The sequence below is a fragment of the Arachis hypogaea genome, chromosome 11 (assembly GCF_003086295.3).
Source record: "Arachis hypogaea cultivar Tifrunner chromosome 11, arahy.Tifrunner.gnm2.J5K5, whole genome shotgun sequence".
Classification (NCBI taxonomy): domain Eukaryota; kingdom Viridiplantae; phylum Streptophyta; class Magnoliopsida; order Fabales; family Fabaceae; genus Arachis; species Arachis hypogaea.
In genome coordinates this window covers 11,533,051-11,605,139 of record NC_092046.1, presented here as the reverse complement: position 1 = coordinate 11,605,139, position 72,089 = coordinate 11,533,051, and the positions used below count along the sequence as shown (strand labels likewise).

Sequence of the window (72,089 nt, the reverse complement as noted above, 5' to 3'; positions counted from 1 at the left end):
AACAAAATAATTAGTTAATTTCTGATAATTTTAGATTTTTGATAACAATTTCGTTAACAAGACTTTTAATTTTATTTGACTGTTAATTGTGGCTAAATAGTGGCAAAAAAAATAAAAAATAAAAATCCTACTGGCAATCCGACGGTAAGTATTGGTGCATTTCTAGAAGAACTAACCAGAAACTTTTAGTAATAACAATGATCAGGAAATAGGAAACACATTCAATAATCAATCAAACCTAAATTCACTAAACAAGAATCAATAACTAAACGCTTTCGTCAATAACAATGATCAGGAAACAGGAAAACACTTTTAGGCAATCAAACATAAATCCACTAAATTAGAATTAATTTTCAGGCACTTTCAGCAAAACAATAATTAGAAAATATATAAGACTCAAAGTGATTCTTACTCCGTACCGCCATTAGGCCAAATGGTCAACCGTACGATGGGAGGAGATAGAGGGAATCAGCTGCCTCACTTCTGTGAGAGGACTCCGGGGTTGCGGCTTCCGTCGCTGGAGGCGGGGTCGTCGTGGCAGCGAGCTGCTGAAAGGTAGGAGGCGGCGATGTTGCCGTAGATGGAGGCACATAGTGGGGATTTAGGACCATGATAAACGGATGGTTCGCTAAACCTACAATCTGTGACATCATCGGAATATTCGGAGTAGAGGGAGAGGATCCAGAATTCCCAGGGTTACCGGAAGAAACCTTCCCTCTACCTTGACCACGACTATGACCATGACCAGCAGCCTGATCCCTCAGACCTCTACCCATCGTTATGTCTGCAAATAGCATACCAATTAATAGAAATTCAGAAAAATAAATCAACAAAAAATTCAGCATTATATTGCAGTATTCAGCAGAATATCAGTCAATGAATTCAAACAAATTCAAATTACAAATCCAAGAATCACAATAGTATGCTTAATTACCTATGAACCAAGAGAAATCCAAATAAGAAAATTCTAATTTTACTATAAATCAACCTAACATCAAAAAGCAGTTTATCTAACAACCATTCTTTCAACATGAAGTCACTAAATTCAGCATCAATTACACAAAATTCAGCGTTATATTGCAGGGTTTAGTAGAATAACAATCAATGTATTTAAACAAATTTAAATTACAAACCCTAGAATCACAATAGCATGCTTAAATACCTATGAACCAAGAGAAATCCTAATAAGACAATTCTAATTTTACTCTAAATCAACCTAATAGCAAAAAGTAGTTTATCTAACAACCATTCTTTCAACATCAAATCACTAAATTCAGCATTAATTACACAGAATTCAGCATTATATTACAGTGTTCAACAGAATATCAGTCAGTGAATTTAAACAAATTCAAATTACAAATCTAAAAATCATAATAACATGCTTAATTACCTATGAACCAAGAAAAATCCTAATAAGAAAATTCTAAGTTTACTCTAAATCAACCTAACAGCAAAAAGTAGTTTAACTATATTAAATTACTAACGAAGAATTGAAATCTAATTAAACCCTAATGAATTTAAAATAAGAAGATTAATAGAAAATTTGACAAAACCTGAAATGAAGTACAAAACAAGATATTAGGGGAGAGATGGAAGTTGCAGCAGTGACACCGTAGCTGATGACGGCGAGGTGAGGCCGCCAAAGTGCGTCTCGTTGGAGAGAGCGGAGGAGGAGGTCTCGAAAAAGAGGTAGTTTGCAGTGGAGGTAAGGATGAGATTTGATGAAGATAGTGACGCGTGCGAATGATGGTGGCGATGAGCGCGGCCGGCGGCTGAGGAGGAGGAGACAGAGAAGGGAGGAGGAGGCAGTGATAATGAGAGAGAGGGAAGCGAGTTAGATAGAGAGAAAATTCGAAATGAAGAAGAAGACGATTTGCGCTTCATATATCAGGCACCATTACTATCGGATTTACCGGCGGATAACGTTTTGTGTGTGACCAAAACGCAACCTTTCATGATCAATGTTATTGTCGGATTTAGTCGCCGGTAAATCCGACGGTAATGATCACGCCAAAATTTCTGTTTTTTCCTCCAAAAATTACCTGCGAATTTACCAAGGTTGCAAGAACTGGACCGGTTAATGAACCGATAGAGTGACTGGTTCACTGGTTCAAAGGTTCGACCGGAGTTCAACTGGTTTAATTAAATATTAAATAAAATTATTAAAAATTAAACATACAATGAAACATGTAGCATGACCTTTTTTGTTACCATAACAATATCTGGTAAGTAAACTAAAATCTGATCTCTTCTTATTCTTTTCGAAATTAAAATAAGAAAAAATCTAAACCAACGTTTAATTTCCTAAATTTAGGGTAAAAGGAGAAATTAAAGAAAGAAATTATTGTAAAATTAACAATGCTGAAATGGAAGGGAATAAAGATGAGGGCATGAGGGTGACTATTTTATTCTGTTTTTGGGCATGTCTTTTGCAACCTTTCTGCTGGGTCTAACAAATTTGTATAAAGAAGCTGTAACACATGTATGTCCTCATATGCAGATCATATGCAGATTAATGTAAAATACCATGACAAAATTAATCATACCACCACCAACTCTAATCAGAAGTCAGAACTCAGAACATAACAAACAGAAAAAAATATCAACTCACCCGAATTCAGATTCAGAACACAACAAACAGAAAAAAAACAGCAACTCAAGAATCAGATCTCAGATTTCAGTAACTCAGTAAAATTAACAAAATACACGACCATAAATTGAAGCAAATAGAGTTGAATCTTTAAAAAATAGAACCTCAAAATCATAGAAATTAACAAAAGGGAAAAACTAAAGCAAAGCTATCGACGACAAGGGAACCAAACTAACGTGACGGAGGAACGAAACAGGCGGCAAGACTACCGGCAAGGGAGGAACGGCGAGACAGACAGGATCGAGCAAACTCACCAACAATGGAGGAATCTAGCCAACCGCGCTTCGATCTGCAAGTCCACATGACGAAGATGAAAACAATGTAGAGAAGACAAGGATGGACGGCCAAAAGGGACGACATGGAGGAGACGAGGATGGACGGCCAAGAGCTCGAAGCACCCTCTATCTGTCACTGCCGGCGGCGAGACACCCTCTGGCTGACGAGAAGAGTTCGGCGACGGCGAAGGCGGTGACTGCTGTTGGCTGAGAGAGAGAGAGAGAGAGAGAGAGAGAGGGAAGTAGCACCGTAATGGGTTAAGGATTTTATGCCATTTTGGTGAGTGAGGCTGATGAGAGTGAGGGAGAAGGGAGAAGGGATTTGGGCATTTGGTGTCAGCGATGATGCGGTGGTCAAACCCGTCGCTGCTGTGGCTGCGGGATGCGGTGGCGGTGCTCGATTGGTGGTGGTGGCTATGCGATGGTTCGCAGAGAAGAGAACATAGATGAGTTGTTGTTGCTGCTGAGTACGATGGGTGATTTAGGGATTAGGGTTCAGCTTAGTTCGTTTAGCCTTTTTCTTTCTTTTTTTTTCTTATAGGGACAAAACGACGCCGTTCAGAGTTTTTTTCAAACCAAAAACTCGCTAAAAAATCGGACGGTTTTGCCGGTTCACCGGTTAATTGCCGGTTCGACCAGTTTTTTGTCAAACGGTTTTTGAGCTTACTCGGACCGGCTAGGAGACCGGTTTCCAGTTAATCCGGTTGAACTAGCTGGTCCGATTCAATTTTCAGAACCATAGAATTTACCGTCGAAAAATCAAATTCGACGGTAATTTTTTAGGGTAACAAATTTATTATGCAATTTGACGGTAAATCCGACAGTATTTAGCGTTTTTCTTGTAGTGTCAAAACCGTCTATAAATCTATCGATAAATCCGATGCTAATGTGTAATGCTAAAACTGACAATAAATTTAATGATATTCAATATTTTTTTTATAGTGTATGTAGTATTATTGTTTATATTAAAATGTCATGTGTTATTAATTAACATGTTATTATCCTATTATACGTGATCAAATTAAATCATATTTTGATATGTAATGACTATCTAAGACAAGATACTACAGAAACACATTTTTAATAAAAAAAATATTTAAAAAATTAATATAAGTCATAAATGTTAATTTTAGAGACTAAATTAAATAAATTAAAATTTGGAGGTCCAATTTAAAGGGAAAGTATGGATCGACTTAATATTAACTAAGTGTCAAAACACGTGCGTGTTATTTGACTTTTCAATGCAAAATAAAAAGTAAAAGAAAGAGAAGAAAAATGAAATAAAATAAATTTATAAAACAAATATGAAGGTTTGAAGCAATTTGTTGTACATTACTAATATTGCATTGTTTCCTCGCAGATCGCCGCTAAAGCGTAGGTTTCATTCTTTTTCCTTCAATATTTCCGCATTTGGAATATTTGGAACATCGTTTGTTTTCTCATCAAAACTTTAATTTTTTAGTTCACAGAGGTATATAATGAGTAACCCAAAATCTTAAATCTTTTTTTCATATTCAAGGTGAGAATCAAACCCTCAAAACCTGGTTATAAGAGAAGATGAACCCCTTCTGATCATGTTGTCGTTAATTAAATAAATCCAAGATGTTATTTGAGTGTGCTGCATTTTTTTAATCCAAATAGATGTGTTGCTAACAACATCTCATGTTCAATGATGGTGATGATGATGATATTATGATTTTCTTCAATTTTTTTAGAAGAATTGGATCTTTATTTAGGAAGATCAGGAAGAGAATAGCATCGACGTAATCAATCATGTTTGATGTTGTTAGGCGAAGAGTTGCTTCTAGCTGCTCATTTCAAATGGTGAGAGATCAATCAATTACGTTCAATATATCTATATATATATATCTTCAAGTTTGATGTGAAACTTACCATTTCACATTTGCTTATTTTTCAGTTTTTAGGTCGATTCTTGCAGAAGAAATTTCGATATGGTTCTTCACTTAGTAGAATTTCTTCCATTAAGGTAGAAAATTCTTCTTCACATATATGATATACTGATACAGATTTAATAGTACAGATGCACAATATGTATATCTATTGTTAGGTTCTTGTAGAGAAAGTGGTTCAAATCATCAAATTAGCCACTTATATATAATATTATTAAGTTAAAGATTATTCATTTTTTAAATTAGTTTTCGAAAAATTATTTATTTTTTAAATTAGTCCTCAAAAGATTTGTTTAATCAAATTCGTCCTTCAAAATTTTTAAATTAGTCATTTTAGTCCTTTTATCTGTTACTAACGACATCAAAATTTATTGATGTGACACGTTAAATGACACCATAATATACACTTAGTAGTCATAATTGGCAGTTAACATGATAAGTTTATGAAATCAGATCAAATTAATCCTAAATTGAGGAATTTCAATGCTTCAAGTTCTTTTCTCAATATTATTTTAATTTGATCTAATTTCATAAACTTATCATGCTAATAGTCAATTAAAATTTCTATGTGTGTGTTGTAGTATCACTTAACGTGCTATATTAATAAATTTTGACACTGTCAACAAAAAAAATGACAAAAAAACTAATACAATTAATTTAAAACTTTTGAAGAACGAATTTAATTAAAAAAAATTGGAGATTAATTTAAAAAATGAATAATTTTTCAAAATCAAATTTGATCATTTACCTGTTAAAATATTTATATTACACACTTTAGGTTAAGGACAGAGCCTCATGCAACAAAAGGAGGACAATCACCTCCTAAACTTCAAATTTTTTTTATAAATTATATATAAATTCTAGTTTAGTATTCTTAAAAATTTTGTTTTACTCTTTTTTTATTGTGAAATTAATATTTAGCCCCTCTCTAAATTTTAACCTAGTTCAGCCCCTACTTTAGATGGGTCCTTTTTTAAACCCTACAGTAACGTAGGATATTTGTGCATAAACTGCCCTATTGTTATGGCTCTAGACTTGTGTAAAAGGATTGTATATTGTGACTAAAACCTAATCTGTGGGCAAGCAAGTAGAATTTCATTTCCACATAGAGAAAAAACAAGGAAAAGTCTAGGGGCAGCAACTTTGTTAAATTCTGGCCAGCATATAACCAGCAAAGAAAAGTGAGTCATTGGATGAAATCTCACATCAATTTCACACCATTAAAACCATCATTGATGGCTATTTGATGGCTACAAATCACAAAAATTGCTGGCCCTAGCATTCCTCAAAAAACAATATGAAATTTCACAATTGATTTGGCTTCATTAAGAACTTAATTGGAGAAAACCCAATGAAAAGAACCCCAAAAAGGAAAAAGAGTACATCACCATCATAATTCAAGAATATGAATTCAACCCATAATTACAGTTATATATGTTCATCACATACTACCCCCACAAACTAGCCCATTTCACATATGTACTGGAATTCTCATGTACAATATATGCACTTTTCTACCTACAAATTAAAATTCATTGTTGTTGGATCTTCTTTAAGTTCACTAGGTTTTGTGGGTACTTTATCTTTTTTTTTTTGATAGCTTCTTATTGTGGGTACTTTCTGGTGAACATGAAGTTTTACCAACTTGTATTTATGTTTAACAGATCGCACTGCATTCTGGTGGATGTGGAAGTGTTCAGAATTTTTACCATAGAAGTTCACTTGGTATGTTTTGGCATAGGTTATTAGAAATTGATTAACATAACTTATTTCTTAAATATCAATCAACTAGTTATAAATTTTCTTTCTATTATTGTAGGGTGTTGTTGGCTTAATCTAAAGACTTTAAGGTCAGTAGTTAGTAAGAGTTTGTATTAGTCACATGGCTGAACATTGCTACTGAATGGAATAATCTATTATTGTTTGATGTCTCTATAAAATAAAGGAGATTATTCTGATACAGAGTAAAAATGTATAGAATAGAATTAAAAGATTTAATATGACACCTGCAATAACTTCCATGATATAAAAGTATTTAATATGTATTTTTTTATATTATGATTCTGTATCTGAGTTTTTACCTAAAAGATAATCTGAAAAGTAAATTAAATAGACTTGCTTTGTTTATTTTTTTTATTTTTAATCAAAGTAGAAAGCACTAATGAACAACTTTTTTTGTCTCTATAAAATAATATGACAAATAATCTATTGTTTATTACTTTGTAGTTTGTTAAAGCACAAAGCATTTGTTTAGATAAATCATCAAGTTCCAATCGAACAATTAGATATGATTTGCAAGACTGAATCAAGTGAAATGTAGTTGGAGTGATGAACTAGTAAAGCTAATAACCATCTTACTAATTTGTCTATTAGAGGGCTTGAGGATGTAAAGTTTTCTGTTAAAGAAATATTATGAATAAAAGTTTCTTAGGACATGCACTTTTGATATTAGTGTCATCTTCATAGATTCTTTACATAAAAATATGAAGAGTTAGTTTGTTCTAACTTCTAAGCCAATTCCTATTGTTGAACTTCTTAAATGTAGCTACTATTAAATCTAATTGGTTATTCCATTTACTTTTTTATGGTCTCTTCCCTGATATAACTACCAGAAAATTAAATGTGTAATTAATTTTATAGCATATTCAGTTTACTTGTTCTAAAGAATTAAATAATGAGGAAAAAGAATAAAAAACTACTTATTTAGCCAAAATTTATTTTATTTATCATTCGTGAATCGTTAAATTAATAAATGTTAAATAAGATAAATTTTGGCTGTTGTTTATTAGAATAATGTTATATATCTAAGACTTTTTATGAACTAATTCCAACAGAGTTAAACAATAAGATTTAAAATAATATTAATTATAACTAACTTTTGTTATATTAGACCAACTTAATTAACAAAAAAACTTAGATATATAACATTATTTTTTTGATTAATTATTTTTTGTTATCATATATTTCCGCACTTTTCACATTGTTTTCTTATTGTTCTTAATTCATGTTACACTATTGAAATGTAGAGAGATTTCACATCATGAGGCAAGAATGCAAACAATAACAAAACAATTTTCTACAAACAGTGGTGAGATATTGATATGCCTCTCATTATTATTTGAGATTTAATTAGCTTAAGGATCTCTCTCTTTCTCTCTCCAATTCAACTTAAGTTTTTATTACAAATGAAAATAAAATATTTTCACATGACAATAATGACAAGAGTTAAAGGTACTTCTATGGTTCTATTATTATTATTATTATTGTTCACCAAGGCAAGAAACATAATATAAGATTCTTCTCTACTTCTTTCTTAATGATATACATGCAATCTCTCTAATGATCCAAGGGAGTTTTTATTTTATCCATAATGCAACTGTTTTGTTAATTAGGCAATTTATTATCTTAGTTTTGTTGTGACTTGTACAAACATTTCATAGGTTTGTTTTTATATTTTGAATAAATTATGTCACTAACTTCTTTTAAAATTATTGGTTTCCCTTTTGAAGAAGAAGATGTGGTTGATGTTTTGGTCCCTCCATTGGCAGAATCTATTTCTGATGGAACTTTAGCCAAGTTCTTAAAGAGTATGTTAAGTAACTAACAAATTCTATATATTAGTACTCATTTGTTTGAACTTTAATTTGAACTATATTGTTGTTGTTTTAGTAAACATTAGCCATTAACAAATGTTTTGTTTTGTGTCACAAGAGCAGATCCAGGTGATAGTGTTAGTGTTGATGAAACAATAGCTCAAATAGAAACAGATAAGGCATGATTCAAATTTATTATTTTTTAACAAGTTGATTAATACATTTCCTTCCTTAATAGATATGGTAATAATTTAAATTCATTTTTTACTTTTGTATCAGGTTACAATTGATGTTCCTAGTCCAACAACAGGCATAATTCTAAAGGTACTAATTAATTAGAAGTTTTAAGAGTAAATAATCATTTGGTATGGCAAAAAGTTATGATTTTAATAAAATAAATTTTAAATATGCAAATGATAAAATGACATTTTAAAAAATATATTTTATGAACCAAACGTATATAGTAGGTGATAAATAGATTAATTAAACATTTGGTTAGGTTTATCAAACAGAATGTATTTTTAAAAATTATTTTGTCATTTACATCTTTTAAAATTTATTTTTATTAAAATCGTAATATTTCATATATCAAAGTTGTTTATTTAAGTTTTGAAAAGGCATCAAGTTTTAATTTATTGCTGAACAAGTATTCTCATTGATTTACAATGGACTCGAGTGATTTTTCTAATAAAGATTTATTAAATATTAATTATAGCTTGTAGTCAACGAAGGTGATACAGTTAAACCAGGTCACAAGGTAGCTATTATTTCAACTTCTGCTGAAGTGATAGAGCAGGATTCGTCGTCGTCGTCGTCTTCTTCATCTTCATCTTCATCTTCATCTTCATCTGAGAGTGAATCCGAAGAAGATTCTCCTCAACCAGGCCAAAAGATCAGTGAGAAGAAAAAAGCACCTAATGTTGAGGCTACACCTAAAAGAATTGAGACTTCAGTTACCACTAAGGAAAGTCCTAAAGCAAACATTGCTCCACAACTTCCACCCAACAAAGGAGAAAGACGAGTAAGTGATAATTATTCTTATTATTAAGAGTAAAATCCTTTTTGGTTCCTATTTTTTTTAAGAGTATATATCCATTTTGATCCTCAAAGAATTTTCAGATTAGATATTTTAGTTTTTAACTAAAATTAATTATTCAATTGGTCCCTAACAATTAACTCTATCAGTCACTTAGGTCCTTTATTCCGTCAACTCTAACGGAGGACAAAATAGTCCCTGACAACTCTAACAGCGGACAAAATGGCCCCTGATCTCCTCTGTTCAGAAATGCCACTATTCTCTCCCGATTTCCATCATATCTCGCATAACACTAACAGTCTAACACTGTAATTCCAAACTACACAATACACACTCTATAACTTTAATGTTCATAAAAAAAAAATCCTCAACATGTTCTCAACCAATTCATACTCAAGAAACTAATGACTATACCTCTCAACTACTTGTCGTCTTCGATGAATCCTATGAATCTAGACAGCAAATCTGATTTGTTAAGACTCGTTGTCATTGTTGTTATCTCCCTCCTCCTCTGCCCTATCATCTCCATGACACCACATTGTCCACCACTCTGATCGCTTCCTTTAGCTTCTTCTCCGAACCAATATTCAGTAATCGCTTCAATTTCCATATGAGCCGCAATAGCGACATTGCTCGTTGTACTGATAGCTTAGATGCGAGGTCGAAACTGTCTATCAACTTGGACTCCGGAAAAGAAGGAATGAAGCACTTGATGTCTATTTCAAATGAGAATTTGCATATGATGTCGAAGGAGAATCTTCTCATGATGTCCTAATGTCCAACAATCTATATTGCTTGCCGGAGATTGGAGAAAGGCGTGCCCTTGGAGTAGTTGTGGAACTTGGTCTTGAGGATCTCGTGAACGTTGTTGGAGTTGGAGGTGATGTTATCGAAGACGTGGAAGTGGATGCATGCTTCTGGTGGATGAAGTGCAGAGGAGGTGGATGTACCAGTCACAAAGATTTAGAAAGTGTGTGGTCCATGACATGTTGAGGTAGGTGCGACACGTGTGGCAATTACACCATGGCTTAATCTTGGAGTTAAAGAGGAGGAAGAAAAAGATGGAAAAGAAGACTATGAAGGTGAAGAAGGAGAGTATGATTATTAGGATTATGCGAGATATGATAAAAATTAGGGAAGAACAGTGTCGTTTTCGAATAAAGGGCCAGGGATCATTTTATCCTTTGTTAGAGTTGTCAGGGACCATTTTGTCTTCCGTTAGAGTTGACGGAGCCAAGGACCTAAGTGACTGACGGAATTAATTGTTAGGGACCACTCGAGTAATTAATTTTAGTTCGGGACTAAAATATCTGGTTTGAAATTCTTTAAGAACCAAAATGGATATATACTTTTTTTTTTTAATTTAGACAACTTGTATCTTAACAATTAGAAAATGACAATTTGCTCTTTATTCTTTTTTTTTTTCATTAGATGTATAAGTCTTTATATGAGAATTTTTAGTAAAAAGTGATGGAAAATGCTTATATGTGAAGTTAGTTTTATGATTTGGCGAAAACCATTTGATTGTGATTGTTTATTACTTATACAGTCAATAAAATAATGTTGTAAGAAAATGACAACCTTTTGATTGGGATATCGTTTTGGTAATTATGTAAGAGTTAAACAGTCCAAATCAAATAGTTATCATCTACGTAGGATTGATAAAAACTACGTATGTTATACAAGTTATGTCACACATAAATATTTTTTATACTTTTTGTTGGAAATTCTCATAAAAAAAACTCACTGCGTCTAATGAAGAGAAAGAATACATCGTTAAGACGTGGGTTGTCTAAATTAAAAAAAAAAAAAAGAAACAAAAAGGAGTTTTACTCTATTATTAAAGTCTTCTTTAGTAAGTGTCTCATGGAAGAATTGATAGATATATACAAGAGCATTTCACAAGGATAATATTATGATAAGAGTGAAGTTGGATAAAGAATGAAAATTGTTTGTTTTAAAAGAATATTAAAAAAATAAAAAGCACATTCTTCTTAGTCAAATAAATTTATGTGATTCAAGTTTCAGTATATCTATATATTTCTTGCATGAGAAACTTACTGAATTGGGCACAAATGTGTTTATATATGTATCTATCACATCAAGCATTCATGGTATGTGTAGTGATGTCCTCCTTCGTCGTTAAAGGTTCCCATGACAAGACTTCGAAAGCGAGTTATGACACGGTTGAAGGATTCACAAAACACATATGCAATGCTAACAACTTTCAATGAACTTGACATGTGAGTTTTATTTATTTTTTTGTGCAACTTTGAAGGCTATTTGTTTATAGAGACAAAACACTGAAATAGAGACACAAAAACACAAAATCATGTTTCACAGAAGAAACATGGACAGAAACAATGTGTTTAGAGATACTGAATTAGTGTATTTTGTGTCCACATGAAGGATACGGAGACACTAACAAGAGACACAACTTATTTTTTATTTTTTCTTTCATTATTCTTGTTAATTTTTCATAATTATATTTTTTATTACTATATTTTTCGTTTCAAATTTTTTGAATGAAAAAAATGAGAATAAATTAAATTTCATAATTTATTCTAGTTTATCACCAAATAGAATATAAGAACACAAAATTAAAAAAAATACATGAATTGTCATATCTGTAATTCTAATTTGCTTTATCTTGTCTCGTTTTGCCCTCAATCTAATAATCAATTAGGTGTTAGTTTGGTTAATTAACCATAAAAATTTACTAAAATTCAAAGGAAAATACGGACCAAATAAACTATTCTAATCCATTATTTGTTAAGAATAACATTGTACCTACCCTCACTTTTTTTTTTCCCCTCTTGATGTTAGGACTAATCTGATGAAGCTTCGTTCTGATTACAAGGAAGTATTTGTTGAAAAGCATGGAGTCAAATTGGGACTTATGTCTTGTTTTATCAAAGTATGTTTATCAAATTACTGAGAATGACTATTTGCTTTTGAAAATTCTTGTGTATTTTAAGAGCAACCAGCACCACTCATTTTATTTTAAATTAGAAATTAGATTCAAAAAAATTAAAATGAGTTATTTAAATTAATTTAAAACACAGATTAAATATGCATGACCATGCAAGAACTTTTATATCTATTACAGGCTGCTATTAGTGCACTCCAACATCAGCCAATTGTAAATGCAGTCATTGATGGTGATGATATTGTATACAGAGATTATATAGATATCAGTGTAGCTGTTGCTACTGCAAAGGTTTGTATTATTTAACCTTTTCTGTTACTTTTATTAAGAAGAGAAAATTTAATGGCTCTATAATTTGTAGAAGGATAAAAATACTGGTACTGATAAGAAAAAAAAATATTATTTCTAATCATAAATATTTAAAATATTAATAAAATTATTTAAAATTTAAAAAATTATCTAAAGTTGACTAAATTCTCAATTATTCGCCACCATCATCTTAATTTTTAACATTTAATTTTTTTTTCATCCAACTCTCATCTCGAATTACCACCATCACCACTACTGAGGACTGAGATGGTGACGGTGAATGGTAAGAAATTCGAGATGAGATAGATTAGATTAAAAAAGATAATTTAAAAAAATTGAATAATTTTTTTAAAATTTGAGTATTTTTGTCAACAAAAGTCCATCTTTCATAAATACAAAGTCATGTTCGAATTTTTGTAGGTAGATTTGTCAATGTTTTAAATATTTATAGATAAAAATAGTAATTTATTTAAGGGGAAAAAAACGTTCATACATTGTATAAAGTTAATTATGCATTACTAGCATTTTTCCTTCCCAGGGACTTGTTGTGCCAGTTATCCGCAATGCTGAGAAAATGAAGTTGGCAGAGATAGAAAATCATATTAGCTCTTTTGGAAAGAAGGCAAACAATGGAACTTTATCAATTGATGAGATGGTTGGAGGCACACTTACAATATCCAATGGTGGTGTTTATGGGAGCCTCTTGAGTACCCCTATTATTAACCCTCCTCAGGTTTCAATTTCAATAATAATAATAACCATTTTTATTAGAATAAATTAATTATTAAATTAAAGACATCTTCTATAATCACATATCCAATGACTTTAATTTAATAGGTTGAGTCTATCATTACAATCAACTTAAAATTACAACTAAAAAGAAGTTTTAAAACTAATGATTGTGTTTTACACTATGCACATACACTTGAAGAGCAAGTGATTTTGTTACTTTGCTAATATGAAATTTTGAGTAAAGTGACAAATAAATCTCTAAAAATTTATATTTTGAATAGATTAATTTTTAAAGAAAAAAATATCGAAATTTTTTATGATAGTAAACATAGACAAATTAATTTAAATTAATACCTTCTATTCTATTCAAAAGGATTAATTTAAAAATAGTATATAAATAACTTTATTAATATTTTTTTTAAGAGACTAATTTATCTAAAATATAAATTTTCAGGGGTTTATATTTCATTTTACTCTAAAATTTTCATGATTGATTGTGTTACTTCACCATCTTTAGAATTCTCTCTCTCTAAAATTTTCATGATTTTTTTTTTCCAGTCAGCAATCTTGGGTATGCATTCCATCATGAGTCGTCCAATGATGGTTGGGGGTAATATCGTCCCAAGGCCAATGATGTACATTGCTCTAACATATGATCATAGAATAATTGATGGAAGAGAAGCCGTTTATTTTCTACGTCACATCAAGGATATTGTGGAGGATCCTCGTAGATTGCTACTTGACTTATGAATTGTTAATAATGAACTCTTTTCTAGGTATATAAAATGATTGATACCTAAGCTGAGAAAGTGCATAACAAGTTTAAGTGCACATCATTTTCATTGGAGTAAATAGAAACATTTAGAATTCATTTGTCAGATAGAACTTAGGGTCTTGTGATTTTTGTAATAAATTGCGTCTGCCCATGATTTATAATTAGATGAACAATTTATTTTAAGTGTCCATTTGATGTTAAATAAAATCATCATTGTTGTTTGAGGGAAGGTTTTGGTTAGGTACAAGCAATTAAAAATGTTTAAATTTCAAGAGAGTAACCAGTTCAAGAGTTTCTCCTTTCAAGTTCTTCCTATCATAGACACATATTATTAAATATATAGTAAGTCAAATTTCAATCCCTAAGTTCAACCCTACTCTTTATCTAGTGGTTATTAAACAAAACATTAATCAAGGTTCAATTAACACACTTAGCAATCAATTACCATTCATCAATCAACAAATCCTATAATCATATAGACCTTCATAAATCATAATCATGAACAAAAACATAATCAGTTCACCCAAATTATAAATTTACATTAATCTACATAAACATATAAAATGACATAGAGAGAATTAAAGAAACAACCATATGTATAAACCTGAAAAACTTGAGTCTCAAGACAAGTCCTTGAACCCTTTATTTAAGCTAACTTCAAAAATCTAGTCTTCCATGTTGATCAACACTACAAACTTCATAAAATGAAAAACCCCAACCAGAAGCTATGAGCACTAGAAACTAGACAAGAATTGAAGAGAACAGCTAAAATAACAAGAAACCAATAAGAAAAATAGTTGCTAACAGAGAGAAAATTATACAGTATTGGTGAATTTTTCTTTAATTGCGGCATTGTATAAATATATATTTTGCATCAGTATAATTATTTTTTATAGCAAATACTTTAGTTTTTGCAAGAACTTACATGATTTGTGAATACACAAATCATTTTACATTTTAGAAAGAATTACATATATGATGTACAATTCAAAAATAGAAAGAGGCTGACTAACCACTTGTCATATTGTTATCTGTTGCTCTCCTTCAAGAATTTCGCGAAAATAGATGTGCATTCATGCCTAGCTTCAGAATCATTTCTTTTTAAGAAAACCACTCTTAGAAAGAAGCCTTGATAAAAATCCCCTACTGTGATCCGAGTCCTTTGCTTTGACATTGCTGAGGTTGCTTATGAGAGACCAATGTGTCTCAAAGTCAGGCTCATAACCACTGTCCTGCATAGCTTGCATGAGATAAGATGCCTTCCCAAGATTCTTTTCCTTGCGATAACTCTTAATTACAGCACCATACATTTCTCTGGTCGGAGTTTCGCCTCTTCGAATCATGGCTGATAGTAACTGTTCTGCCTGTTCTGTCCTCCCATCTTGGCAGAAGCTGTCAACAAGCATCTCCAATGTGTCGATTCTTGGTGCAAGACACCAATTCAACATCTCAGAGTAAAAATCCAAAGCATCATTCAGTTCATTTCGTGCACAAAATCCACGAATTATAGAATCATAACTGAGGGAAGATGGAATGTTACTTTTCTTCACCATTATGTTCAAAAGATGAACTGCCTTGTTCAATCTTCCATTTTGGCAAAAACACTTGATAAGGTAATCATAATTGATATTATCGGGAGTCAGAGATTCCGCTTCCATCCTGTCCAAAAACGTTTCGGCTTCTTGTATCTTCCCACAAGAAAGAAAGCTCTCTGTAATAGTTGTTTGAACGACAGAATCATGTGTCCAGCCTCTTAATCTCATGTCTTGACTCAATTCTAAGGCCTTCTGCAGTTCCCTGGCGTCACACAAGCTGCTTATTACCTTTCTCAAGCTGCGCTTGCTTGGTTTAAGTCCCTTCGAAATCATGGTAGTAAGATAATGCAGAGCACTAGACACATCTTTACAGTGCCAGAAACCATACACAAGAAAATCATAACTGACTTCATCGAGTATAATCTTCTTCTCTTCCATTTCGGTTAGAATTTTCTCAACAATGAAACTGTTTCCGGCAGACAGAAGATGGAAAACAAGAATGTTATATATGATAAGGTCATCAAGTGGACATTGAGCAAGAACGAGGTTCTTTAAGCTCAGAGCAAATTGTACTCTACCCTTCATGCACATCAATTGGACCAAGTGTTTGTAACTTGAGTGCGACAGCTCCAAATTCTTTCTTATTGCAGCACCAAGAAGCTCATCCACTTTCCTCAAATCCTTACCTTGGCAGTGACCCTGAATAAGGATGTTACAAAGTTTACCATCCGGAATTAGACCGTTGCACAACATATCCCGGAACAAGGTGTCAGCTTTCCTAATGTTTCCCATCTTACAAAATCCATGTATCAATGCACAATGAACATCATGAGAAAAGGAAGGCTGCTCTTTTACAATGATATCTTTTAATGCAATAGCTTTTTCATGTCTATCAGCTTTACACAATTGAGGGATTAACAAGACTGAAACATCCAAACAGGGATGCAAATTTCTATCTAGCATATCGTCCAACAGCGTAAAGGCTAGAGAAAATTTCCCCTCATTGCAAAGGCCTCTGATAAGTTTATTGTATCTAGCAGGATCCAACATGAAACAATGTGGTAGCTCTTCTAACACTAGAAGTGCAACATTTGAAAGACCTGTGGTAGAAAGCACTTCTAAAAATACATGACATATATCTAACCTTAGTGAAGGGTATGATAGCAGCATGACCTCAAGAAGTTGTAATGCTTTCCTAAGCATTTTCCGATGGCAAATAGAGACAAGAAGTTGTTTGAATTCTGCCAATCCTGGCGACCATTGATTTCTACAAGCATTGTTCCAGTAATAATTAAGCTCCTTCATATTTCCTTTCTTCCATAAAGTTAATAATATGGCAGTATATATCTCATTCTTGATGTGAATTTTGTTTTCAACCATTTCATCCAACAAAGCTTTTGCTTTGCATAGCAAGCCCTTCTTGATGTATGCCTGTACAAGCAAATTAAGAGTTTCCGAGTCAAGTTTATTTGCAGACCGTGGAATGCTGTCCAGAATATTGACCACTGATTTGATTTGTGACCGAGATGAACAAAGTTGTTTCACTAACATTGAAAAGTCTGGCAGCAACAGCTCTTGCCCCCAACGAAGCATTTCTTCAACCAAAACCAATGCCCTTTTCAAGTTATTATTGCTACACTCCTTCCTGACAGATGAACTAAATTTGGGTACCATGGATTCTTCAAGAATGTGAGCAATGTGGTTCTCATACTCATCAACATCTGTATCCAAGTAAAGTCCATTTCCAATATCATCATAGAACTCTGTATTTGAAAGTTTCCTGTCATTGTCTCGTTTCAACCTCACGTTCAAAGGGTTAAATCCCAAAACGGTAAATGCCCTGGAAAGTGGATTCTCCATTGACGAAAGTTCAATAAAACCACCACTATCCATCTCATGAATCAAACTTTTCACTAGATCAAACCGTCTAGACCTACAATACCCCGCTATAAGTACTCTAAAGGTGGAAATATCAGGCGGCGTCCCCCTATCCATCATCTCATCAAGAATGTGACGAGCATGCTCTAACAGGCCTACTTTAAACAACCCACTTATAAGAGCGTTATAAGTATATATGCGCGGCACCAAGCCTTCTGATAGCATAAGAGACAAATAATTCATAGAGTTTTTCATGTTCCCTTCGCGACAACTCCAACCAATTAATATCCCATATGTTACTTCATCAAGTTTAAAGCCTATGTTTTCAAGTTCTTGCATAAAAAATCCTGCCATTTTTACATTATAGCTGCTGCACAAAGAATTTATAACTCTATTGGCAGCCACTACACTCGGGACACGCTTTACTTCGACAAAGAAACTAAGCAAATCATTGAAGTCCTTCTTCTCACAGTATGCAAAAGCAACCTCATCGAAAACCAAGCTACTAACCTCAGGATTGAAAGGCAACACCTTCTTGACAAGGTTCCTTGCTTCCAGAGTCTTTCCATTGCCACAAAGTAGTATCACCAAATTCTCCAACGTTTTCGCCTCGGCACAATTCAATTTGCCACAGAAATCCAGCATATCAACTGAAACCCTGAATGCAAGCTCTGTTCTCTTCATTCTCACCAAAAGATCAACAAGAACATGGTAACACAACCGCAAAGGAATCATACCGCGACCCCTCATAAAATCATACACAAAAACAGACCTTTCTAATTCTTTCATGTCAACATACCCTTCAATCAGATAACTGAAAATCTCATGATTATCCAATGAAATTCCTTCACCCTCCAATTCAAATAACAAGCCATCAGCTTCTCTAAGCATCCCAACCTGCACAAGCAATGATGCCATGACCTCATAAGAGCACAAGAGATTCTTGAAACCCATGTTTCTCTCACCACACAATTTGAAAATCTGCCACAAAGACCTAACCTTTTCGACATGAACCCCCACTCTGGCACACTCAGATTGATAACCAACCAATAATTCAAGCACATTTTGAGGATCCAACTGAGGAAGCTTCCAGAACCTCCTGGTAATTTCAGGGATGACAGTGGACACATCCAAAAGAAGGTCCTTCAGAGAAGGTTTGGTATGATTATTTGAAAGGGAACACTTGGACAAAACGGAACCAGCGAGGCCGTGAAAATCAACCGTTGATAAGTGTAGTTGGGTGTTTTGGGTTGTTGAGGTGACGGAGGAGCGTGAAGGTGGTGGTGATGAAGAAAAGAAGTAAGAAAAGAAGTGGTTCAAGTGTGGGTGGCGGCGGTGTCGGAGAGTCGAGAGAGAGAGAGGAGCTTTCAAATTTGATGGCATTGACAGTGGTAGTGGCAGCGCCGTCAGAGGGGCGACCGATTTGGTGCTCCGTATTACTCTTGGAGCACCAAAGCTCCATTTGTCATTTTTGTGAAAGTAGTTTTTTTTTTTTCTGAACTTGACAAATCAATAATTAATTCATTACAAATTAAAATTTTATTTAAAAGTTTAAGTTAGATAAAAAATGATTACATATTATATATACAAAATAATATTTGAACTCTTACTACTTGTATAAATAAATTAATAAACTAATTATTATGTTAATATAAAAAAAATTATTTTTCGATAAATCAATAATTAATTTATTGTGAATTAAAATTCTATTAAAGATTTGAACTTAATCAATAAATTGTTAAATATACAAAATAATATTAGAACTCTCAAACTTATTTAAATGGATTAATAAGTTAGTTGTAGTCTATATTAATCTATGTTTTTTTTTTTAATTTAAATTAAATTTGGGCTAACTCTTCTTCATTTTTTTTTTTTGGTAAGGAACTCTTCTTCGATTTTGTTCATGTGTGTTTCTGTTCATCATAAAGAGTCTGGGCCACTTTTTAATGGGCTCCTAAATCCTCTAGTGATTCGTCCACCATTCCATCATTACTTCTTCTACCATATGTGTACAACCTCTGAACAAAAACAAAAATTGCGTACAACCATTATTTGTGTACAATCATAAATGAAATAATAAATCACAATAATATTTCCAGTCCAAAAAAATCACAATAATATTTACGGTCCATTTAATGTAAATATAACTAAGATGCATTGTGAGACACCAAAAAAAAAACTAAGATCCACCATCCATTGTTTCCATCACTTTCTCACACAATGTCTATGCTTTCATCAACCCTCTTACAGGTTACAACGGGTTGGGAAACCTTGGGATTCTTTTTAAGAATCAAAATTCTTTTCGGTGCTTTAGTATAAAAATATTATTTGAAATTCAGTTCACAAAAGATTCAATTCCTTCCAAGATTCTCAAAGAAAATTGGATCAATTCTAATTATATTCTCATATTTATAATCTCAAAAATTGAAAAACGAAAAATGAGAATGAATTTTCTCATATTTTTATCATTTGTTTATGTGTATCCTCTTAATAGAGAGCTGAAATCTCTTTTTTATATAAAGAGAATTCTGATATGGATTCTTTGATTTGGAGTTTGTTATAAGGTAGTTATGATCTTTTAAATTTGAATTTGAAAGATTACTGTAATGAAAAAGCAGAACATGCGCAGAGTGAGTCCGGAATGGTCCGTAAAGGCCACGAGAATGTTTTGATTGATGTGGGTTAAGAATTTTGGGCCTTTCACCTAGGTCCAGAACAATGTCCTCAAACGTGGTGAGTCGTGCTGTTAAGAGAACGTCACGTTTTGAAAACTCATCATGTAGATAGTAGAGCTTCACTAAGTTTGATACCTTAAGGTCGTGTGATCGGTTGGATGCTTCTAAACCTTCTGATCATTGCCTGCTACTCACACTTCTCGAGATGACACATCAATTGACTTGAGTGGGGTTTTAATTCCCAAACAATGGAAAATGACCATTTTTTTCCCTGGTCAATTTATCCTCTCTCGCACTTTTTGGAAAAAAAGTATATAAACTTCGAAAATCTATCTTCTTTATTGCATATTTCTTCTTCCCTTTATGTTTTGCGATGGGTTCCTGCTGTTGCTTGCTGATGTCACTTTTGTGTTGTCATTCTCCTTCCTCGCCCATCATTGTTTCCTTGTATGCTTCCTTTTTTTCCCTTTATCATTCTACTCATATTGCGGTTGCTTTTTAGCTTTCGAAGATACTTCACTAATCCTAGTTTCTACTCCTAGAGCTATAGCTATGGATTCGAAAGCCTTTTTTCTTTTTAGTTGGTGAACTTAGTTGATAGATTAGATAAAAAAAATTGTTTCATTGTGTCCTTAGTGTAGAATAGAGTTTTGTTGGCATAGATGTTTAAGCTGATAGTAGTGGCGGTGTCCCTATTATAAGTATAGCAAGAAGAAGGCTGAAACCTATTGTCTCCCGAAAACCCGTGTTCCCCGACTTGGGCGTCCCAGATCAATATCATTGGTGCACGCCCGATGCGACGAGGACACCTTTACCTTTAAGCAATGGTGACCTTCAAAGGCTCTGTGATGATAGAGCTATCTGTGGCATGGTACGATGGAGGAGCAATATGAGATTTTCCTCCCAAGGGATCAGGAGTGAGTGTGCTACATTAATTTAAAGGCCCCACGAGTTCTCGACTCGATGTGAGTCTATAAGTCCATATTCATGATACGGGAGATTGGATTCCTTTTTTTTTTCTACAATTGTACAATCTCTCTTAAATTAGTGCCCCATGACTCCCTCAAAGATAAGCTTGTGTCATTGTAAGCCAAGGTAGCCTCAAAGTTTTCATGTACCATTCCAATCATCCTATCGTCAGTCTAATACTTTATAGTTAGGTATCTCGCGAAGACCACTGCATAAAAATCATTAATAGTATTTCTTCCTAAGATGATGTTATAGGTTATAGAGTCTTTTAAAACCACGAATTCGGCCGTGACTACTTTCATTTTACTATCGGTTCCAATGGAGATTGGTAGCCTAATGGCATCATCAAGCTTAATGAAAATGTCACCTAAATCAACGACTCCAGGTTGGTAACTCACGAGAGTTGTATCTTTTAACCCCCAAAGTGTCAAAAGCATCTCGAAAGAGGATATTTGAATCAGTTCTCATGTCTAACAAGATGCGTTTGATGAGCCTGATTCCTACTCTAGATGTTATGACCATCGAGAGATCTTCGTCCGGGTTGCCGTGTATGCAATCTTAAGGACTAAAGGTGATTTTAGGGGTATTCGAGCTTCTGAAGCTTTCACTAAAAGGACCTTTAAGTCCTTTTTCAATAAGTCCTTCCAATCACCATATTTACTACGATGGTGGGATCCAAGTCGGGTTCTTATTGTGTATATGGCTTTACACCTCTAGGATTATGCCCTTCATTATTGTCAGGCAATTTGTCTCGCTCAGTTCTCTTAGGCTCATGTATGAACTTTATGAATGAGTTTTCTTCTTTTATGGCCTGTTCCAGAGCATCTTTAAGATCAAAGCAATCTTGTGTTAGTCATAGTACAAGCTTTTGTTTACCTTCGTCCTAATCTTGTGTTGCCTAGGTTTCGGAAGGACGACTCTATCAGCGATTCGTTGATATACTACTGTGATTGGGGTCGTTAATGGTGTGTGGTTCGTGAACTTATCTGTTTGGGGTGGTCAAGGAGATTTGGGTGCTTGCTCCTTTTGTCTTTCCTTATGAGATGAAAAGTTGTCGTCTTGGCAAGGCGATTGGTTAGCGGCATGCTATTTATCGGCAGCTACTACCAGATTAACTTCTTTGTCATTAATGTATCCACTAGAGATATTCTCATATGGGATTGGTGGTCAAGTGTTTTCAAAGTCTTCATTAGTTTGTCCGTTTGTCAAACACAAACTTACTACCGAATCTATGAGACCGTCAATCTCGAGGAATTCGTCTTTGAATCTATTTAGGTACTTCCTGGTGAAATCACTACTTCAGTGCGTGACTCCTAAGAGGTTGATTGGGTGTTTAGCTTTGAAAATTTGGGTCATGAACTGCACTAAACACTTCTACGAGATGTCCGTGAATGTTGAAATTAATCCTTGGGTAAAGGAGGTGAACCCTTTTATCACTAGAGTGGTTGGGGACGCGCAACATCGAACTGCATCGGCAGCCCCTTCAAGATTTATTCTGGCTTCAAATCTCATTATATGCTCTTGAGGATCCTTTATGCCATTGTATCGCATGTCCATGGGCTTGTCAAAATTCTTTGACAAATAGACCCTTAGGATTCTAGCATCAATGGGAGTAGCTCCCGTGATAACTGGCTGGTTAGGTTGTCTACTTTTCTCTACTAGTAATCACTCTCTTGCTTCATTGTTCCAAGCTCGGGGACTTAGCTTAGCGACCTACCATTCTCATTGTGTTAGCGATCTTGGCGATCATTAGCATCGTTACACCTTATGCATCGGCCTGTATGTCGTGTTGGAGATTGAGAATGTAAACACTTTCGAGGTTCCAATCTTGTGTGAGCCTTTGTGAATTGGTTCTGGTTGGTAGCAATCTCGTGTCGCAACCCCCCTTTCTAAATTTTGTACTCGATGCCTAAGCTCATGGACAATACAAGCACTATTTTTTTCAGTTCCTCCAAAAGGCCTATAATTGGAAGACTGGAGCGTATTCCTACTTTGGTTTTCTTGCTAGCATGGGGTTATCTCAATGTGCACTATGCTCGATATACACCCACCATTAAGGTCCCTATGGTTTTGTTAGGGATGTGTTTTCCATTATCTTTGGACTGATCTTGAGAATGTTTGAGATCTAAATCCATCGCTCATCAAAGGCCACGGTTCTCACAAATAGCACTAATGTTTGTGTGTATCCTATTGATAGGGTTGATAGAGACCAACGACCAAGTGACAAGGATGGTTGAAGACAAGCCCCAATAAAAGAGGTGGTATCTGCAATGACACTCTGATACTCAAGTTAGAGAGAGTTCAACAAGGTAAAATGAGAACTAGGGTGTGTTTTCATATTTGGGAGAGCTTGAAACTCCTCTTTATGTAGGAAGAATTCTGATTGATACAGATTCCTTACTTTAGGGTTTGTTATAAAGTAATTAGGATCTTTTGAATTTGAAAGATCGTTGTGGTAAAAAAAAAAGAGCATGCACAGAATGAGTCTAGGTTGGGCCATAAGAATCACGAAAATGCTCTGGTTGTTGTGGATTAAGAATTTTTAGCTTTTAGATCAGGTTCAGAGTACTATTTAATATCTTCTCTCATATCTTTTTCTTGATCTCACTTAACAAGAGAGAAAAAAATTTAAAAAAAAAAATCTATTTCCAAAAAATTTCTTATTATACAACCTTCCTCGTCACAAATGAAAGCCACCACCTCTCAATGCCCCTCACCACCGTCTCATTAGCCAAGAATTTCGACACCACCATGAGATTGAAAACCATTCATGCGACCTTCCTTCTTACTGTCCTTAGATACATTATGAATCGCCAATATGAAGGGAAAAAAAAAAAACATAATTTGAGCTCATAACAATACAAGGCAACTTTCAGCCCCAACCCGAACTTCCTACTCTTTCTTGTTCTTTCGCATGACTATCAAATTATTCTTGATTCCACTCATCATGATCATTGTTATTGGAATCCCCTTCAAGCATAATAATGCCTAATTTTTCTTAATTCCTCTGCTTGTTGACCATGTGGTGATTCATCAATTCATTTCTAAAGATGAGAATTGTGCCTAGAATTCAGTTCAACTCAATTCTTCTAAGAAAATATTTTTTTTTCCTATTTCATTTATACTTTCCAAACACACTATTAAGTATTAAGACAAAGAATTATGCCCCCTTTTCTAAACATGTATGCACGCTTTCTAAATAGCATATATAGATCGCATATCTTCTCTTTTATAATCATATGATACATTTTTTAGGTACACAAAAATAATGTTCGCTAATTGAGTCCATAGTTTATTCATGTATTTGACTACCATCTACAAATTTCTTTTCATAATCAACTAAAATTTTCTCCTAAATTCCATTTGATTATGGAAAGAACTAATAGTGCATTTAGCTTGTGTTTTTTACTTTTTTTCAATGTTTTTTTTATTTTAAAATTTTATGAGGAAAAAAAGATAAAAATAAAAAATAAAATTTTATTGTTTTTTTTTTTATAAAATTCTAAAAATAATAAATATTAAAAATAGAAAATAGAAAATAAAGACGCAAATTAAAAGCACTTAAATTTTCTCCTTTTCCAGTAGTAGTGGCGGTTTTTGCTTTGGTGCATCCCCATAGCCACACATCCCAAATACACATAACACTCCATATGGACATCTATGTCCACATTTGCCACAATTAAGGATGCTCCAATTGATGTCTCTACACAAACCGAAACAACATTGCCGATTGAAGGCACACCTAATCCCACACGCCCCACAATTGTTCCTGTCAGAAACCACATTCACACAACGGTTTCCACAGCACGTGCTTCTTGGTGGAAACTCTCCATTGTTGTTGCATACCCATGGTCTCATGCGACACCCACCATAATAACTATGCCTTCTTTTCACAACTTTCTTTAGCCATGGTGATGATGAGACACTCGTGATGTCATTTTGGTTCAATGTGTTTGCCATTGAACTTCCTTCTATTTGGATCAAAGCTAGCCCCAAAATTAATGTCACTAATAATGTTGCTAAATTGTGTTTGTCCATCATGAACATCTAAGTTGCAAAATAGCATAATTATGAAAGGTATATATATAGATGAAAAGGAATATGATATGTCCATTAAGAGGCAGATATTCTCACGCGGAAAGAAATTAGAAACTTATGCTTCAATGATCCCAACTTGATTTACATCAATATAAGAATATTATAGCTTATATATTAATACTAACCTAATGGGGTTATTGGGGTGATCATATTTTTCTTACATGGTAGATATAACCCTTGTGGTTGGAAAATGCTTGTTGGCATTTTAATGAATGCATTATGATTAGGAGCCGCTTAGATAAAGACGCTTAAAACGTCTTTTTTTAAAGATATTTTTAAATAATTAAAATACAATACATATAATTTATTAAATTATGTTATTTTTATTAAAATTATATCCGATAAATTGATTTGGCCAAAAAATCGATAAATTACACTTTGAACTGGTCTAAATTAATATTTTTTTATAAAAAATAATACAATATCCCTATTATAAGAAATGACTAAAATATTCTTATTATATATATATATATTGAGAACTCTAAATTTTAACCTTTTTTTTCTGTGTCGTTATAGGGTTAGAATTTAGGGTTTTTAAAATTAAAAAATATATATAATAAGAATATTTTAGTTATTTTCTATAATAAGATTATTGTAGTTATTTTTTATAAAAAAAGAATATTAATTTAAATCGGTTTAAAGTTTGGTTTATCAATTTTTTGGCTAAATTAATTTGTCTAATCTAATTTTAATAAAAATAATATAATTTAATCGATTATATGTATTAAATTTTAATTAATAAAAAAATATCTTTAAAAAAAGACATTTTAAGTATCTTTATCGAAGTGAGCCTTATGAGTAATTAAGCTGGTATATGCTGATTAGTCTTCAAAGATGCAGTAGCGTTCTTTTTCAAATTTATAGCTTATTAATCTTTTTATTTTATGGCCTTTTTGCGTGATGCTTATCATCTTTATTCACTTCTTTCACGAGGAGTGGATAGTAATTCACATGAAAAGAGTTTAAGTGATCTCTAAAAAACCAAAATACTTTAAACGAAGAAAAGGAAAGAGTTATACATTACTAGTACAACCGACCATATCCTTTTGTTACAAGAAATATACCTTTTCCTCCTAGAAATAGCATAAAGTTTTTTTTTTTCTTTTTCATGTCCAAAACTAACTTTTCTCTTTTTAAAATTTTTCACAAATATTATATGACAAATATTTTTTTGAGTAAATGACACTTTTTTTTTATAAGATGTTTAATGACGCTTTCATTGCTTTTATTTATAAAATGTACACTATTCTCTCCTACAAAATTAAAATAATATACACCTTATGAAATATATAATTTTCCGATTGAAGAAGTATTATATATGTCAATATTTTCGCAAAGAAGAATACCATTTTTTTTTTTCAAATAGCTATATGCGAATTTCATATGATGAAATTTGAAAAGTTTAATCATTATTTTTTTAAATCATGTTAAACAAAACCATGTCATACTTTTTTTTCTTCATTTTGCTCAAAACTATATGATTTTGATGTGTGGGTTAGTTTTGAAATCGGTTGAAACGCACAAACAAAGACAGTTGATTCATGATTTAATTCTTTTTAAAATATGAAACAAGAATTTAAGTATTTGGACTTGTATGTAGCAAAATGTGTTAATGTGTTTGTTTACCAAGCTTTTTTTTTCAAAAAAATTGTTAGAACACATTTTGAGATACCTAATTTTCAAATAAACACCTACTATCGGAAAAGTGACCGATTTAATTAGTTGTTAAAACCTTGACCGCTAATATATAATCAATAAATGATTTTAGAGACCGATTTTCAAGTAAGAGCTACTAAACTAATGGCAAAAAAGATTTGTCGCTAAATCGGTCTTTAATAAATCGATTGCAAAATGGATATTGGTTGTTAAATTAATCAATAAATTATGACGGATGTTTCGGTTGCACAATCAATCGCTAATACATTGCCTATAATTTTGGTCTCCAGTAGCAACTAACTTGGTCGCTAAATTTTTTGGTTGTTAAATTGATCGTTAATACCTAATCGAAAAATGTGAATACCATTTTAACCTTATATTATATTATTTGATTTGTAATAAAAATAATAACAAAAATAATTAATCTTTAAACTTTTGAAAGATAAATATTAGCAAAAGTAAAATTAATCTTTTAAAATGCTAAAAAATAATTTATAAATTGTAATTGATTTAATATAATTTAAAGAAAAATCAGTTTTTTATAAAGAAAAATCAATTTTAGATAAAAAAAAAATTAGTTTTTTTAAATAAAAATAAATTTTTATATGCAAAAACTAATTGTTTTTTCATGTAAAAATGGATTTTTTTAAAAATTAATTTGGCTTATTAACTTAAACAAAATTTTTTATTAATCAAACTCAAATTTATTTTTTTTGTTAATCTTAACCATATGTATTCCTACATATTAATAATAAATTTTAAAATAAAATAATTATATTTATAAATTTTATTTTAATATAAATACTAATATATTTTTTTATTAAAATTTTTTGCCTCTTCAAATATTTTTTTCAAGTTCCGTCGTACTCTCATTTTTTATTAAATTAATTTGTATTGATGTAGAAAATTTGGAATCACAGGGCTATTTTAGTCATTTCATATAATATTTTAGTCTTGTCCATGTGTATCTAAACATAATACTAGACATTACATTAGTGTCTTGTCCATCGTATCCAAACACAATACACAAAAGATAATTTTTAGTGTCTCCGTCTTATTGTCTCTGTTTCAGTGTCATGTTTCTGTCATGTCTCTAAAAACAAACGCAGCCTAAATGTCAACCATGTTTAAGTGGTGGTTTATGAAATCCAAGCAGTTGTCGGAAACTTGGTTGCTGAAATGGAGATGGATGTAATGCATAAAATGGCACTCACGCCATGAATGGCTTCATATAAAAGCGTGTAATATCACGGGCTTGGCAAGTATAAATGTTCCAGAAGAAGTGATTAAGTGAAGAAAAACTCATTTTGTTGGGATAAAAATTTGAGCTGAATATGCAAGTTTGATATACTAACCAATCCAGCCCTTGTCACTTTAACAAAAGATCGTACAATTCCTAACTAAAACGGATAGACCATACTACATCAAAATAAAAAAAAAATTAATTATTCGATTAATCTTTATAATTTTATCAAATTTATAATTAAATCATTATATTTTTTTTAGTTAGATTCCAATACTATTTTCTAACTATGTAATTTAATCTTTTTCATGTAAAAAATGTTAAAATTAACAAAATATTTCTCTAAAATACATATAATAAAAAATCTAATTAAGTTTCTAATTATGAATACCTTCAAATTGCTTAAAAAAAACATATTTAATTAACTCTTAACATTTTTTAGCCTAAAAAATAATTAATTACAAAATTAAAAATAATATAAGAATCCAACAAAAAAATAAAATATAAAAACCTAATTGTAAACTTGATAAAATTATAAAAACCAACAAAATAATTAAACCAAATATAAAATAACAATTAAAAAGGAAAGAGAGACCCCCGGGGAGAGAGAGAGAGAGAGGGAGGGGTTCAATCATAAAATCACCTTTATTATAATGGGAAACACCTTTTTAGTTTTTACACACTATCCACGTTTTCCACCTTCCTAATCACCTAAAGCAATCAGTTTCAGCCAAAAACAATACAGATACCAACCGTAATTTTGCACATAAGTTCACATAACAGAAAGGAAGTGGCAGGTCAACCACTTATTGCATAGTTACATCACATCATTACATAGAACAAGTATATAACCAAGCAAGGAAACACAGCATCAAACCAATACAAACCACATTATTTTTCAGGTCCTTTAAAAGCACAGGACATATTTCCAACCTTTATTAACCACCACCATAGATGGTACTGGTTTGAACTGATACATCATACTATGGAGTATTATACTGGAGAATCAATATAGATTTGTTCATCAAGAGCATTGCTACTGGAGAACAAGACACTCTTGTGAACCAGCCACCATTGCAGGGGAAGGACTCGAGCCAGCTTCCTCTACACATTGGCATTTGACCTCGAGCTCGCTGGATGTCATGGCTTGAAAAATGAGACAACTGACTTCTTGAAACCTCTCTTCAGAGAGCGAGACTTCAGCAAGAAGCCGCCAAGCATTGGCTTCAGATGCCTCTTCATAGTCCTTCCTCCTCTTCAACACCATGTGCCCACTGATTTCCCACACAGCAGGGTTGACTTGAGTGTCGAGAAGCTCGGCACTCACTTCTCCAAGAGCTTGTTTCTCAGCATAACACTGTTTCATCCATTTTGGATAAGTTGTCACAAATATTGTTCATGGAACTGACGAGTGCAATTTAAATTTTCAAACAACTTAAGATAAATTCCAAAGCCAATTTACCTGTGGTAAGAGGAAGACTTGTCTACCACAATCAGAAATAAGAATATTGTAAGGTATGTTATTGTGTTGAAGACAGATGCATGCATCTGACACAGTGTTTGCTAAATCTTTGAGCAAATGACCACCCTCAAACACAAGGCCTCGGATGGGGTAGTTCAACAATTTTGAAATCTTCACACCCCGATTTAGTTTGGCAATTTTCTTAGTAGGGGCCTTCTCAATGGGAAAAGGCACAGCCAGATAATAAGCCTGAACATGCCAATCACAAAATTGAAATAAGTTTTATTACTGAGGTAGCATTGTACAACAGAGCAATAAGCTAATAATCAACATGGCCAATAAGGATATGATCGCAAGCAATTCAGATTCGGAAACCAGTACCTGGAAATGAAGATGGTTAATAGTTGCAAATGCACCTAGGCTGTTGTAACCTAATCGAAAGTATGGATTTCCTGCTTCTACTGCCATGTGGAGTGCAAGCAGAAAGCTGGCATGATCAATCCTTTGGGGCAAACACTCAAAAATGCGAGGAATTAGCAGAACATGCCCGTATTCAATAGGACTGACCTGTTAAGACACATCAAGCATAATCCCATATAAGCACTTATTCTATGAACCCTTGAGGTAAAAAATTTCAACACAAAATTTAAGAAACTCACATTGATGGCAACAACACTAGGAGAGTTCTCAACATCAATTGGCGCATTGGGAAAGAATTGGACTTCGCCATCACTGCTTGCTTCGAATTGAAACAGGACCTCTTCCTGCCCAATTTTGGTGAAGTTGAATTTGCTCTCATCAAAGGGTTGGAGGACCTTATCAACTTGGAACTCAGTAGGACGCTTCTTGAGGTGGCGGCCTTCATTCAGCTGGGCAATAAAACCATACTCACCCGGAATCACCTGCACCAGAATTACCCCCAAAAAACCACACATGAAGCCTAGTGCAGAGCTAGTAGTTTATCAAGATAACTAGAGAACATCAAATAAAGAGGGCAAGAAATCAGACCTTAGTTTCGCAGGCAGTAACATCATAGCGAAAAAGCCCTCTCTGCATCCGATCTTCCCACTACAACACCAAAGCATAAAAACTTAAGCACATAACATGATAAACAATACATACAACAACAAACTGATGAAAATGTTAAACTTGTTGATCAAATCCGCCACCATAAAAAATTCATAATTACCTCCCCAAGAATGAGCGAGTCCAAAAAGGTGACAGGTTGCTCTTTGCATAGTGGCAAGTCCTTTCCACCAACCTTCTCAACCTCTTTAAAAGCATACAAAGGGAGCTTCGCCGCTGTAAAAAAAAATATCGCACAAAATACACCATCCAACACATCATGCAAATAAGTAAACCAGTAAAAAGACAGCAGAATTTAAACACAAAAATAAAAGACACACAAATAAGCCTTAAAATACATCTACAATATCATGCATGCAAGTAAAAATTTAAATTTTTTTTCTTTAAAAATAAAGAAGATACCTTGAATGCAACAGCTCTTGAGGCAATTCCGGCCACATCCTTCAGAAGGTGGAGCAGGCACCCCAACCTCCTCTTTCTGAAAATTCGAAACCAGGGTGGCAACTCTCTTAATGCTCAACATCTTTACCCTTTCTCTTACCCTAAACCCCAAATCACAACCCTAATCCCAATTACCGATCGAAAATAGGAGATCTTTATTATTTTTTCTTGCTTTGCGGAAAGGAAGAAGAGATTAATAATTGGAGAGCTAATACGACACTAAACAAAGAGGGAAGAGAGGATGTTGTGGTTGTTGTGGCCACCGCCGGCGAGGAAGAGGAGGTCAGAGGGGCTGCCGCCTTCAGAAGGCAAAGCGCCACGTCCGCCGTGCGGCGAAGGGTTGGAGGCAGTTAGGCAACCCTTGCGTCGTAGAGAGCGGACATGAGTTAAGGGGCGATATACTCTTTGAACAGCCGTGATGCCTGCAACGCCTCAAACCCTGGGTTTCAACCCTCCAATCCTTCTTCCTCACTAGAACAAAGAACAAGATGGAGAACAATATTCTTGGATGGGGATTCCGTTTGAACCCAGAGGTTGGGGATTTGGGAGATCTTAAGAGACGGAGACAAGTGTGGTTGGTAGTTGGAGACTACGGAGAGGGGGTTTTGTTTTCGTTTTTTGGGTTGGTTTGTTAATTTATTTTTTTATTTTTGGATGTGGTTGTGATCTACCATCAGATTTTATGATTTTATTTTGTTTTTAGGAATACTTTTGGTCACTCGTTTTTAAATAAACTGTTTTAATGATTAAAAAGCTCAATGCCAGGCTCATTTTTTTTTTTGGAGTTGAACCCATCTTGGCCCCTAAAATTTTCGAGGGCCTCAATTTTGATCTCAAAATTTATAGTTACCAAATTAACACCCCAAAATATAGAATTGTGCTTCACGTTTGCTCTTGTCACTAGTTCCGTTAACAGAATTCTGATGTGGCACGTTAAGTCGCCAGCGTATGTATTCATATGTCACCCACCTTACCAGAGTTGATTTGTGATGAGTGAATGATGTGACAAAATTTGAATCAACTCAAAGGTTCATTGTCATGTGACAATGCTCTCAATCCAGTTTTCAAAGGCCTCCCATGAGCTAGCCACCAGCACTCCTTCAAGTTGTCATATCCTAGAACCTTGTAATAATTTCTTATTGAGAACACGTCCAATGTATCTTTCTCTAGTCCAAATAACTGTTCAATTTGGTCTCCGACATATACAAGTTCTCCATCTTCTTTTGTCTCAAAACTTCCTCCATGGTGGATGACAATTGTTATATCATCATCCATCTACATTGTAAAATAACAAAAATTTCAACAATAATTTTAAAAAACAAAGCATACTGACTTAACTGACTTCAAACTCCAAAGAGGACAATAGGTCATAATTCATTTTAAAACAACAAATTTTTTAAACACAAGCAATAACACACACATAATAACATTTTTCCACAGACAGCAAAAGATAAAATCGACATTCTCTTCTTCAGCAAGGAAAAAAAAAATCCTAGCATCATTCACATGCAACAATTTCCAATGCCCTAAATATAACCAGCACCTTGTTTCGACAATAACAATGCAATACAAAAACCCAAACAAAAGCCAAAAACAGATTATTAAGAAATATGTGAAAATAAATAAAACTTCACTTCCTAACCTGATCTTCTTCGTTTCTTTCCACGCCCATGTTAGTTCGTCAGCAACCTCACCCATCAGTCCAATACACCACCAATGTTACTCTGATTCTCCTTTTTCACAGTCAAGTATGCGAGAAGAACAAAAATGTGGAGAAGAAGAATAGAAGACAAAGAGAAGGAAGAAGAAGGGTCAAGCTATGTCTGTGTCTTTATCTACATGTTGGCCCAACTTTTTTAACCCAATGAAGCCCTTAAACGATGTCACAATGAGTTAAAACTGAGAGGGAACATAAAACGACGTCGTTTTAGGCTTTCCTACGTGTCAATTTAACGTGCCACGTCAGATCTCCGTTAACGGAGATAGCTACGGGGACAAACGTGGGTCACGATTCAATATTTGAGGGTTTTAATTTGGTATCTATAAATTTCGGGGTCCAAATTGAGGCCCTCGAAAATTTCAGAGGCCAAAATGTGTATCAACTCTTTTTTTTTATATGGAACAAAGCTTGGTGTTGTTCAATATAATGGATGCATAGGCAAATTTTTCCCTGCTATGGTGTCAAACGTTACCTGCGTTTTACTTTTGGCCTGTTTTTTTTTTTTTTTTGCTCACCAAAGAGAGCAAACGTGGGCTGCATTTTGCTTTTTCAAAATTTTTTTTAATTTTTTTAACCCAAACGCGGCCTGCGTTTTGTGATGGGTTATTTTTTTTTTGTGATAACAAAACGTAGATTGCGTTTTGTACCGAGGGTCAGCATTTTTTTTCTTGTAAACGCAAAATGCAGGCTGCGTTTTTTTGTGTTGTCAGATCACTTTTTTGAAAAATTAAAAACGCAGGTTGCATTTGTTGAGAAAAAAATATTTTAACGAAGGAGCTTGCCTATAAATACGAGGCACTCCCCGCCCAAATGGCCTCACTCCCATTCTACTCATCATACTCTTCTTTCATATACATAAGTTGCAGTTCTTAGTTTTTTTGGTAGTTAGGTGTGTCAAAACAATCGGAGTAGGTGAGGTTGAAGTTATGAAAAATATTGTAAATTTGCGAGTATATTATAACGGTGAAGTTATACCAAACACACATGAAGGAGTGACTTTTGTTTGTGAATGTCCGTTGTCATTTGCTATTCTCTGTACCATGAGCTTTGTCGAGTTGCAAAATGGGCTTTGTAATAACATTCAAAGCCACATTTTGAAAAGGGTGAGCAACCTTTTATACAGAAGTCATGTGCAAGTATTTAGTGGGCTAATACAGTTTCAATTAATGCCCATCACTGACGATGCCAATATGCAGCAGATGTTCTGTATTTATCAACAAACCCGATTTCACATGCCGATGATAGAGTTGTACGTTGAGTTTGAACAGCAGTTAGGATCAGGCACGGTCGGCGAGGAGGTCAATGTTGATGAGCTTGGGGATATAGATTGGGAAGAAGATAACAATGACAGTGAAGAGGAGTTCGAAGCTAACTATGAAGTCGACGACGAAAACGATGACGGAGACTTGGCAGGCAATCCAGATGTGCAAAATGAAGCGAATGCGATTGCAAGGCAGCACCCGTTTGGTGTTCCGTCTTTTATGCGGACTCTAGATCTCGAAGCCATGCATGCCCCGGAATTTCCTGAGTATGCGAATACGGGTATGTTATGATTATTAACTCAAGTTTCCTACAGTGTTTATTTTATTTGCCTTGTCTGATTGATGGTGGTGCGCATGTCGTAGGTGAAGGCAACGCTGCGACGGAAGATGGCGAGTTTAGTGTTGGAATGGAATTTGGTTCGAGAGAGTCGGTGATATCTGCAATCAAAAGGTACACTGTCTCTAGAGGAGTTGATTACACTGTGTATGAGTCTGAGCCGCAGACATTTTATGCGAAATGCAAGGGGTATGGTGCAAGGTGCGATTGACTTATCCGGGCTAGCTTGATTCGAAAGAAAGCTTGTTGGAAGATCAGGAGATACAATGGCAAGCACACGTGCACCGTGGGAACGATATCACAAGATCATGCCAAGTTGGACTCGGACACAATTGCACATGCCATTAGGCCGTTGGTTGAATCAGACCCCTCGATAAAGGTAAAGTCTGTAATTACAGAAGTTCAATCCAGGTTCAACTACACTATCGGTTACTGCAAGGCTTGGTTGGCAAAGCAGAAAGCTGTTGCCAAGGTTTTCGGTGATTGGGAAGTTTCTTACCAGACTCTGCCAGTATGGTTGAAAGCAATGACGGTTAAAATACCAAGGTCTTGTGTTCAAATCAAAACGCTCCCCGTTTACCGTGAGACTGAGGAGGTTCAAGGTGTAAGAGTTCTGCACCGTATTTTTTGGAGCTTCTATCCATGTATTGTAGCATTTAGACACTGCAAGCCACTGGTGCAAGTTGATGGGACGCACCTGTACGGAAAATATAAAGGTGCACTTCTGGTAGCGGTTGCACAAGATGGGAATCAAAACATTGTGCCTATTGCATTTGCTATAGTCGAGGGCGAGACGGCAGACGCGTGGGAGTTTTTCCTAACGAATTTGTGGAGATATGTTGTTACCATTGATGGTGTGGGTATTATTTCTGACCACCATACCTCCATCGACGCTGCAATAGCTCACAGTAACGGTGCATGGTCACCACTAAGGGCGTGGCACATGTACTGCATCAGGCACATCGGCTCCAACCTCTTAAGGAGGTTCAAGACTCCATATTTGCATAAACTCGTGGTGAATACAGTTATTTCAACTCGCTATTATGGTTCTATTCATAGTAAATCTGTGGCATCTGCTTATGAATAAATGGTTTGTTCAACAGGCTATTCTAGGATCGAGCAGGAGTACAACAAAAACTACGAAAGGCTTAAAGAGCGAGATGAGGCATATACTCAATGGTGCGATGAGATCGGTGTTGAGAGATGGGTGTTGGCATTCGATGGTGGTCATCGTTGGGGACATATGACGACAAACTTGGTAGAGTACATAAATTCTGTCATGAAGGATGCACGCAACCTTCATATGACTGCCCTGGTCCGGTCAACTTTCTATCGGCTGAATGAGTTGTTCACTCGGAAGAGTACCGAGGCTCATGAGCATCTCCGCAACGGATTCACGTATTCAGAGTTCGCAACGAAGAGAGTTGAAGAAAGCTTCCGACGTGCAAGAAACGTTGTGGTCAACCGGTTCGACAGGCGCAACGAGATGTTTGAGGTTCGCAAAATGCAAGATGGTACCATTTACACTGTCAACCTTGCGCAACGACACTGCGACTGTGGCCATTTCCAGGTCAAACGACTTCCATGTCGCCACGTGCTTGCATGTTGTGCCAACCAGCGTCTCGATTGGCAAGTGTACGTGCACGATGTGTACAAGATGTCTGAAATTTGCAAGGTGTACAGAGACGAGTTTGTTCCAATGGGTGACCCATCTACATGGGATAGATACGAAGGAGCGAAGGTGATCGACAACTGGACATTGAGGTGCGCGACGAAAGGAAGACCGAAGTCCACCCGCTACTTGAATGAGATGGATTCGCGTGAGATGCGTGGTACTCACCGGTGCACTATATGTGGACGCGAGGGACATAGCCGCAGCCGATGTCCTCAGCGCGCAGGTCCAAGCTCCGCTAGAGGTCATTAGTGGTTAAGCTTTTCAATGTAACATCTGTTATGACCTACTTCACAATTATATGTTACTTTTTTTGTAACATCGTCATTTACTTTAACCTAGTTAACAATTTATGATAAATAATGTTTTTCCTGTTGCTGCTATGGTTCATCGGCGCCAACCTGTTCGCCTAGAACTCTATCTGATAGTCGGAGGTGAATCCCATACTGCTGTGTGTACCAATCGTAGTACACTAGGAGATGATGGAAGTCAATAATCTCCTCGCCTAGCTGCAATGTGTTATAGCGGTCAACTATCCATCTGTTAACCCATTGAATGTAAATCTGTCCCCAGTCATGGTTTTGTGCTCCTGTCAACCGCTTGCAGTGATCACGACCAAGGTTGAACGCGGGGCCTGGTGGTAGCTGCTGCATCCTGAACTGTCGTTTGACCCGGTCTGTTGGGTGTCATTCTATGCACTCGAATGACACTAGAGGCGACTGGGTGGAGCACAAAACCAAATGGGGAGCGAGGACATCTGGAATCCCCACTCCCATATATGGTTGCCATATAAATTGCACAATAGTTACCAAGAGACCGATTAGAAAAACTATTCTTCTGAATAAAAACTTTAGACATTAATGGTACAACTTTCGTCGTCAACTCCCATGTCGTCGAGTCCTCGCCTAAAATGCGCAGTAGACCGCCGTATATATCTCGTATGTCGGCGCCAATGACTCCACCTAACGAAAACAGAATAACAATAACAATAATAATAATAATAATAATAATAATAATAATAATAATAATAATAATAATAATAATAATAATAATAATAATAATAATAATAACAACAACAATAACGATAAAAGCCAATACCGTCGCGCTAGTGGAATACCAACATCGCCGAGTTGATCGCGGGGTATAGGTGCCAGGAACGGCATACACTCCCACGCCCAAACAAAAAGTAGTATCAGTGGGCCATCCATTTCCTTGCAGTTGTATCATGATGCACGACACAACGATTTGTATAGGTGTGCCAGACTTGTTGCCTCCCAACTATACCCTGAAATCTGGTGGAAATCCCGAAGTAGCGGTAGAAACTTCGAGTTCAGTGAAACGGTCGACTTATCCAGAAACACAATTGTTCCGAGCACGCAGAAACGTACCGCTCGAGGGACTCCTGAGTATCACAAGGCTCGCTGTCTCTGCACCGTGAACCTAAGCAATATGTAGCTTCCCGAACACATGATCGTCCGGACCGGGCTCCCGACCAAAACACGCAATGCAGTTCTCCACCAAAAACTCGTGGCTACTATCTGATCTACCCGCAACGGCCTCCCCATTAATCGGGAGATCAAGAATATAGCTCACATCTTCCAGCGTCACCGTCACTTTACCGACCGGAAGATGAAATGTGTGAGTCTCCGGCCTCCAGCGTTCCACCAAAGCACTCAGTAGTGCAGAATGACCTCTCATTTCGCCTACTCATGAAACGTGCTGAAACCCAGTCAATGCCAATGTCGCTGCAGCTACCTCGTTAAAGGTATCTGGCGGATCCAGTTTTCTGGGCAACAAATTTCTGATAGCCTGCAAAAAGAAAATGATAATTATTAAATTCTAAATAATATCGGTTAATAATTTGTTCAAAAAAAATAATTAGCAACAACAACTAAATAGTATTATTATTATCTTAAAACAATAATAAATTATTAAAAAACATAAATATTAATCTATTATTTATTAAACAGTATTATTAATTATTAAAAATTTGAAGCAAACTTATTCTCACTATCATAACCAGTATTATAAAATAATCATAATAACACTCTAATTATAATAATAATTACTTAAATATAACAATAATAACAACAATAATAACCATTTATTATATTATCTATAACATACACGGTTTATTATTAACATACAATATTAATTATTATTACAAACCTTAATATAGTATTAAACATAATAATTTTTTTAATTAAACATTATTAAAAAAACCGTTTACTGTTAACAGTATTATTATTATTATTATTATCATAAAAAATAATAATAAATCACTAAAAAATAATAATAAATTATTATGCATTATTGTTATTAAAAATTATTAATAAATTATTCTCATTAACATACCCACTATAATAATAATAATAACAACAACAACGTCACTAACAACATTGCCTATTAATAACAATAATAATATAATACCAGTATTAAAAAAATTAAACCGTAATGAGAAATAAATAACAACATAATATTAGTTATAATAATATTAATAACCCCAATATTACTAATTACAACACAAATAAATAAATAAAATTCGAATAAATCTATATATTTATTGTTAAATATTAAAAAAAATTACTTACAAATTGAAGATGATCCAAATACTCAATAATATGTTTTTCTGGTTTGGTATAGTCACGCACCATTTTTTGTTTCCTATACCGTGTCCTTCTTCTTCATCAAGCTCCTTCTCACAGTAAACTCTTGCTTCCTCACTCTCCCTCAACTATTTTTCACTTTGCTTCCTTCCATCTGCGTTTTCCGCTTATAAGCACTAAGCTGAGACACCCGTAGAGTACACGTGGCGCGCATGCAGCTAGGGAGCCTGCAAAACGCAACCTGCATTTGGCTCTGCTACGCTGACAAATGCATCCTGCGTTTGGCTCTGTTCCTGTCGGCATGCAGGGCACGTTTCGCTTGCTGGTTCTCCTCCCTCACCAATCGCAGCCTGCGTTTAGTTTTTTTATTCCAACGCCTGCAAAACGTTACCTGCGTTTTGCAGGTCTCTGATCAACATAGGTCCACAATTCGGGACAATACACCATGCATCCATATACACGTTGATCACCAATCTTTTCTTCATAACCAAATTACTTTCTATCAATGCGACGAATTAAGCAATAAAATAAAGCTCTATATTATTAGATTGTTTCAAATTAATTTTTATTATAAATTTATCTTTTTTTTTTAATAAATGGAAGCATGGTTTTAAGATTTTCACATATTATATATCGTGCAATGATTTATATAAAAAAAATGACAATTGGTTTATGACAATTTTGTAACAAAAAGTCTCTTTTATTTTATTTGTGTGAAAATTATAATAACTATTTTGTGATTATTTTTATAACTTTTTTAGTATTTTTTAATTATTCTTTCTAAGAATACTATTTTTAACTTAAAATATTTGACGCTCAATTTTTATGTTGGATTTGAATATTTTAAATTTGCAACAATGACGTTTGAATATACAATTACACGCATTAATATTGATATATAATTATAGCAGAAATTAATTTAGTAATAAAAAAAATTTTGTGTAATGTAAAAATATTGGTGTATGGAGTGTAATTTATAGATGTGGATTTGTAAGTGTGTAGGTATATCTAACGTAACCTGTGTTTTGTAAAAAACGAAAAAAAAAAGTTGCATGTGGTGGCTGCCAAACGTAAATTGCATTTTGTAGGAAGGACAACCCAAGGGTGAAATGTGTCTTCCTTGTTCCTGCATACAAATCAGAGCAGGCATTGACCGTGTTGGAACTCCCCAAACGTAGCTTGTGTTTTGCAGGTGGTCAGAAATAAACACAAGCTACGATTTTCAGGCTCACAGCACTAAGTTTCGTTGTATGTTGGACACGTGTGCTTGAAGAGCTCTTTATATCCACGGGTTCATTAACATTCACCTCCTCGCCAATCGCGTCCAACCTTATATGCTGTTCAAACTCAACGTACAGTTCTATCATCGGTATGTGAAATTGGGTTTGTTGATAAATATAGAACATCTACTGTATACATGTGTCGTCAGTGATGGATATTATTTGAAACTGTATCAGCCCATCAAGTACTTGTACAGGATTCTTGTATAAAATGTTACTCACCCCTTTTGAAATGTGACTTTGTATGTTGTCACAAAGACCATTTTACAAATCTACAAAACTCATGGTCTATGGAATAACAAAGGAAAACGAGAATTCACACACAAAAGTCACTCCTTCATGTGTGTTTAGTATAATCTCACTGTTATAATACACTCTCAAATTTATAATACCTTTCATAACCTCAACTTTATCTAACCCAACTTTTTTGATACTATAAATTGTCAAAAAATTCACTATAAAAGAAAGAGGAATGGAGGTGAGATATAAAACACGGATGTATTGCCAATGGTATTTATGAGTAAGACTCGCGATTTAAACATTTTTTCCCAGACAAAACTTTGCAGCTTTTGAATAAAAATTTTTAAATTCAAAATGCAACTTTTTGTTCTTCCAAAAAATTAAAAAAATTAATCCCATGCGTAAAACGCAACCTGCGTTTTGCAGGTTACAATTTAAAAAAAATCCAGTCCAAACGCAGTTTGTGATTTACCTTTGACATCATATCAGTGTAATTATTTTACACATATCTATTTCAACATCAAACGCTACATTTTTCCATATAAAAAAAATTAGCCTAGTTATAGACTTATATTTTTATAAATTTAGTTCAATGAATTGAAAACATTATAAAATTTTTAAATAGTTATTGTTTAATTTCTTTAGACATTTACTATGTTCTTAATAAAAAAATTAAATTAAACTATAAAATTACATGAAAATTACGAAATTATAATGGATGATTTTGTCTGTTTTTTTTTTTAAATTTCTATAGTATTTAACGAAAAATTAGGAATGTACATGAGTCGAGTGAAATCGGGTTTATTCTAATCTAGATCCAATCCTAAATATATACTGGATCTATTTTTTAAACTCTAATCCGATCCTAGACCCGATGAAACCTAAAGACTTTAGGACCGGGTGAAAATCGGATAAAAATCGGGTGAAAATCGAGCCTTTAACAATAATTCAATAATAATCAGAAGTTCAATAACATTGTAACAAATCAGAAGTTCGGCAATAATCAAAATTAAGAATAAATAACCATCACTAAGCAAACAAAATCAAGGACAAAATCAATAATAATCAAAATTAAGAACAAATAACCATCACTGATAATCAGAGATCAGAACAATAATCAATATACTAATCAGAACAATAATCAAAATTTCTAATCAGAAGTTCCAATAATCAAAATCCCTAAATTCAGAATATTAATTATTTATCAAAGCTTGAAAACAGAGGTCAGAGAAGAGAAGAAGAAGACGACGAAAGGCAGAGAAAAGAAGACGATCGCGAGCAGCAGAGCAGAAGTGGTGGCTGACTGAGCTTCGCCAGGGCTTTTAGTGGTGGCGGGGCTGCATTCTAGTGGCTCATTGATGGAGCAGAAAAGCGACGTCGCACTGGTGTCGTCGTTGCTGAGAATGGTATCGTCATCGCCGAGCGTGATGAGAGATAGAGATAGGGCTAAGAGGGAAAGGGTGGCGCTGGTGCGGAATTTACAACCCCAAACTAACCGGCAAGTGCACCGGGTCGTACCAAGTAATACCTCAGGTGAGTGAGGGTCGATCCCACGAGGATTGAAGGACTAAGCAACAATAGTTATTAATTTACTTAGTTAGACAAGCAGAAAATAGTGTTTGAGAGTTCAAAGACATTAAACAATAGCAAGAATATTAAAGAAAGGCAAGTAAATAAGTTGGGAATAAAATATGGAGAAGGCAGTTAAGGCTTAAGAGTTATCTATTTTCTGGATTGATTTTTCTTATTAACTATTTTAATCATGTAAGATTTAATTCATGGCAAACTATATGTGACTAGACCCTAATTTCTTAGACATTTCTAGTATCCTCTAAAATTTATCAATTGCCAATTCCTTGGTCACTTAATTCCAATTAGAGGGTGAATTTCAATTCTAGTTTATATATCACAGAAATCCTAATTACCCAAATATAAGAGGATTATATGTCACGTATCCCGTTAAATTCAGATAACTAGAAATTTAGGAGAATATGTTTTCAAGCTGTTATTCAAGTAAAGAGCTTTTCCAAGTTATACAAGAACTCAATTAGAAATAGGGTCATACTTCCGTTCCACCCAAATTCATAAAATAAAGAACGAAAACAATTCTTAAATATAAATCAGTACATGAATTAAAATAGAAAAATAATATTATAAATCCATACAATAGATAGAGCTCCTAACCTTAACAATGGAGGTTTAGTTGCTCATGGTGCAGAGAGAAAAATAAGGATTCTGATAAAATATATTTTGATAGAGATCCTCTAAAATTAACTAATTGGGATCCTTTTATATCTAATCCTAATAAATTCAAATTCAAATTTCTAAAACTAAAATAATATCTTTTCCTATTTTAAAATAAAAAATTAAGTTTAAATCAGAATTAATTAATTAAATAATCAGTAAGTCTTCAATTGATGGATGGGGACCACTTGCTTCGTAGGGTCCACGCTTAACTTGGGAAGTAACGAGAAGTGTTCCCTTGAGTCCTCAATTCTGCAGCCTCTAATCTGTGTTTCCTGGGCCGAAAACTAGGTCAAAAACAGCCCAAAAATCGCCCCAGCGTTTTCTGTGAATTCTGCACGTGGCGCATGTCACGCGACGCGTCAGTCACGCGTACGCATCGTTGATCTTCTTCACGTGTCACGCGTGCGCGTACCTTCTTCGCTCTTCACGCGTACGCGTTAGGTACGCGCACGCGTCGCTCCTCGTTGTCATCTCTTTTAATTCTTGTGCTGCAAAAACTCCATCAAATCCATCCAAATGCTACCTAAAATAAACAGAATTGCACAAGACTCAAAGTAGCATCCATAGTGGCTAAAAGATAATTAATTCTTAATTAAACTCAACAAATTAAATACAAATTCACTAGGAAAAGATAGGAAAGATGCTCGCGCATCACAACACCAAACTTGAATTGTTGCTTGTCCTCAAGCAACCAAAACTAATATAGGCTTTAGATGTGAATTTGCATGAGAATGAGAGTTCGATTAAGCTCATGTCTATTCTTATAGTGGGGTTTATAACTGCAATCTTGAATAGTTTTGGCATCTCACTCTCCTTTGAATTAGAAGGATGTCACTGTCATTTGGAATTAGGATCCGGATAATATTATGAATTCTCTGATCTTTTGTAACTCAATTTAACCCTTGAACACAGCAATTTTTCTTTGATTCTCTTTTCTTTGGTGCTTTGCACCTTGAGCCTAGCCGTGACTTTAAATGTTTTGTCTCAATCTTCACTTGATACAGAAACACCACAAGCACTTAACTAGGGAACTCTTTTGAAGTTTTGATTTTTTTTCTTTCAGCTACTCCCAGACAGTGGTGTTCAAAGCCTTTGGCATGCTCTGTTAATTGCAATTGATCTCGACTCTAAATGTTTTGTCTCAAGGATTACTTGACACAAGAACACCACAAGCATATAACTAGGGAAACAACTCTTTGAGCTTTTAATCATGTCTGACCTCCCAAGTCATTAATGCTCAGAGCCTTGGACCTTGCTTCTCTTTTTTTTTTTGCTGTTTCGTTTGCTTCAAGGATTAAATTTTTGTTTATTTCAGAGAAATCATAATAATTCTCTAAATCCGTGTTCCTTGTACATTAACATTCTTTGATTCAAATTTAAATATGCACTGTTCATGTCATGCATTCAGAGTCACAGAAAATACCACCACATCTAAGTAAATAAGACTACTCTTCAATATAAACTCAATTTCTCATGCAATACATCATTTTTTTTCTTTTTTATTTCAAACTCAGTGAGTAATACATGAGACATTCCTTCAGACTAAAAATCAAATAACATAATAAACAGTAAATTCAACTAGAACCTGGAAATTAAAATAAAAACTGATCATGTAATAACAAAATAAGTAGAAAACCGGATCATAACATAGTAAAAGCGGGAAGGAATATAGAATGAAAGGAACTCAACCACCTCAGTTATGTTGGTGGCCATCTCATTCCTCCGGCTATGCTCCTACGTGAAGATGATTTGCCTCCCTTTGGTGCCATAAATATAAACGGAAAATCCATAAACGAAGCGTCAACACCAAACTTAAAGGTTTGCTTGTCCTCAAGCAAAGAAGAACTGAAAACAAAAGAAAATAGTATGAAGAAAGAAGAAAAGGATAAAAGAACAAGAGAGAATTAGGATTTGGGAGAGAGAGAAAGAAAATTAAAACTTGGGCGGCGAACTAGTGTAGTTGTGCGGCGCAGGCGACGCGTACGCGTACAGCACGCATACGCATGGGTCGCGCAATTTTCATAGTGACGCGTAAGTGTCAGGCACGCATACGCGTGCCCTTGATTTGGGCGAATCGCGCGAAGGCGGCCGCGCACACGCACAACTCTCTGTTCGCGTGGCCTGGGAACCAAAATTTTCATATGACGTGTGCGCGTCATGCACGCGCATGCGTGGATGGCCATTTGTGCAAAGGACGCGCATGCGTCAGGGACGCGTACGCGTGATCAGGTTGTGCCTCTAGCATAATTCCATCCTCAAGCCAGCATAACTTTCAGCCATGCACCCATTTACGTCGATTTTTCAAGGTCACGCGTGCGCGTCAGGGACGTGTCCGCGTGATGGGCTGGAATCGCAAACGACGCGCACGCGTTAGGGACGCGTGCGCGTGGTGTTGCTTGTGCGCGAGGCATGGTTCCTGCTCAACTCCAGTGCAACTCTCTGTAACTTTTTGTTTTTCTCGCACCCATATATGACGCGTACGCGTAAGCGACGCTTGCGCGTCGGGTGCTTTTTTTTTTTTAAGGAAGTGTCTGGTTCCTGTTCTAAGATAGCTGCATGATCAGAAAATAGTGAAAACTCAATAAAAATAACATAAATAAGAAAACTACTACTACGAGAAGTAATTAAGGATACGAAATTATCGGGTAGCCTCCCGACAAGCGCTTCTTTACCGTCACTAGCTTGATGGTCAGCTCCTCTAAAGAGGAGGATCATAGGGGCTCAGCTCTTCACCTCTTACTTTGAATTTCTTTCCTGTGTCTCCATAAATTAGCTCAATATGCTCCAGAGAGAGGATTCTGTTTACTGTATAAATCCACACTAGATTCCTAGTCAACACCACCTTCATTCCCGGGGAGAAACCTTCAGTAGGGATCTTTTTGTTTCTCCATCCCCTGGGTACTTTCTTCTTTTTGGGAACCTCTTCTTTGGTGGATGTTGCATTCTCGACACCAAACTTAGGTTTGATGTCAGGATAAATTTTATTGATTGTCACCAAAGGAGGTTTTAGCTGCAATTTCTGCTTTGCATCATCAGTGGGTTCTTGAAGGTTTGGATTAATAAGCTCAGTCTGCATGCACCTCTCTTCTTTACCTGCTGAATGTATATCTTTGAAGACATGAAAGACTAGTTGCTCATTATGCACTCTGAGTACTAATTCACCCACTTCTACATCAATTAGAGCTCTTCCAGTGGATAGGAAAGGTCTTCCTAGGATTATAGAGGCATTCTCATCCTCCCCTGTGTCAAGAATCACAAAATCTGCTGGGAGGAAGAACTTACCCACTTTGACCAAGATATTCTCCATTAATCCGTATGTAGGCTTCATAGATTTGTCTACCATCTGTAATGCTATCTTTGTGGATTGTGCCTCTTGGATTTGCAGCTTCTTCATCACAGATAAGGGCATTAGATTTATGCTTGCCCCCAGATCACATAGGGCTTTCTCAAAGGTTGTGCTCCCAATGGTGCATGGAATTTGAAAGTTCCCTGGATCTGGCATCTTCCTTGGTAAGTTATTCTGAATTATGGCACTGCATTCCTTAGTCAGGACCACTGTCTCATCTCCCTTTAAAGGCTTCTTCTTTGACAACAGCTCCTTCATGAACTTGACATAGAGAGGCATTTGTTCCAAAACCTCAGCAAAAGGAATATTGGTTTGCAATTTTCTGAAGACTTCCAAGAACTTTGAAAATTGCTTGTTCTTGGTTTTCTTTTGAAGTCTCTGAGGATATGGCATTTTAGGCTTGTACTCAAGAGCCTTTGGCAATGTAGGATAAGTGTCAAGATAGTTTGGGAATGGGTTGTCTGTACGCTTTGGAGGGACGTGCTCTACTTCTTCCTTCTTCTCTTATGTAGCTTCCTTTTCAACTAGCTCTTTATTGACCTTGGTCTCAGAACCAGCTACTTTACCACTTCTTAATTGAATAACCTTGCAATCTTCTTTTTCAACTGGCTCCTCATTAACTTGTGCTTTAATACTTGCCACTTGTCCACTTATCAAGGTGATAGCCTTGCATTCCTCTCTTGGATTTGGAATTGTGTTACCAGGAAGGCTATTAGTGGTCCTCTGATCAATTTCATTAACTCTTGTGACTATTTGACCCATCTGAATCTCCAAATTCTTGATTGATGCTCTGGTTTCCTGCATAAAACTCCTCATCATCTCCCAATTAAAATATTCTTGGGAATTAGATTTTGCCTGCGGAGGTGGTTGTTGTTGATGAGATTAAAATTTGCGGTTATTGTGATTGTTCTGTTGGAAGACGCCCTAAGAATTATTGTTAAAATTTTGAGGTCTCTGAGGTTGGTCCCTCCACCCAAAATTTGGATGATTTCTCCACCCCGGATTATATGTCTTAGAATATGGGTCATTATTGGGATTTCTAGGGCCATTTTTCATGTAATTGACTTGTTCAGTAGAAGATTGAGCATAATCATAATTATCATTTTGCACAAAATTACCTGTCATGTCATAGGGGACCTCTTGAGATGGGTTTTGGGTGTTGATAGCTGAGACTTGCATGCCACCCATCTGCTGAGTAAGTAAATTTATCTGCTGAGACATAAGCTTGTTCTGAGCAAGAAGAGCATTAAGAGCTTCTACTTCCATAACACCCTTCTTCTGAGGAGTCTCAGAGTTCACAGGATTCCTGTTAGATGAGTATAAATATTGGTTGCTAGCAACCAATTCAATCAGCTCAATAATCTCCTCCGGTGTCTTCTTCTTATGCAATGAACCACCTGCAGAATTATCTAAGCACATCTTGGATATTTCACCCAAGCCTTCATAAAAGATGTCTAGTTGGGTCCATTTAGAGAACATGTTCGGAGGGCATTGCCTAATCAGTAGCTTGTACCTCTCCCAAGCTTCATAAAGAGTTTCACCATCCCTCTGCCTGAAGGTCTGAACCTCCACCCTAAGCTTAGTCAGCTTCTTTGGTGAAAAAAAATTTAGTAAGAAACTCAGTAACAACTTTGTCCCAAGTATTCAAACTCTCCCTGGGTTGGGAGTCAAGCCATAGCTTTGCTCCATCCCTCAGAGCAAACGGGAAGAGCATGAGTTTATACACCTCTGAGTTCACTCCATTTGTCTTCACAGTATCACAAATCTGCAGAAAATTAGAAATAAATTGATTTGGGTCTTCGTGAGGAAGACCATGATACTGGCAGTTTTGTTGCACCAGGGTGACCAATTGTGGCTTCAACTCAAAGTTGTTTGCAACTATAGGAGGCACCACAATGCTTTTTCCATAAAGATCTGCAGTAGGAGCAGAGTAAGAGCCAAGCACTCTCCTTTGTTCTTCATTTCCATTCGGATTTGCCACATTGGCATTAACAGCATTATTGTGATCCATAGTGGATTCTGCAGCCTTGCAAAGTCTTGCTTGTTGTAAACGTCACCTACAAGTCCTTTCAGGTCCAGGATCAAAATCTAAGAGATGTTCCTTGTCTCAGTTCCTGCGCATAAACAAACAGAAGACAAGAAAAGATGGAACTCTTTACGTCAGAGTGCAGAGAATTCCAGTGAAGTAACTTGTGTAAACAATTAAAATAAAAATACTAAATAGAATAAATAAATAAATTTCGAAATGTGTAGACAAAATTAGGACAGAAAAAAATTTGAAATTAACAAAAAAAATGAACAAAAAAATTGAAATAAAAATAACTAGGAGACACCAAACTTAATTTCAGAAATTTAAAAAAAATATTAGTGCTATTTATTTATTTATTTATTATTATTTTTTTTTTAAAAAATTAAAGATAAAAATAAAACAAAACTAATAAAATAAAAAAATAATGGAAAAAACAAAAACAAAAATAAAAGGAAATGAAAAATAAACAGGAAAAAAAAAAGAATGCCGTAAGTTTTATTAAAACAATCAAAAGAAAGAAAAAAAAAAATAAAACCAAAGAGGGGACAGGGGAGTGGGAACGAGAACGAAAAAGCAGGGGAGGGGTACGAGTGAAAGAACGAAAGAAAGAAAAAAAGAAAAAGAATTACGGAATAAAAATAAATAAATAAAGAAACGAAAATTAATAATAATAAAATAAATCTAATTAAAAAAAATTGTCTAATCTAAGAAATTAAACAACGAGTAGTTGTCAATTATAATCAATTCCTGGTAACAGCGCCAAAAACTTGGTGCGAAATTTACAACCACAAACTAACCGGCAAGTGTATCGGGTCGTATCAAGTAATACCTCAGATGAGTGAGGGTCGATCCCACGAGAATTGAAGGACTAAGCAACAATGGTTAATTAATTTACTTAGTTAGACAAACAGAAAATAATGTTTGAGAGTTCAAAGACATTAAATAATAGCAAGAATATTAAAGAAAGGCAAGTAAATAAGTTGGGAATAAAATATGGAGAAGACTGTTAAGGCTTCAGAGTTATCTATTTTTTGGATTGACTTTTCTTATTAACTATTTTAATCATGTAAGATTTAATTCGTGACAAACTATATGTGACTAGACCCTAATTCCTTAGACCTTTCTAGTCTCCTCTAAAATTTATCAATTGCCAATTCCTTGGTCACTTAATTCTAATTAGAAGGTGAAGTTCAATTCTAGTTTATATGTCACATAAATCCTAATTACCCAAATATAAGAGGATTATATGTCACGTATCCCGTTAAATTCAGATAAACTAGAAATTTAGGAGAATATGTTTTCAAGCTGTTGTTCAAGTAAAGAGCTTTTCCAAGTTATACAAGAACTCAATTAGAAAGAGGGTCATACTTCCGTTCCACCCAAATTCATAAAATAAAGAACGAAAACAATTCTTAAATATAAATCAATACATGAATCAAAATAGAAAAATAATAGTATCAATCCATACAATAGATAGAGTTCCTAACCTTAATAATGGAGGTTTAGTTGCTCATGGTGCAGAGAGAAAAATAAGAATTCTGATAAAATGTATTTTGGTAGAGATCCTCTAAAATTAACTAATTGAGATCCTTTTATATCTAATCCTAATAAATTTAAATTCAAATTTCTAAAACTAAAATAATATCTTTTCTTATTTTAAAATAAAAAATTAAGTTTAAATTAGAATTAATTAATTAAATAATCAGCAAGTATTCAATTGATGGATGGGACCACTTACTTCGTAGGGTCCACGCTTAACTTGGAAAGTGACGAGAAGTGTTCCCCTGAGTCCTCCATTCTGCAGCTTCTAATCTGTGTTTCTTGGGCCGAAAACTGGGTCAAAAATATCCCAGAAATCGCCCCAGCATTTTCTGTGAATTCTGCACGTGGCGCATGTCACGCGTACGCGTCAGTCACGTGTATGCGTCGTTGATCTTCTTCGCGTGTCACGCGTGCGTGTACCTACTTCGCTTTTCACGCGTACGCGTCAGGTACGCGCACGCGTCGCTCCTCGCTGTCATCTCCTTTAATTCTTGTGCTGCAGAAACTCCATCAAATCCATCTGAATGCTACATAAAATAAACAGAATTGCACAAGACTCAAAGTAGCATCCGTAGTGGCTAAAAGATAATTAATTCTTGATTAAACTCAACAAATTAAATGCAAATTCACTAGGAAAAGATAGGAAAGATGCTCACGCATCAGACGCCGTGCGTGAGGTGGGGACTAAGGGTGCGTGGCATGGCTGCGTGCCGAGAGGAGAGGAGGTTCAGGTCAGGGCACTACGTGCTGAGAGAAGAGGGTGCGTGGTGAATTGATGATGGCCTTGTGCGCTGCATGAGTGGTTGAGTCATAGGTGCGTGCCCTAGCTAATTATTCCATCATTTGGAAAAGTATGAAACCTCACCGGGCCAGCCCAGGTGACCCAAGTTATGACCCAGTCCCGATTGAAGTATTTCTCCAAGTTTTATTTCTTTTTTCCAGGCCATTCCCAGATCACTTTGGGTCTGGACCAACGTGGTCCAAAATACTTCGAGTCCAGTCTGGATCGTTAGGCCAAACCGGACTATGTACACCTTCTATTATAAGAATACTTCTCATTTTTACAAATAATTAAAGTTTTTAAGTTTTCTTTAATAAGTACATTATAAAGGTATTAAAATATTTTAATTTTTATAATAAAAAGTTTTCTATATTAATTACTTTATCCAGTTACCAAAATGAATTTAAAAATATATATAATAAAGAGATATTGGATTTTGATAGATATATGGATATAGAAATACAACTGTGGAAAAATTGCACAAAAGGTCGACAAAAAGTGGATTAAAATGAAGACTCTCATCACAATTTTCTTAACTTGTTTGTCTTATTCATATGTTGTGTGGGGTTGAGATATTAACTCTTTAAACAGTATTTTCAAACGGTGCCTTTACTGTCAAGAAGGACCACAATAGAGGGCACAAGGAGAGACAGGATTAAATTCATATTTTAGTTTCGAATATTTATATAATTATCTATTTTAGCTTTTGAAATTTAAAATTATCTATAGTAATTTTTTAGATTTAGGTCTAGACACTAATTTGATCTCGATTTTTTTTATGATGACTTGGTAAACGGAGTGTTGATATTGCAATGGGTGTGGATAGTGACCACTGGTTAGAGCAGAAGAAAATCAATATCGTACATCTGCATGTGTTGCTTAATTGTGATCAGATTTCACTCAGTCATGTGAGTTATTTAAGTCTTCGTAAATATTTCAATAAGTAAAATACTTACTTCTAATCTAATTAAAATTTCTTTATTCTATTCTATCATATAGGTTATTCCAAGAGACAAATCCTGATACCTCATTGAACAATTTTTCACATTGGTTCAAAGAATAGTATGCATCTAACTGACACAATAGATTGGGAACTAGTTGCACTTAGTTGGGGCCCAATAAATAAGGGTACTAGCTACCCCATATATTAATAAATATCAGCTCCATTCTTTACAATGATCGATTGGAAAGAAAACAAATAATACCGGAGTTTGGATTCATGGGGATTCAGGCGGTAGTCATTCTGATTAGTTTGGTGTGTTACACAATATTCAATTAGAATATTTCTATCGCGCTATGTACAACGTGTGCGTGTTTAAATGTGAATGGTATGATCCAAGTTCGCGATAAGGAACACGAAAGTATAAGGACTACGATATCATTAAAGTTAATGTAACAAGGAAATATAGGCACTACGATCCTTTTATTCTACATCAAAATGCACGACAAGTATACTATTTGCCTTATCTAGATTCATACAAGTTTAGTTAGGTGGTTGTGGTTAAGACTAAGTCAAGAGACTGCATCGAGTCTGACAGGACATCAGAGGGTCAGGAACCTTACCAAATTGATGACCCAACTCCTTCGAAAATGGTGGTTGATACCGTGATCTTATCACCTTAAGGTCGACTGTTATAGATGATGACATCATTGACCTTGGAGTAGATGACGACACACTATCACCAGAGGACGATGATCTTTAAGAAGAAGACAGGGTCAATGGTGACGAAGAAGAGGAAGACGAGTTCGATGATTAAGAAACTACCTCGGAAGAGGAGGATGGTGAACTAGAGGAAGAAGATGATGAATCTGAGTTGGGTTAATGTAAATATAGTTCTATTTTATATATTTTATTACCAAACTTTGAGAAGAATGTAATAGAATTAGTATTGTTTCACATATTTTAATTACCATCACTTCGTATTTTTAATTTGTATATTTCATATTTCAAATCAAGTTTAAACTATTGTTTCAATTATTAATTATCAAGATACATTATACATGGACGAAAAAAGATTATTACAAAAATATCTACCATCATAATTACCGTCGGAATATACCGATGGTAACAGCCCAGCTAATTTTTCAATAAAAAAATTAAAAAAAAATTCCGTCGGCATTACCGTTGGATTAATCCGCCAGTAAGATGACACGAAGACGTATGCTTTGGCACCACCATTACCGTCGGAAAATTTTTTACGGTAAGTTGCCTCAGAATTTGTTTTCTTCATAACCATAATCCATCACTAAATCCAACGCAAATTATACCATCCGATTCCTTCTGACGATAAATCTAACAGTAACTTAATTACCGTCAAATTTTATTTATTTTTCGGACGGTAATTCCGATGGTACTCAATATTTTTCTTGTAGTATGAGATGGCACTCTCCCTACCACACTAGATGATGGGGTAAACGATGTCATTTAGCATTTAGCGCCTAAAGAAGCCAGAAGCGTCATCGTTTTGTATATGAAGAAACGGTTTTGACCCAATATAACATATTCTTCTTATTCTTCACTTCTGTTATTCATCTTCATCTTTGATCAATGGCGCCAATGAAGATTTATTGAAATCCTTCGTCACTCAGGTTGAACTAACGCAGGGCTAGTTTAGAATGGACATTACAGTGTTTTGAAAGAAGGAGGTTGCTCCCCTCTCATTCTTAGCCAAGTTTATCATTAATGCTGGGTTTGGTCTTTAAAACTTTTTTAATTTATTTTTTAAATGCATGTATGATTCTGCTGTATAGTGCTAGTGTTTTTGTCAATGAAAAATTGCTATACTTTCTTCCTACTATTTTTTTAGGATTTCATTGATTTCTTATACGTTAGGTTGGGATTTGTGGATGCTTTGTTTTTTATGGATGGAGTAAGGATGATGTTGATAGAGTTAGAGTTATGCAATTTTAAACTATTTGTCGAAATTTGGTTTTCATCTTTATAGTATATAAAGTAGTGTATAATGCATATTGATAAAGAGGAACAAAAAGATAAGAGGACGGAGGAAGGAGATTGAGGAACAATGAAACTCAAGAGAAATAATGGAAAAAAATTAGGATTTTAAATTGGTGCCACCTCAGCATTTCATTTGCCGAGTCATCTTCGAAAAGAATCAAGGGATCAAATTGGTGTCCAAACCTGAATATGGAGGACTACTATAGATAATTTTAAATTTTGAAGACCAAAATAAATAATCGAGTGAATTTTAAGGACTACAATAAAAATTTAGTCCAGACATAGAGCTTTGTTTTAGCAATGAGAACCATAACCTTGCAAATTTTTTATATAAAAATTAGTAGTTTCTTGTATGAAGTATCGTTTGTCTGATTGGTTAATTTTTTTAGTTATTTAGTCCAACTAACTTGAGTAGCTATGTTCGAATTCATATCCATACTCATTTAAATTTTGACTAACTAAAAATGATTAATTAAATAAATGGTAAAACCACAAAAACTTTTATCTCCATGAGTGAGAAGAACAACTCCTTTAATTTTCTGCTCCATATTCAATAGTGTGGAGTGGGTTTGTTGGTTCAGGGTATACCTACTTTATCTTACCTTATTTGTACCCCTAATATATTATATAATATATACAATTAAAAAATATATGTGTATTGAAAAGTCGGTCAAAAGAGCAAGGTTGTCTCTAGTTTTAACGAGCATATCGTCTACATATACCTCTATTAGCTTTCCAAGGTGAGATGAAAACTCTTTATTCATCAGCCGTTGGTAGATGGCTCCAGCATTCTTTGGTCCAAAAGGCATTACTATATAACAATAGCTAGTCTTTAGAATAATGAAAGAAGTCTTTTCTTGATCCAACTTGTATATTGGAATTTGGTTATATCCCGAGTATGCATCTATAAATGACAGATATCTACACCCTGAAGTTGAGCCAACCACGGCGTCAATACTGGAGAGAGGGTATGGATCACTGGGGCAAACTTTGTTGAGGTCGGTGTAATCCACACAAATTCTCTATTTTTCATTTTATTTTTTTACAAGGACTACATTAGCTAGCCACAAAGGATATTTTACCTCCCTTATAAACTCAGCTTCTAGTAAGGCTTATACCTGTTCTTCCACGACCTGCGTTCTTTCAGGATCGAGCTTCCGTCGCTTTTGTTGAACAAGTTGGAAACCTGGATAAACAACAAGCTTGTGAGAGATGAGGTCGGAGTCTATATCAGGCATATCGAAGGTTTTCCAGACGAAAAGGTCGGAATTCCTTTGTAGGAGATTGGTGTGCGAAATTAGAACTCGCACAACTTAATCGGCAAGTGCACTGGGTCATCCAAGTAATACCTCAGGTGAGTGAGGGTCGATCCCATGAGAATTGTCGGATTGAGCAAACAATGGTTATCCTGTTGGATTTAGTCAGACAAATAGTAAAGAGAGTTGTTGTTGTAAATGCATAAAAATAACTAATCAAGAAAGTAAAGAAAGCAATTAAAGGTTTAGTGAAAGACAATGATGAGAAATCAGTTAAGGTCTCGGAGATGTTTATCTTTTCGAATTAAAATTTCTTACTAACTATTTTAATAATGAATGATTAATTCTATTGCAAACTGTAAGTGATTAAACCTTAATTCCTTAGTGATTTAATCTCCTGTAATCCTCATCAAACGCCACTCCCGTGGTCACTCAATTCAGATCGTAGGGTGAAGTTCAGAAAACTAGTTTATACCATAAAGGCCCTAATTACCCCAATCCCGGCTGAATAGATGTTGCTTATCCCCATCACGTTGTGTGATTAGCTGTCTAGAATGAGTGTTTTCAAGTTGTAGTTCAAGTGAGATAACTCTCCCGAGAATAATAAGAACTCATGTAGAAAAGGGTCATACTCCCGTTCCACCCAATTCATAAGATTAAGAATGAAAACAACACCTTAGAATTGAATTAAACATATATTAAAATAGAAGAATAATAATCTTAATCCATAGAAATAAACAGAGTTCCTAACCTTAACCAGGAGGTTTAGTTGCTCATAACTTATAGAGAAAACATGATTCTAAAAAGTACGGAAGGAAGAAGATCCTAAACCTACGTGCTCCTTTCCTTTAAATACTAACCTAATAATAAATGATAGACCTAAAAAGATATTGTTTGTAATTAAAAATTACAATAAGAAAATAAAATAGGCTAAGAAGTGCTAAATCCACTTGAGAGGAATAGCTCTCCAACCTTGACTAGTACGCTCTCCATTAGCCCATATGCTTGCTTCAGAGACTTGTCAACCATTTGCAGGGTTATCCTTGTTGCCTGTACTTCTTTGATTTCCAACTTCTTCATTACAGACAGAGGCATCAGATCTATACTTGAGCCAAGATCACGCAGGGCTTTGTCAAAAGTGATCTTTCCAATAGTACATGAAATTTGAAAGCTCCCTGGATCTAGCATCTTCCTCAGCAGCTTATTCTAAATTAGTACACTACACTCCTTAGTCAGGACCACTGTTTCATCTCCTTTTAAGGCCTTCTTTTCAGAGAGTATGCCCTTCATGAGTGCAGCAGAGAGAGGTCTTTGCTCCGAAACCTCAGCAAAAGGAGTATTGATTTGCAGCTTCTTAAAGACTTCCAAGAACTGTGAATGATGCTCGTCCTTGGTCTCCTTTTGGGGCTTCTGAGGGTGTGGGACTTCAGGCTCTTTTGCCACTAATGGGGCGTGTAACAGGGGGCTTTCAATTTCTTTTTTAGCCTTTTCTTCCTTCAATCTCAGCAGTATACACCTCCTTAGACTCAGCCTCCTTGGTAAAGGCCACAGTTCCATCTCCTTTCAATGTCTTCTTCCCAGAGAGCAACAGGCTTTTTACAAAGGCCCTATAGGGAGACACCTTCTCCAAGACCTCTGTAATTGGAATATTATTGTACAAGAACTGAATAAATTGCTCACCCTCGATCTCCTCTTATGACTTCTGAGGGTGTACTTTGATGCTCTCAGGCTCTTTTGGTGTTTCTGTTTGTTCTGATCCTTCAGCAACTATGGTCGTGCACTCTTCTCTTGGGGTAGGCACTGTGTCACTAGGAAGAGTGAGGGGTCTTTGAAGTCGTTGAGGGTATGGCAATTTGGCTTTGTACTCTGGAGCCTTGGGTAATACAGGATGAGTGTCCAGAGTGACTGGAAAAGGGTTGTCAGGGTGCCTGGGAGGAACGTCTTTTGAATTGATGTCTATGGCCCCCCTCTCTGGGCATGCAACATATGCTTTACTCCCTCTTGGGCATTCAACATCCATTCTGCTCCCTTCTGGGCGTTCAGTGCCCTTAGTGGAGTCCCTTGTCACTACAACTTCACTCTCTGGTGTCTCTTTTTCGTCCTGTCCCTCATTGTTTTGATGTTGAGGGACTATTGTCTTGCCACTCCTCAACTGGATTGCTGGGCATTCCTCCTTTATCTGCTCAGACATTCGCTGGTTCGTTTGGCTCAATTGCGTCTCTAGGTTCCTGATGGAGGCTCGGGTTTTCTCCATAAAGCTTTGTTGGCTCTTTGCAAGTTTTACAATCATGGATGCCAAGTCAGGGATACTCTGAGGTTGTAGAGGCTGTGAAGAAAAGTTGTTGATTGGATTTTGATCAAGGCCTCCCTGAAAGCTGCTGGCATAATTAGGTTGCTGACCCTGGGGTTGTTCTCTCCACCTAAAGCTTAAGTGATTCATCCACCCTTGATTAAAACTCTGCGAATAAGGGGTTTCTAGAGGAATTTCCCATGTGCTTAACCGGCTCAGGTGTCCACTGGCCATAGTTGTGAGTTTCACTTTGAGAAAAATCACCACTCATATCACAAGGAGCATCTGGAGGAGTACAATGAACCTTAGCAACTTGACTCTGCATGCTACTCAATTGTTGAGTGAGAAGATTTATTTGTTGCAACATAAGCTCGTTCTGAGCACGAATTGTATCTGCAACATACACCTTCATGACTCTTTCCTGTTTCTACTCACACACAAACAGAAAACAAAGAAAACTGGAAATCTCTGCGCCAGAGTATAGAAAATTCCTAGTGAAGTATCATATAAAAAAGAAATACAATAAATTAAAGCAAGCAACTAACTAAAAATTTCGAAAAGAGGAATGAGAAAATAACTTAAAATTTTTTAAAACTGAAGAGAAAAAGACCCTAAAAATTTCAAAAAAAAAATTTAAAAAGAGAAAAACACTAAAGGAACACCAAACTTAAAATTAGAAATTATAGGAAAATAAATAAAATAAAATTCAAAAATAAAGGAAAAATAAATAAAATAAAAAATCGAAATTTAAAGGAAAAAGTAAATAAGCAAAACTAATAAAAATATCTAATCTAAGCAGCAAGACAACTGAAAGTTGTCATTCACGAACAATCCCGGACAACGACGCCAAACACTTGGTGCGCGAAATTAGAACTCGCACAACTTAACCAGCAAGTGCACCGGGTCATCCAAGTAATACCTCAGATGAGTGAGGGTCGATCCCACGAGGATTGTCGGACTGAGCAAGCAATGGTTATCCTGTTGGACTTAGTCAGGCAAACAGTAAAGAGAGTTGTTGTTGTAAACGCATAAAAATAACTAATCAAGAAAGTAAAGAAAGCAATTAAAGGTCTAGTGAAAGACAATGATGAGAAATCAGTTAAGGTCTCGAAGATGTTTATCTTTCTGGATTAAAACTTCTTACTAACTATTTTAATAATGAATGATTCATTCCATGGCAAACTGTAAGTGATTAAATCCTAATCCCTTAACGATTTAATCTCCTCTAATCCTCATCAAACGCCACTCACAGGTCACTCAATTCAGATCAGATGGTGAAGTTCAGAAAACTAGTTTATACCACAAAGGCCCTAATCACCCAATTCTGGCTTAATAGATGTTGCTTATCCCATCGGGTTGTGTGATTAGCCGTCTAGGAGGAGTGTTTTCAAGCTGTAGTTCAAGCGAGATAACTCTCCCGAGAATCACAAAAACTCATGTAGAAAAGGGTCATACTCCCGTTCCACCCAATTCATAAGATTAACAACAAAAACAACACCTTAGAATTGAATCAAACATATATTAAAATAGAAGAATAATAATCTTAATCCATAGAAATAAATAGAGCTCCTAACTTTAACCAGGAGGTTTAGTTGCTTAAAACTTACAGAGAAAACAGGGTTCTGAAAAGTGTGGAAGAAAGAAGATCCTAAACCTAAGTGATCTTTTTCTTTAAATACTAACCTAATAATAAATGCTAGACCTAAAAAGATATTATTTGTAATTAAAAATTACAATAAGAAAATAAAATAGGCTAAGAAGTGCTAAATCCACTTGAGAGGACCAAAGAGGAGTGATTCGGGCTGCTGCTGGCGTTTAACACCAATAATGGGCGTTAAACGCCCCAAAAGGGGTCAAAATTCGTGTATACTAAGGTCCCCTGCTGGCGTGAAACGCCGAGTGGGCGTTCACCACTGGCAAGGGGAAGTTTCTGGCGCTGGTTTTGTCCCTATTGGGCGCTAAACGCTAGGCTCGGCGTTTAGCGCCAGATTTGACAGTGATTCCAGAAAAAAAGTATAGACTATTATATATCGTTGTAAAGCTCTGAAAGTTGGCTTTCTAACGCCATTAAAACTGAATCATTTGGACTTATGTAACTCAAGTTATGACCGTTGGAATGCAAGAAGGTCAGAGTTGGCAACATCTACTTTCCTTTCTTCGTTGTTGAACAAAACTCTGTCAATTTCGCCCGAATTTTACCTGAAATCATAAAAACACCAAAACAACTCAAAGTAGCATCCAAATAGGATTTTTACACTAAAATATAATAAAACTTAATAATTTCAAACTAAAAACAACTAGAAAATGCTATGAAAAAGGGTATAAAATATTCACTTATCAGAGATCAGTGAGCTGTGCCTTTAGGTTTTCTTCCAAGTTGGCCTCTATGCTCGTTGTCTTTTCTGCCTGATCTCCGATTTGTACCTTTTCTATCTTTCCTTCAGGTTGGGGACGTAACTCTTACCGAACTCGGACACTTCCGAGCTCAATAGTATTGACTTCTTTACCACTTTGTACTGCCTCTTAAGTTGAGACTTTCAGTGTAACACTTTCTTGCTAACTTCTGGTCTCCTTTACGGTGAAAATTTCTTCTGCAGTTGAAAACTTCATGCATAGGTGAGGCGTAGAAATGACTACAACTAATCGGTTCAAGGTTGTCCGACCTATCAAAGCGTTGTAGGATGATGCCACGTCTACCACAATGTAGTCGATGCTTAAGGTCTTTGATTTCATGCCTTTACCAAAAGTGGTATAAAATGAGATGAAACCAAGAGGTTAGATTGACGTATCTCCTAACCCAAAAAGGTTGTCTGGATAAGTCTTTAAATCATTTTCTTCTAACCTGAGTTTGTCACAAGTGGGCTTAAATAGTATGTCGGCTGAACTCCCTTGATCCACCAAAGTTCTATAGAAATTTGCATTAGCAAGGATCATTATAATTACCACAAGGTCATCGTGACCAGATGTCACCCTTTGTGCGTCCTCTTTGGTGAATGAAATTGTAGGCAGATCGAGTGTTCCACTATCTTTCCCAACTTGATATACCTCCTTAAGATATCTTTTATGTGAGGACTTAGTAACTCATCCTCCTGCAAATGTTCCATTTATCATGTGTATGTGCCTATAAGGATTTTTTTTGGGGGGGGGGGGAGGGGGTCGATCTCGCCGTCCTTCAGGTTTATCACCTCTTTTCCTTTTTCCTTGGTCGTCCGATCTCTCGACGAGGTATCTTTCTAGCCGACCTTCTTTGGCCAATTTTTCTATGACATTTTTCAGATAATAACAGTCATTGGTAGAATGCCCATATAGCTTATGATACTCGCAGTATTCTGTCTGACTTCCGACCTTTTTGTGTTTAATGGGGCAGAAGGTGGAAGCTTTTCAGTGTGACAGATCTCCCTGTAGATATCAACAAGAGAAACTCAGAGTGGGGTGCAGTTGTGGTATCTTCGAGCCTTCTCCGAGTTGTACTCCTCTTTTTTCTTTGTCTCCTTCTCTTTATCCTGAGCCAGCTGAAGTATCTCCCTTACCCTCTCCGTACCGAACCCTAGGATCCTCCCTCAGACCATTGTACGATAGGTCTTAAATTCAGGGTTCACGTCCTTGATATGTTTGTAGGTCACCCAAGTATTTGCGTAGAACTCTCTGACCATCAGAATACCTACATCAGTCACAGGGTTGCACAAGAATTCCCAACCCCTCCTTTGAATCTGCTCTCTAATCTTCGGATACTCATCCAATTGCAAATCAAATAAGACCTCTGGAAGTGATCCTCATGGAAGTGATCGTCATGGATTTTAGAACTGAACTGGTTGTTATCAAACAGACCGATTGTGGGAGCTTTTTCTTTTCTCTTCTTAGAGGAGGATTCTCCGATTTTAGGTGCCATATAGAATATGATAAAGAGGAAAAGCGAAGCACCCCAACACCAAATTTAAAGCTTTTACTCATCCCTGAGCAAAGAAAAGAGACTAGAGAATGGGAGGGAAAGGCAAAGTTGGTGAAAAGAATAAGGTTGGGGGGTATGGTTTGGTTATGAAGAGAGAAAGAAATGAGAAAATTGAAAGGGAGGCAAGAGGGATTAAAAGGAATAGAAAATATGGAAGATGGTGAATTGAGGTGTGGTGAAAAGTGAAAAAAAATAGATATTTATAGAGAAGGGGGGGCTCAGTTATGGGAGGGGAAAGTATGAGGGGGTTGAGGATTTAAATGGGGTGGTATGTTATATGGGAAAGAGAGATATGAGGAGGATTTGATGAGATATGATATGGTAATAGGTTGTGGTGGGTGGTATGGAAAATTGGAGGATTTGATTTGGGTGGTGAAAGGGTGATTTGATGGGGTTGAGGGGGGGTAATGAGGAGAGAGAGAGAGAGAGAGAGAGTTTTGAATGGTCAAAAATGCAGGTGACCGTTGCAACGTTCAAAAAACCCTTATCTTAGATTCAAATTCTGCATTGCTGGCGCTAAACGCCAGATCCAGCGTTTAGCGCCACAACACTGTAAGATTTATGCCAATTGGGCCGTTAAACGCCCACCTTGGCGTTTAACGCCAGTATCTCAAAAAGTTTTTTTTTTGGAACGAGGCTTGGCGCTAAACGCCCTGGTGGCATTTAGCACCTTATGAGGTAAAGGCTCCTTGGGTTTATGCCATCTATGGCGTTTAACGTCAGCACCTTAGCTGCCATTCCTAGTGCCAAATGCCCAGTCTGACGTTTAGCGCCCAATTCGACACCAATCTACCTCAAATTGTGTGCTCCTCAGTGCTAAACGCCTAGCCTGGCATTTAACGCCACCCTTCAGTGAGCTCCTTGAGAATTATACCATCTTTGGCGTTGAACGCCCATCCTGGAATTTAGCGCCACAGCACTCGAGTAAAATGCTCTCCAGGGTGTTCTGTCTGTTCTAAGCACTTTGAATGACCACAAACAAAATTAAGCCAAGAAAAACTACGAATAAGAATCATAAATAAACAAAGATCAAACTGAACATAAAATTGAAGGATACAGAGGGTTGGGTTACCTCCCAACAAGCGCTTCTTTATCGTCATTAGCTTGACGGTCAGTTCTGCTAAGTCAGTAGATGAGTGGACCTCTAGCGATCAATCTCGCCTCCAAGATAGTGCTTTACCCTCTGGCCATTGACAGTGAACCTCCTATCTGAATTTTCTTCTTGAAGTTCCACATGACCATAAGGGGACACTCTGGTTACCACAAAAGGTCCTAACCATTGGGATTTCAGCTTCCCGAGAAAAAGCTTGAGTCGAGAATTGAATAGTAGAACCTTCTAGCTTGGCTCAAACACTCTTGTGACTATCTTTTTGTCATGCCATTTCTCTGTCTTTTCCTTGTAGAGCTTGGCATTCTCATACGCAGAGTTTCTAAACTCATCAGGCTCATTCAGTTGGAATAACCTCTTCTCTCCTGTAGCCTTGGCATCAAAGTTTAGAAACTTTGTTGCCTAATATGCTATGTGCTCCAACTCCACTGGCAAGTAACAGGCCTTACCATAAACCAACTGGTATGGGAACATTCTAATAGGAGTCTTGAAAGCAGTCTGGTATGCCCAGAGAGCATCATCAAGTTTCCTTGCCCAGTCCTTCCTTGAAGTACTTACAGTCTTCTCCAAGATCCTTTTGAGTTTCCTATTGAAAACTTTAGCCTATCCACTTGTGTGAGGGTGATAAAGGGTTGCCACTTTATGACAGACTTCATATCTCTGTAGGAGTGAGTCCAACTGTTTATTGCAGAAGTGGTTACCTCTATCACTAATAAATGTCCTTGGACACCAAACCGGCTAAAAATATATATCTACAAAAAGCTCTGCACGACTTTGGCATCAATAGTGGGAAAGGCCATTACTTCCACCCACTTGAACATATAATCCACAGCCACTAGTATGTAAGTATTTGAGTATGAGGGAAAAAAATTCCCATGAAATCAATACCCCACACATCAAATAACTCAATCTCTAAAATCCCTTGCTATGGCATCTCATGATTGTTGGGAAGTTTCCCAACTCTCTAACATTTGTCACAATTTCTTACAAATTTTTGTGAGTCTCAGAAGAGAGTCGGCCAGTAAAAATTGCTCTGAAGGACCTTGGTGGTTGTCCTTTCACCACCAAAGTGACCTCCATACTCAGAACCATGATAATGCCAGAGGATCTGCTGTGATTCCTTATCTAAGACACAACGCCGGATCATACCATCTGAGCATCTCTTAAAAAGATAAGGTTCTTCCCACAAGTAGTACTTGGCGTCATTCAACAGCTTTCTAACTTGTTGTTTAATGTACTCCTTGGGGATGAAAATCATGGCCTTGTAGTTCGCAGTGTCTGCAAACCACAGAGCCCATTGAATCATAAAGAGTTGCTCATCCGGGAAGGTCTCAGTTACAGCAGTGGGGGCGGCGTCCCTTCTTTAGGCTCAATCCTAGAAAGATGATTAGCTACTTGATTCTCTGACCCTTCTCTGTCTCTAATCTCAAAGTCGAACTCCTGAAGAAGCAGCATGCACCTGATTAATCTTGGTTTAGAATTCTGGTTAGTTAGAAGGTACTTAAGAGTAGCGTGGTCAGTATAAACAATAACTTTGGAACCAATTAAGTAGGATCCAAATTTATCAAATGTATAAACTATAGCTAGTAATTCTTTCTCTGTAGTAGTGTAATTCTTTTGTGCGTTATTTAACACATGACTAGCATAGTAAATGATGTGCATAAGCTTGTCTTTCCTCCACTCCAAGACAGCCCCTATAGCATATTCACTAGCATCACACATTAGCTCAAATGGTAAATCCCAGTTGAAAGGGGCTATGATGGGTGTAGAGACAAGCCTTATTTTTAGAGTTTCAAAATCATGCAAACAATCATTATCAAAAACAAAAGGAATGTCAGCAACTAAAAGGTTGCTCAAAGGTTTAACAATCTTAGAAAAATCCTTATGAACTTCCTGTAAAATCCTGCATGACCTAAGAAACTCCTTATTGCCTTAACATTAGTAGGTGGTGGTAATTTTTTAATTACCTCCACTTTAACTTTGTCAACCTCTATTCCTTTGCTTGAAATCCAGTGACCAAGAACAATACCTTCAGTTTCCATAAAGTGGCATTTTTCTCAATTTAAAACAAGGTTTGTTTCTTGACACTGTTTCAAGACTAAGGATAGGTGCTTAAGGCAAGAATTAAAAGAATCACCAAAATCAGAGAAGTCATCATAAATACCTCAATGAACTTTTCAACCATGTTTGAGAAAATAGAGAGCATACACCTCTGAAAAGTCACTGGGGCATTACAGAGTTCAAACGGTATCCTCTGGTAAGCAAATACTCCAAAAGGACATGTAAACGTCGTCTTCTCCTGATCTTAAAGGTCTACAGCAATCTGATTATAGCCAGAGTATCCATCTAGAAAATAATAGAAAGCATGACCGGCTAACCTTTCAAGGATCTGATCAATGAAAGGTAAGAAAAAGTGATCCTTTCATGTAGCATTGTTGAGCCTCATGTAGTCAATGCACATACGCTACCCTGTGACGATTTTTGTAGGAATGAGCTCATTTTTTTTATTCTTGATCACTGTCATCCCTCATTTCTTGGGAACCACTTGTACATGACTTACCATAGACTGTCAGAAATAGAGTAAATGATCCCAACTTCTCAAAGCTTCATCACATATTTCTGGACCACTTCTTTCATGGTTGGATTTAGTCACCTCTGTGGTTGCATAACTGGTTTAGCATCATCTCAAGTAAGATCTTGTGCATACATTTGGTTGGACTAATCCCCTTTGAATCACTAATGGTCCATCCAAGAGAAATTTTTTGACTCCTGAGTACATGAATCAGTGCCTCCTCCTCCTCATGTTTGAGAGAAAAACTACTAATCACCGGATAAGTATCTTGCTCTCCCAAGAAGGCATACTTCAAAGATGGAGGCAAGGGCTTTAACTCAAGCTTCAGCGCCCCCTTCCTTTGTGCTAGGCATGTGGAATTTCTCCTCCTGAGGTGGTGAATCATCAGCCTCAAGCAAGGCATCCTTAGAAGAAGATTCCAGGATATCCTCAAGTTTCTCGGTTTTAAATGCCTCTTTAATCAGAGATTCAATCATATCAATTCTCATACATCCTTCAGAGTCATCAGGGTGTTGCAATGCCTCTAGCACATTGAGAATGCATTATAATATATAATGTTCTACGGAGACTTGTCTCCATCTAATCGTCAACAATAGTTGAGAATCCTACTACAAAACAATGTTACAAGATTGTTTTCTCAAACTTTTTAAAAATAAGCCTTAACTCAAATTTCACAAACAAAAAAAGAAACCACTAAAGTACTTTGTAAAATAAAATATTTATCAACTTAAAAAGTAAAGTACTATTTTGACTCCAAAAGATATCATTTTTGAATAAATTGTTCTAAAAAAATAATATTTTAATTCTCTAAATATAATATCAATTTGACAAAATATACCAAATATAGAGAGACACAAAAAAATACTTTAAAAATCAAATTTCAACATTTCTTTTAAATCTACGTAAAAGAAAGAAGAATAATTATTTAGATCCAAATTTTATAATTTTACATTAAGTAAATTCTTCTGGCAACCTTTTTTCTAGTGGATGGAAAAATAATTAGAAAAATTTGAAAAAAGGGTTAGTAAATAATAATAGATTTTTTTCCTCAAATTTTAATAGTATTTTTTTTATTTTGGTTTCTTATGGTATCTCCCAATCCAATAGATTAAGAACTAATCTGCTGCGGTACTAAACTCCATTTAATGATTTGCTGCTAACCAATCGGTTGCTATATGCACAAGGCTTTTTATTAAATTATAAATAAAAAATAATTAATTTCCTAAAATCCTAAATACGTATGGACTAAAAGTTGGCCCAATCCCTTGCGGAATGGGCTTGGCCCAATCCCTTGCGGAATGGGCTTGGCCCATACCTGCTTGGCTGCTTAGAAGCCTAACCTGTATTGCAGCTATTTGGTGGCCGAAACGATAACTTACTGCCAAAACCGGACCCAAGTGTCTCCACTTAAAACCCCTCCGCCCAATCCCTCCTCCGCCGTCGCTTGTTCCGCCGTCGCCTCTCTTCTGCCGTCGTCTCTGTTCCGCCTTTCTAACCCCCTGTTGACCACTGCTTCTCTGCTATCCTCTGGTTCGGTTCTTTTTTTTTTCTTCTTACCTATTTTTATGCTATGGGGATTTTGTGCTAAAGTTTCAATTTTACTTCTATTTCACATATTGTGAAATTTTTGTGCTAAAGTTTCAATTTTACTTCTATTATAATGATTTTTACTGTCATGAAAAGCTTGTGTATCTTATCTGTTATGTAATTGTGTGCATCTCTTTACTCGCTCCATGTTTCTCAATTTGAATTGGCAATGGTTATATTCAAAATGGGTGGCTTTCCCAATTGCCATGAGTCAAATGGAATTAGAGAAATTCAATACATATATCTATGTACATTATTATTTTATGGTATGTATTTGCAGAGATAAAAAGAAAAATTGGCATGTGATGAGTTGATATACTGATTTTGCAGTGTTGACAACATACTCCGCTTATCTAATGCCAAATATTTAATTAGCTCAATTTTAATCTCATGTTTTAGTTTGTTTTGGGGCATTATTTAAGAATTTAATTTTGGTGTACCGTAGATAAAAAACAGTTTTATACATGCATCCAATTATGTAACACCACATCAGGAAAAGTAACTACCTTTTATATTGACGCGTGAATGGTCATCTAAAAGAATAGATATGATTAGATAACTCCATAAAACGTTTTATATTGTCAATGTATCAAAATTAAACTTTTATTTATTTATTTATTTTGGATTTTTGTTACATGAGAGTATATATGATGATCATTATGGAGAAAAATATGATAAAGATGCATGTATATAAAAACGGTTTTGTTAGGTAGACAATGACTTTCGTAAACAATGTGGACAATGGGCTTTAAAATTGGTCCAATAAGGTAAAAACACACTACACTCCTACGGAAATCACAAGTGGAAAAGGGAGGTTACCATATGCATAACTGCATTATTCACTAAACTCATTGTCTTCCTATACTTTTCCATATAAAAAAATGAGATTGAAAAAAGAACGTATGAAGTGCCTTCTATTTGATAAAAGCAAGAGTATAGAAATTTCTTCTGCACTCCCCTACTTGATACTCTTTCTCTCTGGAAGTTACATATGTGTTTCAGATATTAGTGCTACTACAACTACACTGGCTCTCTCACACTATGATTTTACTTTATCCAAGAAATACAAAATTATAATTTTTCAAGGTGTAGGGGCAAGCTGATACAAGATATGCCTTGTAAAATAATTTATTTAGGAGTGATGAAAAGACCATTGTCAATGATAGTTTCCTTGCCTCATATATAGCCAGGAATGCATTTATTATTATTATTTTTATTATGACATACTATATATTATATATATTGTGGTATTCAAGTAAAGGAAAAAGAAATAAAAAAATTGGCATTGATCAAATCACTTTAAGACTGAAAGATTGGAGGGAAAATTAATCAATTTCAATAAATTTTGCCGGGAAAAGGGATACTTTTTAGGATAGTAAGTAGATGAGTCAGCTTCTGATGGTTTCTACTTGTCAGAGTTAGATACTTTAGGTGCAATTAGTTTGATTGTGTTTTGATATTGGGGCAATGTAGAACGGAATTGTCCTTCTCAATTGTAGGGGTTAATTGGCATCCATAATAACGTTAATTGTTTGTGGTTCCATAGTTATCTTATGCGTCTGGTGGCGATGAGCAATTCAAATAATAACGAGTTGATAAATGAAGGTGTTTGTTGTTCTGAACAACTATATGAAGTGGTTAGAAGTTGTAAACAGTTTGGCTCAAGCAGGAGTTAAATGGCTTTTACTTCTGAGAAGTTTGGGAGAAAAATAATTTACTAGTTGCATACTCATTCACAGCAAAAAGAAAGTTGAACGAAAATGGTTATGAATCTGTAACATTTAGAGCTTGGCAATCTTAGTCACTGTTCACACAAATGATATGCTTGCATCCATTGCTTTATAAATCCTGTTTATCTTATGTATCTGGTGTATCTTTTTTGTTCTCTTTGCTTCAAACATCAATTTCTGGTCTGATATTTAGGTTAAAGGAGTTCTTGCACCAATGAGACTATCGGGATTAAGTAGTTCTTCCTCAGGATGTTGTCTCCAACTACCTACTTGTCACTTGGGATCTCAGCGTATTCGAATTGCTGCCTTTTCTGGGGCTGGGAAACGTAAACAAGAAAAGGAGTTTCTCCAAGAGGAAAGGTACTCGACATATAGTCTGTTCTTGTTATTATCACTTGGGGCTAGTTTGGTTTGGGATAAAAACAGTGGTAAAAAGTAATAATTAGCTTCTATGCAATTTTTAACACCAAACTGTACTGATCCTTGATGACTGGGTTGTGCCTTGTTAAATGTTAACTAATATACAACTTCAACGACTTGCCACTTCACAGATCCAATATGTTGTGTTCTAGACTAAACCTCAATAAACGACGAGTTCACTTGGTCAAAAGTGCTATGGATGCTTCATATGGTGATATGGCAAATGAATCTGCTGGTAACTTTGATTCTTGATAATTCTATAATTTTAGATGTTGTGATATAACAAATTTCACTGTAAGGCACAATATTTTCAGATGTGAGTTAGTTGGTGCCCTTTTTTTTTTCTCCCAATGCACCAGTTTCAGTGAAAATAAAGCTTACTTCAACATTGGTTGTATGATATCATACAAGTTTGTTCTCTCACGTATACAAGGCAGGATACTTCAGTGTTTTTGTTTGTCATTTAGTTAAGTTGATGCAAACCCTTTTTATCAGTCATTGTTTAAGCTCATCACCCATAGCTTTAGCATGTCTTAGAAGCTGAACCTGCATAAACAAGAATTATACTTAGGAAGCTAGGGAGTCTGAGAAGCTTGGGGTCTTAAGATAAAGTATAATATTGTTTCTAAATTCACGTCTTTTCTTTTTTTACCTCAAATTACTATTTTCCTGTCCCCTCTTCTTTTTGCTCCCTCTTCTTTTCTTCTTCTTCCATCTTCTTTTTTGCTGGAAATCTGTGCAATATGATAACTAATAACTTTATCTTCCATCTTATGCATATGAATCATAATGCTTTGAATCCTTTGAAATTAATAAGATGATTGTTTAGCCCTCAACCTTATTATGTTGCAGCAAATTCAGCTGTTTTCCCAAGAATCAATGTGAGGGATCCATACAAACGACTTGGAATAAGCAAGGAAGCTTCAGAAGACGAGATTCAAGCAGCAAGAAATTTTTTAATCCAACAATATGCAGGGCACAAACCTAGTGTTGATGCCATTGAATCAGCGCATGACAAGATAATCATGCAGAAGTTCTATGAGAGGAGGAACCCAAAAATTGACATCAAGAAAAAAATGAGGGAGGTGAACCAATCCAAATATGTTCAGGCTGTAAGAAACAGATTTCAAACTCCATCCCAGAAGTTCATTATCAAAACATCGTTGGCATTCTTGGTTCTCGGAGTTCTAACTGTTCTATTTCCAACCGAGGATGGGCCAACACTTCAGGTTGCAATATCACTGGTGGCTACAATTTATTTTGTGTATGATCGGTTGAAGAGCAAGATCCGGGCCTTCCTTTATGGGTATGTAAAAATGATAATATGTTTAAATCTTCAAAATCTATTTAGAATATACTTGATTTCATTGCATTCCCTTTAGATCCATGATTTAGTACATTCTAGGATTAATTATTCTAGGGTTTTTTTATAGTTTTATTCAAATTTTTTTTTTATCATGGTCCTGTATAGCACACAAAAGTTTCAAACTAGAATCCTCTAGTTGAAAAATATTTGTACATTATGGTGACTTGATTAGAAATGTTTAAGACGAGTTCTATATATATATGATATGGCTTCTTTCAGAGTTAATGAACAAAATGGTTACCCTAAGCATGCACCATGTATATCATTGCTACATGTGATACTATTATAAGGTATCCATTATAATTAAATCTTGTTTTTCATATAGGGCTGGAGCATTTGTTGCTTCCTGGTTGTTGGGGACCTTCTTGATGGTGTCAGTGATTCCTCCTATACCTCTGATCAAGGGACTACGAGCATTTGAAGTGACGACATCCTTGATAACGTATGTTTTATTATGGGTGTCATCTACTTATCTTAGGTAATTACTTAATTTACATATGGAACTGAGATTTTGAGCACTAGAACGGTTTTCTCAGTGGAAATCTGCAAAAAGTTATACTGCTTATCTTATTTTTACGGGGAGCCTTTCTTTTCTACTGTGTAATTTATCACTATCATCCTCAGGATTTTGTTACTTCTTTTGTATGGTATGGTAATTTTGAGTTGAGCCAGTCAAATATGTTAATCTCCAGGATATGGGGTATGGGAAATGGGAACTAGCATGTTAAGTTTAAGAGGGAAGAACCACTCTCCTTAAATACAACATCAAGCATCCATACTACTCGATGTGGGACTTTGGGCATCTCACGGTACCCAAGTCCCTAACATAGCATTCTTTTAGTTTCTTTAGATAGTCATATTTCTCAAGTCGTTTAGTATTATTAATTTATTATACAATACATGGGCATGAATGATGCTTGTAACTATGATTATTGTTATATCAAGAGCAAATTACACCGAACTATATTAGTTTTCTTTTTCTTTTTCTTTTTTAATTATAGTTGAGATAAAAATACAAAGACAAATATTTTTTGTCCCCACTTTTGGGATTATCCACAACCAAATAATTTTGGGTTTATTGTCTTTGTATTTCTATCTCATTGAATGCATCCAAACGTTTTGTGAAATTCATTATTACTTTCTATTTGTCAAGGTGGCATTGAAACTAAAATATGCTGAGTTGTGAATTTTCATGCTTGTTTTTTGGGTCTGGATTTGTGTTGAATAGATGACATTTTGCTGTCAGTTAGCTTTATTTTATTGCGGTATGCTTGTCATGGATGCAATTGGTTATGTAGTTAGAGTTTTGGGTATATGATGTTTATTATTAATTATTAATGTGACCTTATAGCAAACCAACTTATGATGGTCTAGTAGTTAGTTCATTCGTCTGCTTGTGCAAGTGTTGGCGGTTCGAAATCCAGCCATGTGTATACAGGAACTCATTGGATAGTGGTAAATCTTTAAATGGAACTCTAATTTGTGATAAATTAGTTCTTAGTCTGTTGGATTTGGGAGATACGGGGGAGAAAAAAAGTGACGTTATAGCATTCTGTTGTCTTATTGACACTTCTTAATGGTGGTATGTAGATCTCACCATCATTGATTCCGTTTTAATTCAAGCTTCTTTTTAAAACATGATTTAGACAACCTTAGGTGTGTAATAATCAATAAAATTGATTTGTATGTATACTCTAGAAATTGATTTTATAGGATGAGCTAAAAGAGTGTTTTTTTTTTTTTTTTTTTTTTTTCAATTTTCAAAAAGCTGTTAAAATGCTATTGATGCTGTGACATCAAGAGATACATAGTGACAGACTACATCCAGTTTATTTAGATGTTACTTAGTTTTGTTGTGTGTTATAATTATAATTTATAAGGCATTCTATATCGAAGTAAATTATCATAAATCTCCACATTCCAACATATGTCTAAACAAATTTTCATGACTATAAAATAATCATAAATCTGTTGGAGATTATTTCTATATTGCTGTAAATAATTATAAATTTTCATATTCTAACACGTAATAAACAAATTTCATATTTACAAATAATTTCCTTAAAAATTTAGCATTAAAAATATTAAAGAAAATCATGATAGAAAATGTTGTGCATTGAAAGTAACATGGTGTTTGGAGCCTGGAGGGCACTCAGGAGTGGATTTTCTTAATTTTTTTTTATTGTTTGGTAAAATATGATTTTTTTTTCATATATATATTTTTTAATTTTATTTAAAGAAAAAAAATTAAGAAAAATCATTTCCTATTCATATTCAACTCCTTGACCATCAGTCACTAGATGTAAGGGTGCACAAGGGACCACTCTCACATTAATAGGGTTGAGGTCCCCCCCCCCGCGCGGGAACTTTGATCATTTGATGGTATCCAAAATGAAGATAGTGTTTTCTAAATGATTTCTTTAAAAAAAGGAACAAATGTTTAGATCAAAATAAAAGAACACATATTCTATTTTAATTGGTTTATAGTATATATCTAAGAGCTAAAAGAAGATATGCTGTATGAATAATCATTTGCCGCCT

At 35.3% G+C, this 72,089-nt stretch overlaps 5 protein-coding genes across 5 annotated transcripts; 3 read left to right on the top strand and 2 right to left on the bottom strand.

Annotated features, from left to right (window-relative positions):
• The first annotated feature begins 3,218 nt into the window (after positions 1-3,218).
• Positions 3,219-14,374, top strand: LOC112720976 (dihydrolipoyllysine-residue succinyltransferase component of 2-oxoglutarate dehydrogenase complex 2, mitochondrial-like). The gene is made up of 14 exons (XM_072205872.1): positions 3,219-3,349; positions 3,771-3,815; positions 4,286-4,358; positions 4,844-4,912; positions 6,500-6,560; positions 8,345-8,422; positions 8,552-8,607; positions 8,708-8,752; positions 9,144-9,449; positions 11,613-11,707; positions 12,291-12,381; positions 12,574-12,684; positions 13,241-13,435; positions 13,993-14,374. Exons 1-14 carry the CDS (start codon positions 3,219-3,221, stop codon positions 14,182-14,184), a joined length of 1,548 nt encoding a protein of 515 aa, XP_072061973.1. The 3' UTR covers positions 14,185-14,374.
• A 926-nt stretch (positions 14,375-15,300) lies between these two features.
• Positions 15,301-19,005, bottom strand: LOC112720975 (pentatricopeptide repeat-containing protein At5g15280, mitochondrial). The gene has a single exon (XM_025772068.1). The coding sequence runs from the start codon at positions 19,003-19,005 to the stop codon at positions 15,301-15,303; it is 3,705 nt and encodes a 1,234-aa protein (XP_025627853.1).
• A 9,884-nt stretch (positions 19,006-28,889) lies between these two features.
• LOC112720253 (GDP-L-galactose phosphorylase 1) lies at positions 28,890-32,067 on the bottom strand. Its single transcript, XM_025771126.3, has 7 exons — positions 31,214-32,067; positions 30,915-31,027; positions 30,734-30,793; positions 30,385-30,627; positions 30,107-30,292; positions 29,726-29,974; positions 28,890-29,620 (listed from the first exon to the last, which is right to left on the bottom strand). The coding sequence occupies exons 1-7, from the start codon at positions 31,332-31,334 to the stop codon at positions 29,300-29,302; spliced, it is 1,293 nt and encodes a 430-aa protein (XP_025626911.1). The 5' UTR covers positions 31,335-32,067; the 3' UTR covers positions 28,890-29,299.
• Positions 32,068-35,658: 3,591 nt separating this feature from the next.
• Positions 35,659-36,495, top strand: LOC114924648 (uncharacterized). The gene has a single exon (XM_029289888.1). It carries the CDS (start codon positions 35,659-35,661, stop codon positions 36,493-36,495), a length of 837 nt encoding a protein of 278 aa, XP_029145721.1.
• Positions 36,496-65,719: 29,224 nt separating this feature from the next.
• LOC112720252 (protein CHAPERONE-LIKE PROTEIN OF POR1, chloroplastic) lies at positions 65,720-70,225 on the top strand. Its single transcript, XM_025771125.3, has 5 exons — positions 65,720-65,975; positions 67,956-68,122; positions 68,314-68,417; positions 69,035-69,488; positions 69,874-70,225. The coding sequence occupies exons 2-5, from the start codon at positions 67,977-67,979 to the stop codon at positions 70,028-70,030; spliced, it is 861 nt and encodes a 286-aa protein (XP_025626910.1). The 5' UTR covers positions 65,720-65,975; positions 67,956-67,976; the 3' UTR covers positions 70,031-70,225.
• The last annotated feature ends 1,864 nt before the right edge of the window (positions 70,226-72,089 follow it).

Bases quoted from the DNA above. Each gene is read 5' to 3' on its own strand.
- LOC112720976 (XM_072205872.1), top strand. From the start codon at position 3,219: ATGAGAGTGAGGGAGAAGGGAGAAGGGATTTGGGCATTTGGTGTCAGC. The intron at 3,816-4,285 runs GTAATGCTAAAA...GTTTCCTCGCAG, and splicing joins GATAAATCCGATGCTAATGT to ATCGCCGCTAAAGCGTAGGT. The intron at 11,708-12,290 runs GTGAGTTTTATT...TCTTGATGTTAG, and splicing joins ACTTTCAATGAACTTGACAT to GACTAATCTGATGAAGCTTC.
- LOC112720975 (XM_025772068.1), bottom strand. From the start codon at position 19,005: ATGCCATCAAATTTGAAAGCTCCTCTCTCTCTCTCGACTCTCCGACAC.
- LOC112720253 (XM_025771126.3), bottom strand. From the start codon at position 31,334: ATGTTGAGCATTAAGAGAGTTGCCACCCTGGTTTCGAATTTTCAGAAA. The intron at 30,794-30,914 runs GTAATTATGAAT...TTGGTGTTGTAG, and splicing joins ACTCGCTCATTCTTGGGGAG to TGGGAAGATCGGATGCAGAG. The intron at 30,293-30,384 runs GTGAGTTTCTTA...GTGTCTTAACAG, and splicing joins CTAGTGTTGTTGCCATCAAT to GTCAGTCCTATTGAATACGG.
- LOC114924648 (XM_029289888.1), top strand. From the start codon at position 35,659: ATGGTTTGTTCAACAGGCTATTCTAGGATCGAGCAGGAGTACAACAAA.
- LOC112720252 (XM_025771125.3), top strand. From the start codon at position 67,977: ATGAGACTATCGGGATTAAGTAGTTCTTCCTCAGGATGTTGTCTCCAA. The intron at 68,123-68,313 runs GTACTCGACATA...GCCACTTCACAG, and splicing joins GAGTTTCTCCAAGAGGAAAG to ATCCAATATGTTGTGTTCTA. The intron at 69,489-69,873 runs GTATGTAAAAAT...TTTTTCATATAG, and splicing joins ATCCGGGCCTTCCTTTATGG to GGCTGGAGCATTTGTTGCTT.